The sequence below is a fragment of the Hyalella azteca genome, unplaced genomic scaffold (genome assembly GCF_000764305.2).
Source record: "Hyalella azteca isolate HAZT.00-mixed unplaced genomic scaffold, Hazt_2.0.2 contig11331, whole genome shotgun sequence".
In the NCBI taxonomy this organism is placed as follows: domain Eukaryota; kingdom Metazoa; phylum Arthropoda; class Malacostraca; order Amphipoda; family Hyalellidae; genus Hyalella; species Hyalella azteca.
The window spans coordinates 30,151-92,636 of NW_025941332.1; the positions used below are offsets into that span (position 1 = coordinate 30,151).

The 62,486-nt window shown below is 38.0% G+C and overlaps 5 protein-coding genes across 5 annotated transcripts in view; 2 read left to right on the top strand and 3 right to left on the bottom strand.

Annotated features, from left to right (window-relative positions):
* LOC108666307 (glucose dehydrogenase [FAD, quinone]) overlaps positions 1-920 on the bottom strand; it is a 16,374-nt gene extending 15,454 nt beyond the window's left edge. Inside the window, exons 1-2 of the mRNA XM_018153152.2 lie at positions 545-920; positions 1-87 (exon numbers count right to left, since the gene is read on the bottom strand). The exon at positions 1-87 is cut by the window's left edge and continues 56 nt beyond it. Of these exons, the coding sequence (XP_018008641.1) occupies positions 1-87; positions 545-642 (185 nt within the window). The 5' untranslated portion in view covers positions 643-920. The remainder of the gene's footprint in view (positions 88-544) is intronic.
* A 7,149-nt stretch (positions 921-8,069) lies between these two features.
* LOC108666305 (sulfotransferase 1C4) lies at positions 8,070-22,812 on the bottom strand. The gene is made up of 9 exons (XM_018153150.2): positions 22,689-22,812; positions 20,955-21,123; positions 20,535-20,680; positions 19,780-19,969; positions 14,657-14,783; positions 13,234-13,400; positions 9,986-10,020; positions 8,908-8,999; positions 8,070-8,185 (listed from the first exon to the last, which is right to left on the bottom strand). The coding sequence occupies exons 1-9, from the start codon at positions 22,760-22,762 to the stop codon at positions 8,070-8,072; spliced, it is 1,116 nt and encodes a 371-aa protein (XP_018008639.1). The 5' UTR covers positions 22,763-22,812.
* A 9,762-nt stretch (positions 22,813-32,574) lies between these two features.
* On the bottom strand, positions 32,575-36,519 carry LOC108666308 (thioredoxin peroxidase-like). Its single transcript, XM_047882800.1, has 4 exons — positions 36,248-36,519; positions 34,732-34,894; positions 32,978-33,090; positions 32,575-32,839 (listed from the first exon to the last, which is right to left on the bottom strand). Exons 1-3 carry the CDS (start codon positions 36,511-36,513, stop codon positions 33,013-33,015), a joined length of 507 nt encoding a protein of 168 aa, XP_047738756.1. The 5' UTR covers positions 36,514-36,519; the 3' UTR covers positions 32,575-32,839; positions 32,978-33,012.
* Positions 36,520-37,515: 996 nt separating this feature from the next.
* LOC108666309 (peptide deformylase, mitochondrial) lies at positions 37,516-44,118 on the top strand. Its single transcript, XM_018153154.2, has 5 exons — positions 37,516-37,933; positions 41,425-41,504; positions 41,968-42,049; positions 43,009-43,129; positions 43,694-44,118. Exons 1-5 carry the CDS (start codon positions 37,766-37,768, stop codon positions 43,894-43,896), a joined length of 654 nt encoding a protein of 217 aa, XP_018008643.1. The 5' UTR covers positions 37,516-37,765; the 3' UTR covers positions 43,897-44,118.
* A 6,673-nt stretch (positions 44,119-50,791) lies between these two features.
* LOC108666306 lies at positions 50,792-56,987 on the top strand. The gene is made up of 5 exons (XM_018153151.1): positions 50,792-51,021; positions 51,616-51,743; positions 52,766-52,879; positions 56,048-56,200; positions 56,853-56,987. Exons 1-5 carry the CDS (start codon positions 50,871-50,873, stop codon positions 56,985-56,987), a joined length of 681 nt encoding a protein of 226 aa, XP_018008640.1. The 5' UTR covers positions 50,792-50,870.
* The last annotated feature ends 5,499 nt before the right edge of the window (positions 56,988-62,486 follow it).

Sequence of the window (62,486 nt, forward strand, 5' to 3'; positions counted from 1 at the left end):
CCGGCACTGAAGGTCAGGCTCAGGAAAAACCGTAACGCCTTCAGCACCATTGCCTTCAGCAGCGGTGACTCAAGTAGCAGATCTAAACTTCTCGCCAGAAACAATTGAGGACATTATTATTCGAACTCAGTACAGCTTACGCACATTGAAGTAGGAATTGAAATTTGTAAAACAACTAAACACAAATGAGATCGATGATCATGAAAAACAAATTTGAAAAAATAATAACACGGTGAAATTTACAGGCGATGCAGAAATGCAACTACCGAGTCTTCATGAGGGCTTACCCGCTTTCCATTAATTCATATGTCGTAGGTGCTTTAGAACACCACAAATTACAATCACGAATAAGTAAATTTTTCGAAAATATTCCAATCCTTAATAAATGATTCAATAAATTGCACCTTGTGTCTGCTATACGTTCTTCCTATTCGGTCAAAATAACATGCCATACGGAATTTTGTTAGTGTTTTAAGGTTTGATGTTCATTCAATAAAAATTTTATGTTAAATACTAGCATTTTATAGAAAAATATCGCACTTACCTGAAAAAAGACTTTACTGCAGCGATTCCACAAGCCACAATTGCTATGAAAACTAGAATCCTCGTTTCCCGTCGAGAAAAGATATCAATTAACGCCATGTTGTTAGTTGTGAGAAGTAAACAACTTTTTCCACTCAAAAAGTCTATAAATGAAATAAATTTTTTTTACAAATAGCTGAATAAAGGTAAACAAGTTTATTCCGTTGTAAAAACGTGAGCGCCAAATTTTAAACTTGCACCCGATCAATCAATGCAATATCTGCATGAAGAGAAAGTTTTAAGGAAATGCTTTGGCGAGTTCACTTTTTTTCCAAAAACCTGCATTTTATGAATGAGAAGCAATCGCCGATTTGGACGTATAAAGTTTGCATAGGAATAATATTATTATGTTACATTCTTGCCATCTCATCACGGCAATGTTATTTTTTACGCATTGTAAGGATTTTTCTCCTTAGACTAATGGTGCTGGCTATAATCACATTAATTACTACAATCACATTAATTGTTCCGATTTCACTCTTTCCATTGTTCATTGGTGCACGTTGGAGAGAATGATCGATTAAATGTAAGTTGGATTCAAGTTCTTTACTTAATTGAAAATTTAGTTGCAGCAATTAAACTAGTAACTAAATTTACAACAAAAGTCGCAGAAAATATTTCATACGAAAAATTACAAATTTTGGGACCGATTTTTCATGATTGGCCTAACAAATATTTTATTCAAAGACGCAATTCTATCGAAATATAAATAATTAAAAATTTCAACTATTAAAAAAAATTTCGCCTTTAAAACTAGAATCATCATATTTTTATCAGAACCATAAAGTTCTAGAAGCAATATAAAACAATAACATGGTATGTTTTGAACAGAGATAATCAACTATCTATGCAGCCCGTACATGCATAGGTAGGTGGTCCACTACGTTAAAGTATGGCGTGGAGTAGTGTGGTGTCCAAATTATGTTTTCAGTTGCGGCGCAAAGTTTTCCCCATCTTCTTCCCAAGTTTCCTGCGATTATAGACGCCAAAACTTGGATGCGCTCTGGAAAAAATATGAAGTACAATAACAGTGCCTAAATTGAGTTTGATTTTCACCCTATATTTATTAATGAAACTATTCCATTCGCCGGCCCTGCAGTTCAGTACACGATCACCCACAGAAGTTGCTGAACCACTAACCTACCTCTGGTCGAACAGGCGGGCATGAAAGCTCAGGCAAAAAAAAAGTTCATGCACAAACACAATAAATGTTCGCCTGAAAAAAAACGTTGGCATTTGCCAGTCCTTCAAAATGTTGCCCGGCATCTCGACTCCTTGAAGAAAGCAGTAGGCAATGTTTTGAAACTTTCATTGTTTAAAATCTTTAGTATAGTATAGTATATCCGACCCTAAACTATGAAAATTTAAACTAATGATTTTATGTTTTTATTACATTAACTTCTTTTATTATTAGTATTTTATTTATTTAATTATATATATATTTACATACAATATTGAATTGTTGCATAATTAGCTGCTGGTGAGAAAGACATCAAAAGGAGCTGATCGCCCTTAATTTTCTTCTTAAACTGGAATAGCTAACTAATTGTACTCTTTAAAATTTTCTCTGGACCAAATAAAAGACTATCGCTCCTAAAACAGATTCAGTTCATGCTATTTGATTTTCTAATATTTATATTATAATATTATTAGTTCACTCAAGTAAACATTGTATGGCCAATTTGCCTTACAAGTAGTTTTTTTAGCTTTAAATCTTGTTCGAAATTATTTTTACTTTATTATTTGTGAATTTTTATAGTTTCATAAAAAATTTAACGGATTCCCTCGTGAAATCTTATTGTAAAATTGAATCGCAATGATCTTTTAGAAGCTAGAATATAAATAGGGCAATTAGGCATATGAAAACTTGCCTATGGACCTGCGATTTCTATGTTTGCATTATTTAAATGATGCTTTTGCTGATGAATTTGAATACATCTTAATACTTTAAAAGTTGGTCAGAAATTTAATTAGTGAATACTTATTATGCAATATAAAATCATCGCTTGCCCTGTAATAGTTCACATTATCACGATGAAATAATTCATAATAATTCAAAGAAGAACATCTGTGCAAAATCATACGCATTTCGTGACCCTCGCAAAATAAAATGCCCACAGAAGAAAATTGAAAAATTAATGCCGAATTAAGAGGTAGCAACGGTGTGGAATATGGCCTAGAGCTGGGTTTTTCTACATTGATAAAAAACCATCATATTCTGAAGCAAGGGTCCACTCCTGAGCTCAAGCCAGGATTGCCAGATGATCTTTTTTTCCGGACAAATTCCGCGATTAATTTTTTATCGCATTTGCTCAGTCATGGAAAAAAAGGCGCTATTGTGCTCGTCATGTCCGTCTGTCTGTTCTTCGTCTGTTCGTCTCTCTGTCCGTCTGTCTGTCCGTCTGTCCGTGACTTCACATTTTCGTCGACGAGAAAATGCGTTCTCTGTCATTCACTGCAGAGAGTACTGAGTTATATATTTTTTCAATTACGTTGGCCGACTAAAATTTTTGATAGCGGTGATACTTTTGCAGGGTGCGGAAAAAAGTAAAATGGAATTTTTGCTCCGGAACCTACAAATATAGTAAAATATATTGATTTGCAGGACTCTTTTGGCCTTTTTTATCCGCGGACTTGGTATTTGGGCCATTTGGCAACCCTGTCTTGTGCAGCTTCGTCTCAGAGACAGGAAAAACTGGATGACATTGAGAGGAGATGCACAGCCACTCATGGGGATCCCAACAGTCCATACATGAACGGAAAAAAATGTTATGCCTAACATGTGAATTTATATCCTCACACGATTTACGGTTGCCAAAAACTAAGCTTAAGTCTTTGAGTTATCAATATATAAATAAATTAGATCAGTACTCACTGCAGTGAGTGACAGAGAGCGCGTTTTTTTCTCGTGCATAAATCAGTTTTCATTTCATTAGTACAGTGCACTGCACTCATTACATCATTTTGAGTTTGGTATATTATGCTGCGGTTAGTTTATTAAAGATTACTTAGAATCAGTTTAAATGGCATAGAATATAGATGAGGACTTGATCGACCTTGGATCAAGGTCAACACTCGAAACCTCTGATCCCACCCTAAACCTAATACACTAATCAATTTTATTTTTTGACATAGTTTTTGACATCATCAAGTTCATAGATGAAACAATTACTACAACAAGTGACCAAGACGAAGAGCGTACATAAGCCGTACATAAGATACCAGCGTACATTAGCCGTACATAAGATACCAGCGTACATTAGCCGTACATAGGATACCAGCGAACTCTATATACAGGATGGGACGATGGTCCTCTAGCCTATTTCTTTTCCTCCTTTATTTCAGAGCGTGTATTATTTATTTATTATGTCAATTATTTAGGATGGCTGAGGCCAAGACCTGGATCATGTTACATATTTTTGGAAAAACCAATCTTCAACCAATCTAAACTATAATCTAAATTACGACACGTTTCAAAGTATTCTTAAAATCGACGAAAACGTGAAGTCATGGACAGACGGACGGACGGACATGGCGAGCACAATAGCGCCTTTTTTCCACAAATGAAAAATGCCCTAAAAATATCGTAACGCTGGTCATATGGATATAAATTAGAAAAGAATTGAGCTTAAATTACGACAATTTTCGTGCATTTTGTCGCTGATTTGATTATATTGAATAGTATTATTAATTAAAAGTGACAAAAGGGATGTCGATAACTTCTTGGACTTCTTGGCGAGTCTTTTTTAAATAAATTTTGAACTTTTTGAAGAAAGTTGTCTTGTTTTTTGACGGATTAATCAAATCTTCAATCAATTGTCCGACTTCATGAATTTGGAAGTTCATCACTCCCAAGGGCTCTCATCTTTAGTTCCAAAGCAAACTCTATAATCTGAGGATAGCGTTTAGCAAATATACTGTAAATGCAAATTTTGGAAAAGTATACACGAATAACAGATTTTGGCTCAATTTAAGTGAAATAATCATCACAGAACGAAAATAAATTATAAAAAGTATCAATCATTTTGATGGACCACTTTAAACAAGTTTGGAAAATGCCATGCTAACGTACAAATTTTAATCTATTGCACATTCAGGGGATAATGTCGAGTGAAATTAAAAAAGACAAATATTTTACTGAAACAAGTTTTAGCTAATCATTCTGTAACGATCATTATCAATTATTTTAAAGCTTCATTTTGAAATAGTAGTTAATAAATCCGGGATAATTAAAATACAACTTTTCATTTAACTGGCTGCCACAAAATGCCTGGATGACATCAAACAATTAGAATTTTAATATTATAATTTAATATCAACACATATTGGCCGAGAGAGCGGGGAACACGCCATAACCTCGGAGGCAATTATTTCAAGATTTTATTGAATGGAGGTTTCTTTTAGAGGGTTAAACCGCGATCCTTTTGTTTGACATTAAAATTTATTTCATCGAAAATCTCCTTTCAAACGCACAATTAATTGCTACGTACCATCTCTCAACATTTAAACAGTTGTTTTTAGCGCATTTTCTCATTTATGGATAAATGCCCTATTGTGCTCGCCATGTCCGCCTGTCCGTCTGTCTGTCTGTCTGTCCGTCCGTCCGTGACCTCAAGTTTTCTTCGACGAGAAAATGCGCTCTCTGTCACTCACTGCAGTGAGTATTGAGTTATATATTTTTTATTGGCCTTGCGCTATAACCGTTGACGGGGAATAAGTGCCAGTCAAGCCAACTCGATGCAATATGGAGGTATCTTTATGACAAATAGCATTACACTCGTACTAGTCAGATTGGCAGGCGTAAGCCGGGCTTGATAATTCCTGCATTTACTTAGAAGATATTTTCCAGCAAAAATTGCAGGCCACTATCTAGTGTGGCTTCAACCACGAAAAATGCTTCGACAAACATTTTAGTAGAGCCGAGCTTCAAATTTTCAATGACAAAATAAGTGAAGATTTGTCAAGCAGACCCTCAACATAGTTATATCCTTACGGCATATTAGACTCATCGACTCTCATTAAATTAGACTTTCATCCATAAGAAAAATGAATTTGTTTAGATTTACTGGCAGCATCTGAATAATATTCTCTTAACATTAGAAATTACCAGACAATGAATGAAATTTTACTTATTTGGGAGCGGGAACATAAGATTATTATCATTATCGATTTTATTACACCTCCTTTTAAAAATATCTATATGAATAATGATAAAAAATTTACGAAAATGACGATGGACGACTGTTTTTATTTTTATATGCAAATCCGAACAGTTTGGTGCATGGCTTGATGTATTTGAAAATTTGTGTGAAACAAAGACAAAATTTCAGCATCTTTCAGTCAGGTTTAATAAAGGAACCACACGAATTTTTATAGATGCAGTCAAAATTGTGAAGTAAATTGGTTTTCAAGCCCACTTGAGGCGCAAAAAAAACACAATTGAGCGCCAAGACAGACAATTCTGTTTTCTGATAATTCAGTAATTCTTTCTTTTTGGGGTAATGAATTCATTGTTTTCTCATGCATATTTTACTGTTAAATTTTAATGCTCGTGATTAAAATTGCTTTAAAAACAAGTTAGAGATAAAAGAGTCGTTTAAACTTCCACTATAATGTAAAACTTCAATCTACAACTGCTCTAAAACCGGGGTACTTAAATGAAGTCAGAAGCGTCATTACTCTATTATTTTATTTTACTCATAGATCTCATTAGTGATTAAGGATTATATGTCCGGCACTCGTAGCTGCTTGGTTGCGGTCATGTTAGGACCCTCAGCAATCATCGGCTTTTTTTGGAGAGGATATATAATACCTTAGCACGCATTCTTCTATTCTCCTCTGCCAATTTTGTGTAGAAATACATATATCACATGTTAGTGTAGTTTTTGCAGGAGCTGCCTCACTGATTCATTTTACTCGTAGCCCTTACCTACTATCATATTGCACTTGGTGCTCTCGCGCGTCATCATGAGTTGTATTTCCAACGTACTACAGGGACAGCCATATTTATGGCGACACATCTTTATATTTCTCAAGGAAAATATTTTATCTGTGCATATTTTCTCAATGAAGCAAACAGGTGAATTAATTTTTATTGGATGAGATAACAGCCAAGAACTACCCATACAATTCTCAAACGTATTTGTTCAATATAACCTCCCTTATTTTTAATGATGGCCTCCAACCTACGCTGGAAAGCTTCACAGAAGACTGGCAGCATTTCTTGAGGGATCAATTAGTTCCATTTTCGTTTCAATTTGGACTTCAAACTATCCAAAGAATCATGAGGTGTTGTGCAGGCCCTACTTTCTAAAATAGTCCACACAGAAAAGTCGAGAGGATTCAAATCAGGGCTTTTTGAGGGTTATTCATTTTCGCTAATGAACGCTGGGATGTGACTCTGAATCCAGTTTTGTTGTGCCTGTTTGAACATGTGATTGGACATAGTCTTGTTGAAAACTCCATGGTGAGCCGCTGAAGTGTTTACGGCCCCAAAAGGTAACAACTCAGCTTCCAAAATGTCCAACATGTAGCGCTGACTGTACAATTTCACTTCTGAGGAGACAAAAACGAGGGGAGACCTCCCGGCCAGGGGCTGTTACCGCGGCCCAAACCATCACGGATTTTGACGTCTCGTGACTGGTCTGGTTGCTGCAGATCCATCCCGACTCCAAACTCTGTCATTTTGACGGTTAACGCTTTATTAAATATCAAATTTCTTCTAGTCACTGAACACCAAATTGAACAGCATGCCATCCTCAATGAGATTCAGAATGTGCTAACATCTTTCGAGTCTCATTCGGTCATGACAATCTGTTAGTTCATGGTGGTCACATTAAATAAATACGTTTGAGAATTATTAAAGTAGCACTTCGTTATTAGATCACCCAATAAAGAATTAATTCACCTGTTTGTTTCATTGAGAAATAAGAAAAAAATGCGTTGGCATATATCAGGCGGACCCTGTATATTGTATACAGCGTAGGAAGATCCTTCTGTCATCCACCAATGTAGTGTGGCGGGCCACTCATAACGTAGAAATATGTTCCTAATAAAACTCAAAAATTAATATTCTTCTGATGAAAGCTGTAAAGGCTGCATTGATTCTTTCTGGTACGGTATCAAAGAGAACAAACTGTCTTTATTCGAACCCACTCGAGAAATTTGTTAAGCAAAACTGTTTGGCAATGGTGTTGAAATTCACATTCAAAGCCGTTCACAGGTCATTAATGTCGTCAACTATATTTTTCTCTCGTTGATGTTTTCGCTCGTAATACCGACCAAAGACCAGAAATTTTGATCTCTTATTTATAAATCTTACTCGACATTGAAATGAACTTAATTGGAGACTCGCCTAACTACAAATTTGCCTACGTTATCGGCAAGTACGTTGTTGGCAAATCGAGGTTATGGAGGATATTTTTTTACGAAAATCGTTGTAGTCATTTTTCTAAACTACGAGATTAAACACATCACAAATAATTCTTTTAGGGGTTGTTGAAGTTATCTAAGATCTCCTTGTCGGGACAGTTCTTCTCCATCCAAACTTTGAATCGCTCCTGCTGTTTCTCCGACAATACTTCCTTCCATCCGCCAGACGATCCTGCAATTAAAAAGAATTTAAATACTTATGCTCATACTTTATCTACAAACACAGCGTATTTCCTTACCTGAAAGAAGACATGATGTGATCAACTGAGCATTCGATAACTTACAATTTGACTGCAAGAAAAAAGTTAATTTAATTGGCAATGAAATATGAAACATAATATTCAACCATTCAAGTATCCGCGTTCGAAATAAATTTCGCGGATTTTTCTCTTTTCCTGATTTCCACTCACTTATGCGTGATCTTAAACCATTCATTCTCTAATCAGGAATTGTAACTATTCGTTAAAAAAATTCTATTTAAAAAAAATACTACAAAAATCCATCACATCTCAATTGGCATCGTTGCAGTTCTCTTCCAATTCCACCCTCATTTCTAAAATCCTAGAATACAAGTACATACTTTCAGTCAACACAACTAAAACTCAGTGAACATGTCAAAACCATGAGAACATATAAATTAACGAATAAATTACATGGCAGCGGGAAATGACCGCTGGCAAACATACTTTTTAATTTACAATTGCTTGTGGATAAGAATTAAAGGCAGCATTCAAACTAGGCTTCTATTTAAGCTCCAAAGCTGAAATTTCTGATAGGAGATATAAAATTTTAAGGGTTAAAATAAAAAGAATACCGGGACGTTGCACCGCTCAGCGTGAAGACGTAGAACCGAAAGAGCGCTCTATATAGTAGATGTCTTCTATGATTTCTCACTTGGTCTAAGTGATACAACGAAGTTGTTCCCTAGCGTGATAATCAGAACTTTGTTTATTGTTCTTTCCCATATTCTGGTCCTTCCTCCGAGACTATGTAAAATGAATTAAGTTATAATCATAAATATAACTTATGAATATAACTATATATTGCTAAATCATAAATCACCATGCAGGATACTACCCGAATCTGCTGCTGGTTATGATTCAGATCAATCGAAAACTTTCGGTCTAATGTTTGTCAAGGCTAACTCTGGACATTCAAGCTCACATAGCCACATCAACTCACCATAAGACCTTAAAGTCCCCCAAGATGTCTCGTACCCAGAGTTATTTCAGGGACACCAACCCAAGGCCATGCTGGAAGCACCACCTTCGACGGCTACCATGCGCCACCCGCCAGCGACCTTAAGAAATAAACTGAGCTTCCCAAGACTAGAACCCACGGATGAATCCTGTCATCTCGGTGCCGCCATTACTGCGCGTACAAGCATTGACGCTAACCACTGCGCTACAGTGGCGCTAACCACTGCGCAACAGTGAAGCTAACCACTGCGCTACAGTGAAGCTAACCACTGCGCTATAGTGAAGCTAACCACTGAGCTACAGTGAAGCTAACCACTGCACTACAGTGAAGCTAGCCACTGCACTACAGTGAAGCTAGCCACTGCACTACAGTGGCGCTAACCACTGCGCTACATTGACGCTAACCACTGCGCTACAGTGAAGCTAACCACTGCACTATAGTGAAGCTAACCACTGCGCTACAGTGAAGCTAACCACTGCACTACAGTGAAGCTAGCCACTGCACTACAGTGGCGCTAACCACTGCGCTACAGTGAAGCTAACCACTGCTCTACAGTGAAGCTAGCCACTGCACTACAGTGAAGCTAGCCACTGCACTACAGTGGCGCTAACCACTGCGCTACAGTGAAGCTAACCACTGCTCTACAGTGAAGCTAACCACTGCGCTACAGTGAAGCTAACCACTGCGCTACAGTGAAGCTAACCACTGCGCTACAGTGAAGCTAGCCACTGCGCTACAGTGAAGCTAGCCACTGCACTACAGTGAAGCTAACCACTGCACTACAGTGAAGCTAATGTGGTGAACAATCTGGATGTGAAAAAGATTATGAACGGTAATGTTTGATTAACAGACGAACTAATGGACATGAATATGCGGAGGTTGACACTTACATGATAGCAAATAAACACATCACTTTTTCCAATTTCTTTTGTTAAAAGCGTATCAAGAGGCAAATACATTTCCATGTATAGGACTTCTGTCAGAACTTGAATAATTTTATTTGTATGGTGAATGCAGGTTTTTCATTAAAATCAACACATACTATTACACGCAAATTATATTAAAAGCGATCTAACTATCACAAATCCACATTACTATTCCATAATTGCTATCGTTATTAAGCTACATAAACTCGGAACCTAGTTGCCGAATAGGCTCCATCAGGATTAATATATCTATAAACACTATTTATTGTCAGACATATTCTATATGATTTTAAATTCATGGAAAAAAATAGCCAACACGTTTGGAACGAATTATCAAATCCCTGTACTAATGGAGTCGTAATTCGCTTGTTGATTGTCTTTAGTTAAATTCAGAATATTGCAAGTCATCTTCAGTCATGATATATTATTTAAATGACCATATGGAGTAAATTCTAGCTTTTTTATTGTTCGTTTATTTGTTCAGCTGCAGCCTTGAAATGATTATAAATTTTAAGATGAGGTCATGGAGTTTCAAAATTCTTTTTTACCGCTTCGTATTATTTGGAATCTCATAATACCGAGTGGTATTTTTTCAATATTTATGGTATATTATCTAATCACCAGACAAGCCTGAAAAATTTGAGAGCAAAGATCGTTAGGAATAAAACATTCTAATATTCTTTTAACAATATACCGCACTGTTGTTGAAAATCAGAATTTTTCCACTTTTAACTGCTGTATAAACTTTATTTAGTGTTCCCGGCTGATTTCTTTTGCTGAAGCTGGACGTTAATGGATTCCAAACACGCATTGCTAATCCATCCTCAACTGCAAAAATAATCGCTAATTTCAAATTCATCCCTAAAAATTGTGAGCCCACGATCAATCGATGAAAAGGCTGTTATGAAAGTTCACTGAATTTACATGTTGACGATTTTAAAGCAGCACTCTGCTTTGACTTGGGTACTTTTTGAACTTTCTTGTGTTCCGAAACGTTAAATAAGTCCATGTACAGTACATTAATGCGTGATAGAAAATACTACAATATTCAGTACGTGTTCCAAGATTTGAGATGTCATGTATGGATGGTAGGATATAGCGGGCCTCCAATAGCTAATGCTAATCGATTTCCTTCGTAATTGCGATAAGTTTAGAAAGTGGAACACTCGAAACTGTCTATCAGAACCATGCGCACCGTCATTCAGACTCGATGAGAGTAGGAATTACGACTTAATTGGGATGTGATTTGTGAGAGAATGCGAATAACAAGTTTTAAAGCGAAGCGGTTGTCCGTGTTGATGGGAAAAACCTTGGGTCGTTTAGGGTATAATCAAGTGACGCGCTACGTGGGTTACGAACCGGACTATAAAATGAGTCGAGCATGAGAGAGAAAGAGTCAATCCAGTCTGGAGTCTAGTCTCGATCAGTTGTCTCGAGAGAGCTAGCCAGTTGCGTGGGCGAACGGAGTATTGTGAGGTGATCGAGACGTGGTTTAGGCGCAGAAGGACGGTGGTACGGTAGTTTCACAGCTCAACGGAACGACCACGTTTATCTACCAGATTGAAAAGACAACCGAGAAGATTGGGAGACGCTGAAAGCAGATCGCGGAAACTATAACGTGACCGATTCAAGTTTAACGACGTTCTTCTAGACGGCTTTCGTTGATCAACAAATGATGAAGGAACTACTCGACAGTCCACGTTCCAGCTTCGTTTCGACTTAGCCGTTTTTTCGGATCTCCAGTTCCGGGATTTGACTCCACCGAAGGTCGAGAGTCAGAAGCATCAAGTACACCATCGAGGAGACGCCAACACTTGGTCTCGCTACGGCCAACACGAGGATGCACACAAGGATCCTCTAATAACTGCAGCGGAGCAAATCACTGAGAAGTCTACCAGCCCACGTCTCCGTCCCGAAGCCCGGTGAAGTACCCGTTAGGAATTTAATGGAGGCAGAGCTGTTATTTGCTTAAGGTTTGTGTCTAATTATGTTTATTGATCAATTTTATAAGTGACGATAAACCGTGTTACTGACCAGAATGCTGTTTAATTCATGTACCTCAGTACTTAGGCCTCTAGATGATTTATTACGCCCGTGAAGTAGATGTCGTACGTATCGGTGATACAGCTCTGTAATAGGCATCTGATTTTCTCCATAATATAGGAAGCCTAATCTTTCATTGTGTTGTTATTCTTTCTTTTGTTGATTCGTGACTGCTGGGTCGAGAACTTGTGTATGCGCCTAAATTGTAACAACTGTGACCAAACCAACCTGACAAACCTATCGAGTTACTCGGGGGCGCAGCCGAAGGCCACAAATTTTACTCTTAAATAAGCCCTGGAGCTAACGCCTAGCTTCACCATGCATTAACTTTACTCAGCCTCAGAACTAGAAGTCGCAGATTACGCTTGAACTCCGTAATCCAAACAAGCGACACACTGCCGAAAGATAATAGCGCCGTTGGTCTTCAGCCAATGCTTAAGCATGCTCGCTCATAAGCAGGCAGTTGGCCATCCGGCTGTACCCACTCCGGCCTAACCTATTCACGCTGTCCCGGCTCACAACCTTCTTGCAGCCAATGACTAGCTCTACCAGTACACTTGAACTGCCTTTCTCACTTCTTGCAGCCAATGAGGTTAGGTTAGGTCTGCTCAGGTTTGTTTTGGGTGGAGAAAGGTTGCAGCACGTATAGGTTAGGCCAGAGGAGGTTTGGCCAGATGCAGTATGGCCATATTTACCTATGGCAAGCTTATTTTGTGGCTGTGGACATCCGGTGCTATGGCTTTGTGCACTTGACTTCATACGCCGTTATGCACTCGACTTCATAGGCCGTTATGCACTCTATGAGTTCTTACCTATGGAAAGGAATATGAACTAAGTATGAAGTTTGGCAAAGCTGGCCTCCGGAATGCGCCCCGAGTTACTCTAGAGAGAAAGATCGAAATAATAACAACAAATGGCAAATCCCTGTCTCTCTTTAACTACGCACCAAAACTTCAATTAGACTCACGTTTTAAAATATCTTTGTGGTGAAAGGGTGCAAAGGTTTAGCTTAACTTGAATGGTATTAATGGTTAGGAATATCTCTGCCCACCTTGTCAATTTGTTCCTCGTTCAGGTCGACACCCAGAAACTTGCTGAGCTTCGTGAACTCCGCCTTGGGATTTTTCTTCATCTTCTCGTAGAAGAGGACGAGCATGTTGGGCAGGTGGCGACGGTCCCAAGCTGCCTTCACGTGTGCCCAGTACGGCCCGTATGTCACTGCCGACGATACGGGGATATGATTTACACTGCAACTCAGGCAATTATTGACCTGCGTTGGTATGATTGTTCATATAATAAGCATTCATTTAAATAGTATGAATTGAGCGAAAAATAGGGGGACTCTTAAAGCTTCCATCATTATGTTTTTGCAGATAATTAACAATTATATTAAATTTTTTGTGAAGTGATTAATAACTGGCGCTTTTTTTCTTTGTAAATGTTTTCTAGTCATCACACGTTGTACTTCCTACAACAGTCAACTAGGCGCACACTTCGTCCATGAAACGACAGTCCCGTGGCTGAACATCTTTATGATCCTGAATAGTTATCGAGTTATCGTCTTATCGACGTGTATATTAGCCTACTGACCACATTTTATTGCGAATCGTTGTTACTTTTGAAAATTGCAGAAAATTACATTTGGGCCGTTCTTGAAGGCGCTAAATGGTTTTTATCTGGCATTGCCACTCTGATCATAGTGCTGTTATTTAAATATAACCAAAATTTAGGTAAAACCGATTCCAGTATGCGCCACCACTCAGTTACTGCAACCGATATTTTGTTATAAAAACCTTAGGTATAGATCGAGAAAAACTCGAGAAGGGTTTACTTTTTGTTTTGGATTCAATCAAAGTTCGATTGCATCCTGACCAGCAGACCGACTCTGCGTTTCCATTGAGAGGCAGATAATGCCTGCGATATGAGACCTCTCTTCTCAACCGCCAACAGTGTGCTTGATACTTTTTCAAGCCACAACGATGCAATTTAGAGATTTTTTTTGAAATCCAATTCAACAATTAATTTTTCAAATCCTTGTTTTGGAAATTAAACGAAATAATTTTAATTCTCATTTAACGAGAAAATTTAGATCAAGTGTGCTCACAGTTAAATGAAGCATGTGTATTAAATTCAATTAAACTTTCGCTATGACCTCCAATAGGTAAATTAAAAATTAAATTCCGGATCTAGGTAACGTCTCGTAAACGATAGGTATCGTGGATACGCAGCCAAATGGCGCCAAAATATTTTCGATTCCAGGCTTCAAGGCCAACCATAATTCTGCATAAATGTTATTAAATATTAATGCAAATTTTGTTTTTAAAAGCCACATATTTTAAATCAATTTGAAACATTCAGATTATACGAAATCTCTGGTCTTTATCTGCAGACTTCGTATGATCAGACATTTTATGTGTAAACAGTCCACGATATACATGTTAATAAGTCGATATAAAATATTAAAAGGGATTTACCTGAGTCTTCAAGGAAGGCATCGACGTATTGATCGAGGGTTCCAGTGAAACCTTCGTACTTGAAGAGGCGCGAGTGATGGTGATACGAGAGGCAGAGGTCTCGAGGGTCGCGGATAGTGTACACAACCTGAAGTAGAATAGTTAACCCTATCTTGAGAAGGAACAGTGTTATAAAATTATTACTATTGTTAATTATTGCAAGAAATCTCTTTGAGAAATAGAGACCAGGGTGGCTGAATTGGGTGACCCAGCCCCCAGCCTGATAATTGGTGGGGACTTCAATCTCCCACGAATCCGTTGGACAAGCCCTGATGGTTTAGAGGTCGATGACCGCGACACAAGTCAACAAGCCACCTGTAAAGTTTGCAGCGGAACACTTGCGCAGCCAGCAGGTACGGTCGCCGGCAAGAGAATACAATATCCTCGATCTCATCTTTACTAATAATGAAAGAATGGTGGTTGACGTCCGAGTTGAAGAGACCTCACTGTCTGACCACCGCTTAGTGTTGGTGGAAACGACAATTGGAATTGAAACTCTGCCCAGGTCTATATCCCAAGAGGGACTGGCAGGACTTAACTTTCACAATCGAAGAACGGATTGGGGGGCAATTTGGAATGAAATTGACGAAATCGATTGGAGGGCGGAGTTCCACGAGATGAATGCTGAGGAAATATACACAAAACTGTGTGAGAAACTAGCACAGGTATATGTGCGCCATACCCCGAGAAAAACAGGGCCCAAAGTCCCCAGCATTCCGAGAGACCGACGAATCCTTATGAGAAAACGCAAGCGAAAAAATAAACAAATAGCTGAATCCACTGGTGATATGAGAAGACAGAGGCTAATAGATTTGCACAAGGAAATTGAACTCAGGCTGCAGGTCTCGCACAGGATGGAAAAACAAGCCGCGGAAGAGCGAGTGGTTGAGGTCATCAAAGAGAACCCCAAGTATTTTTTTAAATATGCTCAGTCCAAGGCTAAAGTAAAGACGCCAGTAGGCCCGCTTAAGGATAACGAAGTCATTGTCGGAGATGACCATGGCATGTGTGAATTACTGGGATCACAGTTTGAATCAGTGTTCAGTAACCCCCGCTACTCAAGGGAGGAGAATGAAATTGAAGTTCTCAAGGAGCTGCCAGGCGGTAGAGGGTTGGAGAACATTGAGTTTGGACCAGAAGACATGGAAATAAGTATCAAAGAACTGGCGACGTTTTCAGCACCAGGACCCGACGGAATTCCGGCAGTGCTGTTGAAGAAGTGTGTTGGAGCACTGAAGGCTCCGCTCACAATGCTCTGGAAAGCCTCGATAACAGAGGGAATTATCCCTGAGGGTCTCAAAGTGGGACTGATAACGCCAACCCACAAAGGAGGTCCGAGGGACAGTCCCCAAAATTACAGACCTGTGACCTTGACCTCACATGTGATCAAGGCTTTTGAGAAGGTAGTGGTCAGGTAGCTTGTCCGGTATATGGAAGAAGCTGACCTGTACAATAACGGACAACATGGTTTCCAGCGTAATCGATCCTGTTTGTCGCAGTTACTGGAGCACTATCACCGTCTTGTGGCCCAGCTGGAGGAGGGAGCTGGCGTGGACGTGGTATACCTAGACTTTGCTAAAGCTTTTGACAAAGTTGACCATGGTGTGCTCTTTAGAAAGCTGAGGCTGTTGGGGATAGGAGGAAGCCTGTTGAGGTGGATCCACAACTTCCTCACAGATAGAGTACAAACTGTCGCAATTGGAAACTCTGAATCGAAGGTGAAATCTCGAGTGCTGTCTCGAGTGTTAACAGTGCCGCAGGGCTCAGGACTTGGACCGATCCTCTTCCTCATCCACATTGCCGACATAGACTCGGAAATCACCTACGCATCTACATCATCATATGCGGACGATACAAGGGTGCTGATGAAGATCACTGATGGCCTAGACTGCGAGAGGTTACAGGATGATCTATCGTCAATCTACGATTGGACCCTAGTGAACAATATGCAGTTCAACGGTACAAAGTTCGAAGTAATGAGATATAGAGTCCGCACAGAGATCGGGATGCCACATCGCTACTTACATCAGATGGCACAGAAATCGAGGGGAAGCAACTAGTTCGACATCTCGGAGTGTTGATGAGTACTGAAGCCACGTTCGATGCCCACATCGAGGAAATAGTCGAGCGCAGCCGGCAACGGATGGGGTGGATATTGCGGACATTTCGAACGAGAGAAGCAGGGCTCTTCAGAGCCCTCGTGCTCCCCAATCTTGAGTATTGCTGATAACTTTGGTCGCCACACAAGGCGGGTGCGGTGTGGAAACTAGAGGCAGTGCAGCGGACCTTCACGTACAGGATCAGCGGCATGAGGGAGCTGAACCTGGACTACTGGGACAGGCTGAAACACCTGGGACTGTACTCACTGGAGAGGAGAAAAGAGAGGCATATCGTACTGTATACATGGAAGATGATAACAACGAAATGAGGGGGAGACAGTGCAGGGTTCCCCCATTTAACAACCGAGCCGCGGCCAGAGGACAGACTCTTCGTGAGGGATCACTGTCCGTGTTAGGACCGAGGCTTTTAATGCCTCTCCAAACGCGCTGAGAGGAGGGGAGTTCACCCTTGCAACATTCAAGAGACGACTGGACAAGTGGTTGAGAAAGACCCCGGATTGTCCAGTAATGGGAAACTACCCTCAGCAAGTGACAAGCAACAGCATCTTGCATCAGCTGCTGGCCCAAAGGAGGGCAAATAGACGGAACACGTCCAACGTTTTATCCGGGACATGAGGGCGGGTTGACCTGCCTATCGACGACGCGGAGACGGAGGACGACGAAGGCGGCGCACCAACGTGACCGGGGACTTGGAAGTCCCGAACTCATCATAATGTCATAAGGTAAGGTCACTCACGCCGCACCGTGCGACGTTCCAGTGTCCGACACTGACTTTAAGGTTTTAGCTTCTAGTTCTGTTGCATCCGATCTACGTATTTTGGAATCCTTGTATATTTTTAAAGAGAGGCCTAGTTTAAATGCTGCCTTTCGTTCTTATCTACTAGAAATTGTGAATAGATAGGTATTTACTTTATTACTCAGCCCTTTGCCTGTGAATTTGGGTTTATAATTTCGGTATTTTTTTAATCAAAACTTTATTAACTTTTGATTGTAGATTAACTTTATGTTCCAGATTTATCGAACTGACGATGTAACTGGACTCCGAAACGTTTTCAATATAGAGATTAGCTGAATTTTGTGGCGTTTTCTGTGCTTTTAATTTCTAAAAAATCGCTGTTAAACGGTCTCACCGGCGTTCTAGTAGCCGGCTGGCAAATGAAAATAAACACCGTATGGCCGTTTTTTTTCAAATTTAACACTAGAAACCCGTACAACATCTGAAAAAAACGGATAAACGGTTTATTTTCACCGCCCACTAGAACGCCGGTGAAACAGTTTTTTACCGTTTTTTTAGAACAGTGAACATCTGGGCAATGGCTATTCACCGTCTTTCATTTAAATCGCGCTTTGCAAGATAACTTGGATTGTCGCGGCTCCGGTAGATTTACCACTTTTGTGGCGTACCGTAGCTGCCTAATCGCGGGTCCGAGGACAGTAAGGATCAAAAAAGACGATCTTCGTTTCTTTCTTTACTATCCAGCTATCCTCTTGCCACGCTGAAATCCTGCACATTAGAATTTCTATAAGATACATTGAATAAATTTGTGATTCTAAGAACGTTTAAATGGGTAAAGTTAAAGAAATCAATTACATAAGAGTAATATTCGGAATGTACTACATCATGAAATAACGACAAATCAAAACTACTTCAATGTTAAACGAGCTTGTAGGATGAGCATTTCACGATTCTCTATTTTTAATTTAAGGATTTATGAATTGCGTTCTGACTTCAGATACGAGGACATCGAATAAATCCCTGCACATCGGTTCCAAAATTCTCATCACTTGAATCTAAATATGAACACATGTACGACAAGTAGCTCGACTGAGTCGAGTGAGGCGTTGGCCTGCCGCGGCTACCTTGCCCAGTGCTATAACGGTCTGCCGCGGCAGAATACATTCAGCGTTTACATTTTAATTTAACACGTTCAAGTGAACGTGACATGGATAACACGTTCAAATGAATGATTTTATCCGTATATTTTTAGAAGGTAGTATCAACTTTCTCCACAGTTGTATTCTGAATAATTATCAAAAATTTTAGCGAAAATTTACATGTTCACCCACGATTAGTAACAATTAATGGTAAGAAAGTCGCATCTGATCTTGCATTTCCATGATTCTTATTCATGGTTTTGTGTGGACACAATCTTGCTGAATGAGGGCATGAAATTTTTGAAAAGAAGTTGAATCGTTTCTAAGTGAGTGCACGGCCGTGACAAATACTCATACTTGTTTTCAAAGCTCTTGTCGAATTTCAATCAAAGAAAAATATGGGATTTGGATGATATGCGAACCTTAATTTTATTTTCAAATTACCAAAATGAATGTTTGTGCTGTCATTTAACAATTAATTTTAGACCGCCAAATGTGACTAACCGTATCTAGCAAGTATAGGATCCCATTAATTGGCCAGTAAATGCTCAGTGTGTGCACATTGATGTGAAATGTTTTTTAAACAACTCGAAATGTTCAATTAATGTCCTGATGTTCAATTAGCCCAAAAACTTTGAAAAAAATGTTGTCACTTTCAAAGTGTCACTTGCAAAGCTTTGCCACGTTCACTCTTTACCATGATGGAAATTCACAGTTGCATGCGGAATTATGATATGATCGTTGAGAAAGAAGCAGGACGATGGAGCAGCAAGAGAGCTACGCATAAATTGAAGGGAAGAGTAGGAATGAGTAATGATTGTAAGAAGACTTTGTAGCATCATGTGACCACTAAATTTTCAGAGCAGTGTGGTTGAACAGTGATAATAGCTTATAAAAACGAATTACGCTATAGATGTACGTAAAATTAAATTCAAGTGAATGGAATACAAGTGAATAATACAAGACCCGAATAGGTAGGCTTATAGCGCTGTCAGATTTTTACTATGAGAATTGGGCTGAAATTATTTTATTTTTTTAATAATTTCTTAACGTATCATAATAATGTAATTATTATTATTTAACTAATACCTTTGCCTTTGAGAGTGCCGTGTCCGAGATGAAGGTGAAAGAGAGATGCGTTTTGAAAATTCGCGGTCTCTCCGCGGCCCTTGCGATGTTGATGAACACGCCCTTGTTGGGATCCTTGCCCTGTTCCTTTGTTAGCTCAGCAAAACCTCCCTTCTGGTCGAGGCTTAGTCCTTCAGCAAGAATGTCAGCTCTGGAGGAACATGGGACTTTCAGTTCACTTCCTTGTTACAATAAACTATTACATATTTCGGTCTTATATCAATCAAATTACACATTTTGGTGTCCGAACTTATCCATCGCACTAAAAATCGGTGCTACAATGTATATTTAAGTCCAATCGTATTCCTTGTCGGATTTTTTAACAAATTAACTAACTCCTCACTCCTCAGTAACCAGATGCATGTTCCCCGTGTGATATATCATTAAAGTTACCAGTTCCCATTCAGCTGTGTGTCACTTGCTCTTTGTTAGACGGCTACGTGTACCATAGTCCGCTGTAATTTTCAGCTCGATAGAACGAGTATAATGGGTCTTTAAAGTTATTTTTTTTGGAAATTTGGCAACGATGTGAAGAAATTCCAGATAATACCGTCATACTGAAATACCGAGCTCAAGCTTTACTCGAGAACGGGAGATCGCACGTGGAGAGGAAGACTGCTGGCCGGGTTATCGAGGTTGGGGTTCTTTCTCATGGTCCAGACGTGAAGAAATTCCAGATAATACCGTCATACTAAAATACCGAGCTCAAGCTTTACTCGAGAACGGGAGATCGCACGTGGAGAGGAAGACTGCTGGCCGGGTTATCGAGGTTGGGGTTCTTCCTCATGGTCCAGACGGCCTCTTGAGTCCAAGTGGTGCCTGCTTTCGGCACAGTCATCACGAGGACGTCATTCTCTTCGAACTGCGAACAAATTACGAGTAGCCCTTGATCATCTTCATTTGTACGTATGCGATTTCATCAAAATCGCAAGTTCCACATTTTCATTGAAAAATGCCAGTCATTTCAACAATAACATTTGTTCTCCACATGTTATAAACCTTCAATTGTGTGCTTAGAAAAATGCTTAACTCTGGGTTCAGTGGGTCAGTCAGTTGAAATTTTTAAAATTTTTGCTTATATCAGCTGCACCCACGGAATAATGAATGAAAGAACCATAGAATGAACATAAACAAACCTCAAAATCCTTAATTTCCTGGCAATATTTCTTCATGGCCTGCGGGAGGTACCAGCCGTCAGGCTGCAGAGTAAAAGCCCCGGTGTAGTGTCCTGTGAAAAGCTTTTCGATCTCAAGCTGACGAGGCGTCAACTCCACGATCTTTTGGCCCGTCGGCAGTGCCATCTTCCTGAAAAATTATAAAATGACTGAGAAAATTGTGTTTTATTTGCTAATTCATACACATTTTGAATCACCGTACGGCACTACAAAAATCCGCAATGTTGTCATGTAAGACGGAGAGGCAACTCCAAGTGTTGCACAGGCAGAAGGCTGATTAGAGCGTCGGAAATTCTGAGTTAAATAAAGTTACAAATAAATAAATAAAGTTACATATACTGTATAGAACGTTGTTCTATGGTAAATTAATTAATAACTTGAGTTATGAAAGATAATTCAAGTTAGAGTGAAGGTGCAGAGAAGGCTATCTTAATAGCTGAATTTGGTTTGAAACTGTAAAGCTTGTATAAGACGCGATTAATTGTTCTCTAGACCGTGAGACCGAGGGTTTGTTTATAGTTTGGGGGGGGCGCCGAGGTTATCAAAGGGCTGACCTTGTGGAACTCGAAACTGCCGCGGCGTGCCGTGGTAGGCTTACGTGTGCGCGACGTCCTATTATATAAGCATCCTAAAATTGACACTAAAGGTTGTTCTTCTGGGGCAGGGTGGCCCAGTGGGGAAAGTTCAGAGTACCAAGATTGGCGCAGAGAGACGCGGGTTCGATCCCAGCTCTGTGCGCCAGTTTCTGGTCAGAATCGGCAAGGAGGCCGGGCGGTTAAGCACAGCAGAATTGTAGCAGTGAGTTGCGAGTTCGAGACCGCAACAAGCTGTGGATGTTCTGCGATGTTAAGAATCGGCGACAGGCCTACGGCCTACTAAACGCTGAAACCGCTATTATTATTATTATTATATTCTGAAGTCACTGTCACGCCAGTATGGTCTGCAGCGGCGGCGGGTCGCAAAATAACGGCCCGACAACAATATAAACATATAGCAGGGCGACAACCACTCAATTATGCTGTAATGTTTTCATACTTTTTTCCTTATGGATTGACAGCGCTTGTGTTACCAACGCACTTATTTTACATACAGCTTTGATTTACTACGCTTGCTTACTATATTAAGATAGACGGATTATCCGGATTGATAGGAACCAATGTAAGCAACTGAGGAAATATAGTATTCTTCAACTGATTATTATTTTATGTTCCTACGCGTAGGATAAATAACTTTTCCTGCTTGTAAACTTTTAACCTCGTTTGCATCGAGTATTTAAGAAATTTTTATCAATATGTGCTAGTGTCCTTATCGCTTTATTTGTACAATACTTTCCTTCTGTTGAGTCGCTGCAAATCAACAGTTAGAGGCGATGATGGGACAATCTATACATTCACCTAGCTTTTAACTTACGTATGTGCCAATCATTATGATTAAATAAATAGCTATGGAATTCACTTCCTTCGCAACGTATGGACTCGCAAGCACTAATTCAAACAATATAAAATGCATGGCCTCTACAGGCAATAAAGAAAGCTGCGAATTATTTCACAAGGCGTAAGCCACTATATAAATTTTGCTAAGAATAACAGCGATCTGAGTAACACGAAATCAATATTTCGAAAATTAAACTCGTATTACTACATGTAACACGAGGGCTTTGCAGCTGCGGGACAGCCTCACTACTTACTAGCTCACCACGAATTACTGGAGAGGAACTGTACAACAAGTTGCTTCAGCAAACACTGACAGTATTGCACTGGGCGTCGCATACTCCTGCCAGTATTATTATGCTAGGCACCCGCTTAACAAGGAGCTGTTCTCAAGGACGACATGTTAGCTGCGAACGGTGCCAAAAATATCCCAATGCATAGAGTCTTATAAACGAGGCGATTTAATAAAGATTATTCGCTACATGCAGAGATAATTATATTTTTATTATAACATACTTTAAAACTCTAACAAGCGTTAGAGATGATAAAATACACTTTGAAATTATGAATGCTATTACATGGAAGCTCCATAAACAATTCCGGGCTTTTTTAGATGAGCTCCTGAGCTTCAAACATTAAAAGGATAACCTAAATGAACAATATTTATTGAGCCCCTGAAATGCATGAGAATTATTTCAATCCATTTGCATTTTACTTCGATTGATAATGAATTAATCTGATGGATCTTTTAATTCACTTAGTGAATTTCTTCAAAAAAATTATTTAAAAATTATTTTTAAAAATGTAAAATTTTCGAAGAATTAATGGCTTCGAAAAAAATTAATGGCTTCTCATTAAGGCTTCGAAGTGTCACTCATATTGAGTGCAAAAAAATTAAGTATTAATTCCTTACGTTGGTCATCAAATCCAGGTATTTAATTTAATGCTATAGCATGCAAGTACTTGAGTAAAAACTTAAGTATGAAAATGATGTATTTACAAGTGCCATCATACAAGATATCATATAGTGGTTTGTTTACAAATAATCGCGCGTCTCTATGATTGCGTTCTCCCTTTTTGAAGAATTACAAAAACTACGAAGCAAGTTGTGTGTTTCTCATATGATGTTTGCGGCGATGGTATTTAGTACGTACGTGATTTATTTACAAAGCATCAACACACAGGACACAGAAAGCCTCTTGTTTAAGTACAAGTCGTTCTGTGTAGGTAACAGTGGCGTCCGCCGTTCACAACAATTCTGGGCGCCGTTCACTCTTGTGAGTTGTTATGTTTACTAGTCGTATGTCTTCAAAGTCCAAGCTAGCTAAGGAGGAAGATGGACAGAGACGAGACTATACGTTTAGGGAACTGTATTTGGTGGAATCTGGTTTACAACTGAGGCATAAAGGCTTGCTGGCCTTACATGACCTACTATTGACACTAGAGTAGTTCTACTTGAATTTGATCCTAAAACGTAAACACGTAACATGAGTGACGCCGTCTAAACAAAATCTCTCATCGATGATTATTGGGATTTTGGCCTGGTTTCGTTGTCCGAGTTCGTGAAACGTTAAACTAAATACTTAATAGAACAATAAACCATTAGATTTTAAACGAGATGCTAAGAACGAGAATGTAATACATTAAATAGTAATATTGGGTATTGAGTAAAATTATTGATTGTAAACTTTGAACGCTATTGTGAGTCTAGCATTTTGGTAGAATTGGTTCAAGAAATTAAAAGGCACAATGGGATTGATCAGAAAATGTTTATTATTGAATTACTGGAGGGGATTTGTTATAGTCTTCAATTTCTATTCGGGCATACAAACTCAAGGATAAGGCGCTATAAAACTATTGTTATGAGAAAATGTTTATTATGGAACTGCTGGAGGGGATTTATTATAGTCTTTAATTTCTATTGCAAACGAACTCAAGGATAAGGCGCTATAAAACTATTGCGTCTTGGCTGCGTCTATGACTAAAAGCAATGTTTAACATAATTTACAGCCCCTTGGTCCTTGTGGCATCAGCATCAGTTAAGAGCAAATTGTACACAGACGTGTACGTGATAGAATGTAAGACGCTTTAGATCCATCAAGGCAAGGCAGATCCAACTGATAAAGACAACACTTATAAATATAATAATAAATAATAATAAAAAGATAATGGGTCATACTGTTTAATTAGTGACACTATTTTACACAGGTGATACTACTCGTATTTCGCACAGCACGAAAAGAGAGATGACGTAGCACTGATACGCCCTCTTTCAGGGCCAGGGTGACCCACAAAAGGGGCAAAAATTACATCGCTATTAGGACAAATTTTCACACATATTTCCCTGAGAGCAGACACGGTTAGCACGTAAGACGTGAAGCAATTTGTTGAACGCAATGTTTTTAGACTATGTGGGGAACCTCGGGTTATTATTGTATTTTATATATACTTTATATTATAATATTCTTGTATTTTCTGTGGCCTGCAATGAGAATCGAGCATGGAAATTATCAGATGAATAGGGCAAAAGAAAAGAGTGATAATAAATATTTTAATGTTGTTGGTTTATATTGAAGCACCTCGGAAATATAGCTTTGTGATACAAAAAGTTTTCGGTAATTTGCGTGAAGTATAAAGTAAAAGACTGTTCGGTCGCTAGGCAAGACCCCAAAACGATGCCATGCATATAGTTGATGAAATATTATCAACGTGATGAATTGTGATCAACGTGATGAATTATGATCAATGTGATGAATTGTGATCAACGTGCTGAATTATGGTCACCGTGATGAATTGTAATCAACGTGATGAATTATGATTAATGTGATGAATTGTGATCAACATGATGAATTATGATCACCGTGATGAATTGTGATCAACGTGATGAATTATGATCACCGTGATGAATTGTGATCAACGTGATGAATTATGATCAATGTGATGAATTGTGATCAACGTGATGAATTATGATCAATGTGATGAATTGTGATCAACGTTATGAATTATGATCAATGTGATGAATTGTGATCAACGTGATGAATTATGACCAATGTGATGAATTGTGATCAACGTGATGAATTATGATCAATGTGATGAATTGTGATCAACGTTATGAATTATGATCAATGTGATGAATTATGATCAACGTGATGAATTATGATCAATGTGATGAATTGTGATCAACTCGATCAATTGTGATTAACGCGATGAATTTTTTATGAACTAATAATGGATGGGATGTATTTGCGCCAACGCCTCATCGATAACAGTTGAATAAAGCTACTATTTTTTTCGCGTTCAAACACAGAAAATAAATAAGTTTCCGGATGAGAATATCAAACATCAAAGCAAAAAATACGGTCGCGTACCAAACGTAATGATTAATGACTTGCTAGGAGGCTGTAAGCGTGTACAATATTAAAAAAATATAAAGTATTTAATTAGAGACTTCATACTCTCAGCACTTGAGACTTTTTAGCGCAATTTTTTCGATACTTTTGGTACTTTTTTTTCTCATATATATATGGAAAAAATACCCTATTGTGCTCGTCATGTCCGTCTGTCCGTGACTTCACGTTTTCGTCGACGAGAAAATGCGCTCTCTGTCAATCACTGCAGTGAGTACTGAGTTATATTTTTTTAAACTGAATGCAAACCTCGCGCCAGTTGCTGTGCCAGACATTGCCAAAATACAGAGATGCGCGGTGCCTGGTCTCTGTGTTGTGGCGCCGACTCTCTGACCTTGTCTGTCGTATCCAACATCGGCATGATGGTGAATACTGCCCAGTCGCCATGAACAGACCATGTATATTTTAGTTCGTTGCTATTTCTGAGCAATCGCACAAGCTCCTTCATTCAGCGACTGCAAACTGTTGAAAACTGTGGAAGTGAAAAAATTGCATTCCCATGTGCTGCATTCGTTGACTGCAAACTGTTAGAAACTGTGGAAGTGAAAAATTGCATTTCCATGAGCTACATTCCGCCACTGGTAACTGCTGTTGAGGTGAAAAAATTGCATTTCCAGTGCTACATTCCGCGACTGGTAACTGTTGTTGAGGTGAAAAATTGCATTTCCATGTGCTACATTCCGCGACTGATAACGGTTGTTGAGGTGAAAAAATTGCATTTCCATGTGACGTCCTTCGCTGAAAAAGCTTACATTCCGACACTCGTAAGCGTATATAACTTGAGTAACTGTCGCCGAACCCAATAATTAACTTGGGAGCAGTTGCTGGGCGCCTGCATGTTTACTTCTGGGACTCGGTGCAAGGAAGGCAACAATACTGGATTTATTGGCAATTATTAACCCCAGCTAATAAGAAGGTTTGCATGTTTGCATTCCAATGGAGATTAAATTAAAATTTCACTATTTATGACTAATGAACACAGAATGACTTTTGTGGTAATCACTATTTAGCGTTTAGCTTACCTGTATGGCAACAGGCAACAGGATAAGTCATTGTGGTAACCCGTTGTACAGTGTTGTTCAGTTCGTAATAAAGCTCAATCTGGGACTCGGTGCAAGGTATAATACATACTTGCATATACACATACGTGTATTTATACAGGTTTGATTGAAGACCAGAGCGTACTTTTTATTAACAATTTTCTTATTGTTTTTTTTCGATATGTTAATAAAAAGTACGCTCTGGTCTTCAATCAAACCTGTATAAATGAAGAACTTCTGCCTAACTACACTAACATACATGTATATACTGAATATACATATATACACACATAATAATTTCCTTTGAGTTCCTCAAAAACAAGCGTGTTAATTTGAAATCAAGTTTCATAAGTAGCCCGATAATCAAAAGGACTTTACCGCAGAATCTTTTCATGGCACCATCATAACATAAGTAACTTGTTAGCGCATTTTCTCATTTATGGAAAATATGCACTATTGTGCTCGCCATGTCCGTCTGTCTGTCTGTCCGTCCGTCCGTGACCTCAAGTTTTCGTCGACGAGAAAATGCGCTCTCTGTCACTCACTGCAGTGAGTACTGAGTTATATTTTTTTAGACTTGCTGCCTGATCGCCTGTCGCGGTCCAGCAGCCACGAGCTGATGCTAGTCGGAGGGCATATTAGCATCTGGGACTGCAGCAGCTGTAATAGCGGTTCTTTCGTTCAAAGAATCAATATTCTGGAGAATATTGACCAACTTGCCATCCACTTCGTTTAATATCATCTCTATTTACATCAATGTAATGCAATTGTCAGAGGTGGGCAGTAGCGCGCTACATTTTCAGTAGCGGCGCTACATTTAAGCAATTGTAGCGGTTGCGGTAGCGCCCGCTATATTTAGAGCATGTAGCGGTAGCGGTAGCGGCCGCTACATTTCAAAGTAGCGCTGCCTCGCTCTGTCAATTGTTGATCAGCTTAATAGTGTAGTTAGAACAAATCGGTCAATGCACGGCGGCGCTTTCTTGGTTCCACTCACGGTGGATGACAGCGATCTCTCCAACTTGCACTTGCTTGGCTATCACTTTCCATTTTTTTATACAGCTTTTGAATATCGTCTTCCATGTCCTTGTATTGTCTCGGGGCTGCTAATGCAAGCGGTCCAAGCTTGCTTGCACCGTTTAATTAGGCCGAAGAAGCTTAGATAGGCCGTTGAAATGGTTCATGCTTAATGCGGATCTACCTATTATTCGTATCACGTCAGTGTCGCTTTATCTCCTGCAGAAAAGATGCTGCGGCAACTTTACTTTAGCGCGGCAACGTTGCTTTGGTAATAGCAGGTGGTCGTCTTAGTCTGTAGCATTGTAATTTCATCTTGAAGCCGACGGATATAAGCCTCCCAGTTTCTTATGCTACGGTTGCGATCGCACGTGTACAACAGATCCAAAGTTGGCGACGGATATAAGCCTTCCAGTTTCTTGACTACGGACACGGTTGCGGTCGTGTTCAACAGATCCAAACTTGAAAAATTTCTGAGACACCTAATGTAATATTCGTATAACCGGGGATAAGTTACTCTGTTGTGCACATTATATTGAATACCAGAGAGTATTTCTCATCAATGATAGTAGTTGCGTTTTTATCAGTTTGGTCTACTATACTTTTTGTAGAATTCGAAAGTACGAAAATGAGGTTGGTAAGGGAATTTTATTATAATAGTACGACATTTCGAGTACACAACATTCTTTATCGAGAAGAAAGAAGGTTGGAAATACCATGCACTCTCAATTTTGTAGGTGTACTCGTTCATAAATAATCCTATTAATTCCAACGTGATGACAATTAAAGAGAAGGTAGAGTTAGTAACGGTGTGCGTGTGTGCATTTGATCAAACACTGAGAATAATGTACATTGTACAGTCACTATGATCGTGCACTATCGGGTCACTGAGAATAATGCACAGTCACTATTATCTTTAATGCAGGTTTCATTGAAGACCAGAGAGTATTTCTTATTGACAATTTTCTCATTGTTTTTCTCTCTTCGGCGAATTAGGCTCTTGATAGGAAGTGAAAACCCAAATATCAGGTTTCCAAGGGACATTTTATTATAATTTTACCACGTTTCGAATGCAACTTCATTCATTATCAAGTATAGGAAGAGTTTCGCAACAACTGAATTTGAATTTTTGAAATGACATTAGTACAAACTTAGGTATTATGGATACAGATTGGTATCAAAGCTTAAATTACGAGAACAGTTTCAACGTCCTGAAAAATCCGGTAGTTTGTAAATTAATAGCTGGAGACTCCTGCTTGATGATGAGAGCCTCAGCTATGGCCAGTCTAAAACCTGATATTTGGATTTTCACTTCCTATCAAGAGCCTAATTCGCCGAATAGAGAAAAACAATAAGAAAATTGTCAATAAGAAATACTCTCTGGTCTTCAATGAAACCTGCATTAAAGAACAGCTTCTGCCAAACTACACAAAAGTCATTATTAGTATAGTATCTTCGGCATTAAATAAATAGGCCTGGATAGGCCTGTCGCCGATCGTGCACTATTATCGTGCACTATCGGGTCACTGGGAATAATGCGCAGTCACTATGATCGTGCACTATCGGATCACTGGGAAACAGCACGGTCACTATCGTAGAGGATCTGGTATCGAACCAACAGGTGACATACTCGTACCATCGCAACCATATACTGTCGAATTTCCGACTGGCTCTATATAAAATAAAAAATTTTGCCTCTTCCGTTTTCTTGGCTTATTTTGTAGCTGCTGAAAAGGCGCGTCTAACGCAACAATCCGCATGTATGTGCGTGCTATAGTTTTTGCGAAAGGCAATTTTAAATATATATAAAATGAACATTTTTAGTGAATTTTCTCATTTATGGAAAAAATGCGCTTGTGTGCTCGTCATATCCGTCCGTCCGTCCGTGAATTCACGTTTTCGTCGATGAGAAAATGCGCTCTCTGTCACTCACTGCAGTGAGTACCGAGTTATATTTTTTGACTTAGTGCATGGTTTAACTTATATATGGGGGGGGGAGTGAGGGTGGTGCAGGGAAAAATGTGGACGCGCATAAAAGAAAACCGAAACGAAAGTTTAAAAATCGGAGCTCTAGAGCCGCTAGATAATTAATTTACGAATCGAATGAAATGTGTTTCGATAATGTAACACGTAAATTTCGGAGGAAGATAACTTTTTAGTGTATCCCATGTTTTGCTGTTTTCTGTTGATTTCACGTTTTCTTTTCAAAAATGTATACAAGCAAATTGTTTTTTACCTTTTACGTACGTGTCTGAAATTTCAGAAAGATCGGTTGATAAACGTAGAAGCTTTCCGGAAAGGGAACCGGTCCCTTTAACAACAACACATAAAAAGATTAAAATCTGTACTCATTTGAAAAGAAACACTTCGTCGTTACGTCACAAATAAGAAAAATATAACTCAGTACTCACTGCAGTGAGTGACAGAGCGCGCATTTTCTCGTCGACGAATACGTGAAGTCACGGACAGACAGACGGACGGACGGACAGACAGACAGACGGACGGACATGACGAGAACAATAGCGCCATTTTTTCATCAATGAGAAAATGCGCTAACAATGAAAAAATTAGCATAATGTAAGTAATGATTTATTTTTCACGCCTAATTCTGAGCAAGTTCCCATATCAAAGTATCGGTATCCATGTTGCACCGAAATTTCTGGTTTATCATCGAATTTTTAGCCTTTCCAACAAGGAATTCATTATTTAGCACCAAAATAAGGACACGGAATAAGATAACAAACTTAAAATTTGTTGTAAGGTTAAATACATAATACATAAAATGTGCTGGAAACCTACAAAAAATATATATATATTTATGTGGGCATGAAGAAATAATTCAATACCAATATTTTTTAGGGCTATGAGAGGAAGCACACGGCATTAGTTTCAATAATAAAAGTGTCTCGAAATAACATGTAATGAATTACATGAAGCATCACATCCAATATACCATGATTTTAATACTTGATATAAAATGTAATGCATAACATGAAGCATCACATACAATATACCGTATTTTATTACCTGTTTAATACTAATTTTTAATGGGAGATTTCGAGATCTACGCCAAAATCACAATTTGGTAATCCCACTTTGGAAGCGCAAGTCAAACATTGAAATTCATTCAAGAAGTTCCAGCATAAGAAAGCATAATTTCCTGGACATATAGAGGAGCATTTGAAACATAAAATAACGTTCAGATCACATAAATGGAAGACCAACAGGTTTGTCATAGAAGTTAAAAGAAAAAGTGATGTGTTATCGACATGGACAGAGCATATTCTATAAGCACTGAATGTCATGGAGAAATTAAAGGCTGCAATAACAGCCCATCCACTCAAGTACAGACTAACATTTCATGTTACTACAATACAGAGTCTAATTACAATATACCTAATAGGAACAACAGAATAACTTAGCGAGGGCATTTCACAGTTGGAAATGATAATCGCAGCCTGCAACTCATACTGAGTATCAAACCAAAGAAGTTGACGTCAAAAGGCTATCAATGCTTTAGTGAGACCGAGGTGTTCAAGAGAATACTTCATTAACTTACAACCATGAAATAATTCTAAAAGATTCGCAACATAAGTTTTTCAAGTCTGGTTGTAATTGTGCATAAATGAAGTGTGAAACGCTAATATTAATATAATTAAGTACGATACGAGATGGTTATACCCTCCTGATAAATGTCTTTAATACCCTTAGTAGATGACTGAATCTACATAAACTGCAGCAGTTACTCAGTGACCTAGACTTCATCTAGTATCTGAGAGGTGTAAGAATATACGTATGTAATTTTTCTAACTATTCTAGGACGTGATTGGTCAACACGGAAATGCACAGATCTTTCAGATTCAAGACTTAAATCCATGAGATAACAATAGGCGCTCGTAGCGACAGCACAAGATAAAAAAATATAAGTAACTCAGTAGGTACTCACTGCTGTTAGTGACAGAGAGCGCATTTTCTCGTCCGTCCGTCCGTGAAGTCACGGAGAGACAGACGGACGGACGGACATGACGAGCACATTAGCGCCTTTTTATCCATAAATGAGAAAATGAGCTAAAAATGGATTCTCTACTTCACTTATTTACCCGTTACAAGAGATACTACAACGGCGTTGGTCCCATCCAGAATGTCATGGCTAGCGAATTATATTAAAAATTACCAATCATCAAGACATTGGCCTTATTTATAATGAAAATTAATTACTAGTCATAAAGTCGCAACAGCAATAATAATTATAGCAAATAAGTTTATCATAAAATGAAGAATGGCTCGAACGTTTGTAAGTTGTGAAGTTTTGAATCAAAACATCCAAAAATTGATGTCTTCTATTCGAAATTAACGCAGCAATGGGCATACCTGTAACAAAATTTAGACAAAGATTTTTATTTATGTAAGTTTTTCGCCTTGGAAATGCCGATCTTAAGTCCTACACAACTGCATTGAAAAAACTCCAACTGCTGTAATGCACCAGTCTTAACCTAACGATGGTGTCCTTATTCTAGAAGAAATAACATTCAAGGTAAATGTTTCAAAATAAAGAATAGTTCAAGCAACCCAACCTGGCAGGAAATCTCAAGCGTTTTCAATAAAACTTAGTACCAATAAATCTGTGACAGGAGTTGTATACGAGCATAAATTCCTATATGAATCTCAAGCGTTTTCAATAAAACTTCTGTGACAGGAATTGTATACGAGCACAAATTCTTATATGAATCTCAAGCGTTTTCAATAAAACTTAGTACCAATAAATCTGTGACAGGAGTTGTATACGAGCACAAATTCTGATATGAATCTCAAGCGTTTTCAATAAAACTTAGTACCAATAAATCTGTGACAGGAATTGTATACGAGCACAAATTCTTATATGAATCTCAAGCGTTTTCAATAGAACTTAGTACCAATAAATCTGTGACAGGAATTGTATACGAGAATAAATTCGTTTGGTTAAAAATAATGCCAGTTTTATTGAGGACATCTTTTGAGTTTAATCTCTCAAGCTTTCGGATAAGAGGTACAGTAACAGGGTCAATAAGTCTTAAAATTTGGCCAAATGGAAGGTTAGGTTAGAATAAATTCCTATATGCTGGACTGCAGAAGGGAGCATACAGCTCAATCAATGACCGGTACTGGCAGTGAGGTGTCGCAGGGCAGCATCCAGGCCGGCATGAAATCCTTCTTTTGAAACAATCACCTGCAACGCAGTTATTTTATAAGTCAAATATTCAGTTAATTGTAATTTTAATACTTGGATGAGCTGGTAAGTTTTGTTTCGATATTAAACTGCAAATCATATGTAAGAATAAGCCAAACTTAATCACCTTGTTAACTTTTGTACTGTGCTACAATAATCATGCAATGGGATTCACAATTGGTATTAACATGGATACCTATATATATTGCAAAAAAAATTGCTTTTTCTTGTTCAATTATAAAGCTCATTTGTCTGAGTGGAGAAATGTAGCACCTTATTATTTTGGGCTGTTATGGAAAGTGAACATTTGTCACCAGTATATATCTTTTTTCAATGAATAAATTTCAGCAGTGTGGTATGAATGAAGAGCATTTTTTTGTATGGCTAGAAGAGTGGTCACTAAAGGGTTAAATTGAACATGCAAGTCACAATTGGTTTAGGCTGAAACAAACAATTAAGACGAGCCCAAAGTTTAATAAATTGAAAACAAATACAAGAATTGAGTTGAACAAATTGGTCATTATTAAGTAGAGACAGCTGAGAAAAATTAAAATTTGCCACAAGTTCAATAAATTGTAGATAAAATCTAGATTAACCACTTTCTTTTTGTTTTATCTCAAAAATCAACTTGAAAAGAATATTAAGAGACACAAATTGAAATTTTTTTTCAGTGGATGATCAACTGAAGCTAAGAAAGCACCACTTAGAAACAAAGGATCAAATATTTTATTTACATTGTACTATACACAAGTTAAAATAATGGAGATACTTCTAAATTTTTCTTTATGCAATGAGTGCCCACATTAAATTAGAGAATTTGAGAAAGGGATTCTATTTTGAACCATTTTGTATTTTTACAGCAACACAACACCACATGCAAACTGCAAACACTATTAGAACAAAACTAATGAATCATACCTAAATTAGGATAGACCTTTGAATTATTCAAATTATTAATTATTGCAAATATTGTATTATAGCGACCGATTGCAATAATGCAAAATGTAAAATCTGTTTAATTTTCAACTGTGTGTTCACGTATATACGTATATAACTTGAATATCAAATCAATATCAAAAAATGAAATTGTGCTTGGAAATGAGCTCAAAAAAGATGCAGCTGAACTGGAGTATTTCTCTAATAATTGACTGATCATTCATAAACAATTTCCTCTTATTCATGGTAGAGACAATATATTTTAACTTCAGTTAGCCAAGTCTCAAAATTGTGATCAGTCACTGATTAAAAATTGATTTTTATATATCCATTGATATCCAGATCACAATGATTTCTAATAATATGGTTTACCAAAATTGTGATAGATATCAGTGCTACGTAGCACAAACAATATATTAGCCAAATTTTCTAAATTATTAGGAAATTTATAATATTGTCATAAAATTATCATTAAAAACTATGTATGGAAAAATACTGTGGTATTTTATAAGGCATGCATAATATTAAGACAATAAAATGTCACATATTCACTACCAAATTTATACGCCATTTCAATATGAATTCCGCTACAATTTTGGCAGATACATGCAGTAAGATTTCAGATTCAACAATTATCAATACTAACAATTACATATATGTTAATGTAATGATTCTATAACTTCTTACATGTGGCACCTAAGGTACCTTGTGCACGGAGAGCGCAGGGTCGACCAGAACAAGTCCTGTTCTGGCAACGCCCTTGCAGGTGTCAAGCATGCCACACGCCCTGGCCACCATATGACTCGTGTCTCCCAACATCGGTATGGTTGCAGATGCTATTGTCCCCAATGCCTTCAGCGCCTTCATCCTGCCATGCCAAAATCTAATGTTAGAAAGTTACTTTTTGACTCTTATTTACACAAGTTACTTATTTAATGGGATCTGAAATTTCGTCAGCCACAGTTATCCAAGATTGCTCAGCATTTTAGCATCTAGCTGTACATACTATACGTTGCCATTCAAAAGGGCACTTTGGTTTATGTATAACGGTACCTATAAAGCTCATTCATCCTATTGGACAAATATAATGCCTATAATTTAGGACTAGGCTGTGACCAGGTTGCCTGTAAAATTTTTTCAATAAATGATTTTCAGCAAAGCAGTATTTTGCACTGTCAAGGAGGACAGTCACTACATGGTTGTCAGCCAATGAAGAACAACAGAACTTACAGAAGAAATATCAAGATTATCAACAAATAAAGTTGATTCAAAAGAATAAATGAAACTCAATTTAATTAAGGTGATACAAAAGAAAATAATTAACAAAAATCAGAAGAAAAGCACAGCTTAAATCATGATGTCAGCCACAAACTTATATTAATGTCTTATGTTAATAATGCATCAGTTAAGAAATGCATACAGTATGCCTCAGTTACAGGTATAATACTCAGTAATGGTCAAAACATAAATCATTTGCAGATCTAAAGGAATTTAAAAGCAAAGAAAACACCAAGCCAATTCACCATATCGATATTGAGAACATTTCTGAGTCCAGCTCCATCATCAGTTCAAAATGGAGCTGGTTTGCTTCATCAGTTTTGAACTGATGATGGAGCTGGACTCCAAAACATTTTCTATATTGATATGGTGAATTGGCTTGGTGTTTTCTTTGCTTTTAAATTCCTTGTGAACTTGCAATATAAGCAGGCTGATAATATAAGTATTTGCAGGTCAGAACCATCAGCAAGAATCTTATTCACACAAATGTAATGTATACATGAAATTTGTACTCAATTATTTCATATACATAAACATATACATTTCAACTTCATATACCTGAACATGTACATGAATATAATAATATCCTCAATTTATGCTTATTGGTGGTATCCAATTTTAAATAGACAAGTCATGCCTTTTTCTAATTTGAGGATAGCTATTTTTAAAAGCAAACTGAGGCCATGAAATAAGAAACGTAGTTGAAGAGCAGTTCCATCAAAATTCACATGAAAAAATTCAATTGGCTATATGAAAATATAAATATTTTTTAGTATTTTCATCAAATAAAGATAATGCAAACACCCATTGTTGAATCACTTTCCCTAAACTGCAAAAAAAAAATTCTACGAAAAATTTATATCAATGTGGACAAAATATCGCATCATGAGACAAATGACTTGGACTTGGTATATAAAATTCGGAAGCATACCACTATACTCACCATGCTAGGTGAGCATAACACGAGTCTGTTGAACACAGAACTATGGAGCAGCCTAGAATACTAAATGCTTGGTGCCTGCGATAACACTCGCTGATAACTGAACCACCATTGACAGGGTCAAAATCATGAGCGTAAAACACAAGGCATGTCCAATTGAGGCCTTCATTTGAGAGGGATGACAGTGAGACCGATGGGAGTATCTGGCCATTCACATAAGCAGGTGCACAAAGAGGAGGGAGGTGCATTCCTGGCACCATCAGTGCCATGCCTTCCTGAAATAATAAAATTCCATTACTAATGGGAAAAAAGACCTCAATAAGAGAGAATATTCAAATGACATTTACACCAAAATAGGAGCAAACTTTTTTAATTGAAGGATAAATCTTTTGATGCCTGACATCCAGAAGTCCTCCAGAAAAGAACACTTACACTTACATTTGTTTAAAAAACCTAATTGATTAAATATTTTTATAAGTAGGACTGGGTTCTCTAATAAAGTCTCTTAAATAATTGAGTACATATCACAGAGGTGAAATTGGTAATACTTCACCCAACAACCAGCTATCTCCTTACAGAAACAGCGGTCTGGATCCGCAATAAACAGACATGCCGACAAATACATTGGCAGTGGTGTGCACTCGGTTCTGTGCTGTGCTGACTGCTGAGTGTGCTCTTCCGGCGAGTTACTTTCTGTTGAATTATTAGTGTGACATCTATCTAGTGTTAAATAATAGATATGTAAAGTTATGTTACTATAATGAAAAGTATCAATTACTTGAAAGAAGACAATGTTAACGGCGTTTAAAGCTATAAAACTGTACCAATTCGAATTTTCATGGTGTGTTGCGCAGTGGTTTAGTACGTTGGTGCTTTGGCTTTTCGCGCCAACGTCAGACGTCACAGAAACGAATTACTTGTTGCTGTCAGAACTGGAATTTATTGTAGCTCGGACGTAAAGAGTGGCTGCACTAAAATCAAAAGTACATTTGTAAAAGAAATTATCTTAGAAATTTCATTCTAACTTATTCAAATAGAGTTTTTTTCTTGCAATTGGTGGAACTGGTGATCTACAACTCTGATATTTCGTTAATTTGTATCCTGTTGCTGCTATTTTTGTAATGTATACGATAAAGATTTAATTTTGTGCGATCGTCAAAACATATCGTCAACCATATTGAAGTCGAAATATTGTATTATTTTTTTAAGTTTGTATCATTACATTATGGATGCTGAATTATTTATATATATATATTTTTTTTCAAGGGAAATTTCTGGCTGAATTTAAGTCGCACATCCTGCTGTATGGCGCTTTATATTTAATTTCTGATTAGCATAGCTTTAAAGCATCGGGATCTTATTTGATACAGCTCGTGTAGGTCTAGCCGACTCTAGCGTATAAGTTTAATATTAATATCGAGAGGTTAAACACTATTATACGTGAAATTTATATTCATCTGACAGAAAAGTTGTGGTTTCACCCATCCTCTAAGTTCAAATAAAATACTATTATTTGAAGCAATGACTATTCCGTTGTACCGACGCTTCGCTCTTGGTTTAAAGAGAATTTTGAAACTGCAAAAAGCCGGCCCTCCTTTTTCGCATGTGTGTCAAGTTGGAGACCCTGTCCTGAGATCTAAATCTGCAGAAATTCCTGTTGAAGATATTCGCGATCCTTTCATCGTGCATGTAAGTATAAATGCCTAGCTAGTGCTAGTAGCGGTGTGAGCCTATTTTCTAAAGCATTGTTTTGTCTTGTTTGCATATTGGACTCTGATTAGGTATTTAATTATTTCATGTCTGAGGGGTATAAAATATTTTTTGGTTAGATATGATGCAACCGGCGTGATTAATCAATCAGCTACAGTATTCAATTTTATACTCGAACCCTGTATTTTGGCGATGAAATGCACAATTTTATTATTTCATATCATTCAAAACGTTGTCTTTTTAAAGTGGTGGCCGGTATATGTTGTTTTACGGAAGAATGAAAAAATCAAATGAGACTCATTGTGTCATTATTTACCTTAAGTATTTTCATTTTAATCTTAGCCGTCACATGCAAGAAATAGCAAATCGTCTGTATAATTCATCAATTAAATAATACGGGCTTTATTGAATATACGATCAGTTTAAGCGCTTATCTCTGCTAGTATTTATCGTCATAATACTTATAATAATAGCGGTTTCAGCGTTTATTAGGCCGTAGGCCTGTCGCCGATTCTTAACATCGCAGAACATTCACAGCATTTTGCGGTCTCGAACTCGCAACTCACTGCTACAATTCTGCTGTGCTCAACCGCCCGGCCTCCTTGCCAATTCTGACCAGAAACTGGCGCACAGAGCTGGGATCGAACCCGCGCCTCTCTGCGCCAATCTTGGTACTCTGGGGTCATATTTTCAAAACTCGCTAAGTGAACTGATTGGCTGATGAACTTACGATCTCTTAACTTTTTTTTAAGTATAGGTCCTGAACTGTAAATTGTAACCACATAACGATCGATATTTTCGACAACCCTAGTAAGTCTTTAAAATAATAAAATAATCCTTGGCTATCTTTTCTATGATTTTTGTCAGTCTCTACGCTCATCCCTGTCAGTATTACTCACATAATTATCAATATTTTCACTCATGCTTGACCGGTTGGATTGAAACTCAAGAAAATTTGCAACGCTTTTCTAAATTAGATCAAGCCTTGACTTGTGGCTGGTTACCGGAAACTGTGAAAGTAGGGTCAGCCATAACTCCATTATTATTTTCAGGGACAGAAATAATGAAGTTTTTTGGAAATATAAATCTTGAAGGAATCTAACCAAGTTTTTACCCGTTCGTAAATTGATAATTGATATGCTTAGAATTGCATGATTTACTAGAAACCCAATTACTTTTACTGTTGTGTTGACATGACGTCACGACCGTCCTCTTTCAACTCAATAGTCTTACCACCACGGAACAAAGCGGTATTGTAGTGCCCGAAAACAAAACAAAAATTACATTGCATATATGAATGCGCAGGCAGCGCACTCGTAAAAATTTGTATACGCGTATACAAATTTTGCGAAAGCTAATGAATAACATATAACGCGTATAGTCCCGGTATGCGAAAGTTGATAAATAACATAAAAATGTTTTTTATAATACGCATGATATATAAATGCTATTACACTATACCAAAATATTCAATAAACTACGAAGATTTTCGGCAATTTCGCCGAATTTCCAATATTCCTAAAAATTCAATTATCACTTACAGTATGTACTATCACTACTATGTAGGTATAATATTGAAATACGCATAAATTTAAGATATGATCATAATTGAACATTATCAGTATTTCAGCATAATACAATTTCACAAGGTTAGAAAAAACTTGAATTGAAAGTCTGAAGAAAAATTACTTCCCACCGTGGCGAGTGACAACAGCTCGACCCCCCGGTGGCCTGCGCAGCACATTAGCGTCGTGTTGTGCTACATCAGCAAGTCTCGCCTCAAACTCGCCGCTCCAACACAAATTCCTCTAGCAGGCGACGTGACTAAATTCCTCAACACTTTAGCAATTTCCGGCCTCTGGGGCTGAACTATCAAGACTCGTATAAGTAAACGTAGCGGCAGATTACTCGTCTGTGATTGGTGGGTTAGGCTTGATGAGCCGTAAGTGATAAGGTTTAAGCTTGATAAGCCGTTAGTGATTAGGTGACTGAGTTACGAAACCGTATCTGTTATTTATATTCGGGCCCCCTGGGGCCGAGCTATCAAGACTCGAGTACACGTAGCGGTAGATTTCTCGTCTGTGATTTATGGGCTAGGCTTGATAAGCCGTCAGTGATTAGGTGACTGCATGAGTTACAAAACCCCATCTGTTATTTATAGTAGGGCCCCCCTGGGACCGAACTATCAAGAATCGTTGTAAAAGTGCACGTAGCGGTAGATTTCTCGTCTGTGAATTTTTAGGCTTGATAAGCCGTGAGCGATTTGGTGACTGAGTTACGAAATCGTAACTGTTAGCGACTGATATTTCTCGTCTTTGATTAGTGGGTTAAACTTGATAAGTTACGAAGTCGTAATTCCGTCAGTTAATCACTGACGAGCTACTAAATCGTTACTGTTTGTGACAGTACGGCCCTTGATCGACATCGGCTTAGGAAGAAAATGTTCGGTATATTTGGTTGTTGATAGGTAAGTGTTCCATCATGTTAATAAGACTTTACCTGATGTCGAATAATATCAACGTTTTTTTTATTTTATTTTATTGGATTTTGTGAAAAATCTCCAAAGCCACGAAGAATGCCAAGTTAAATTTCGCACATATGCATTGGAAACATGTTGACGCTTTCAATAAAAATTAAAGGTGAATTTTCTTTTAGCATTTCTTCGCTTTAAATGTTAAATTTGTTCGCTATGGAAGCAATATAATGATATGAATTAAGGTATGATATGGATTTATACACGCTCTGGTCTTCAATCAAACTTGCATTAAAGAAAAGCTTCCGCCGAAATATACTAATTTTACACATATTTCTTAACTAATTAATCTTCCAGACCACCGGAAAGTAGCATTTATTAGGTTCTTCAACATCCTTTCTTTATCATACAGGGCAGATCACGTGAATATACAGGGCGGATGATGTGGATGTACAGGACACATCTTATGGATATATAAGGTGGATCACGTGGATATATACAAAGTGGATCATGTGGATATACAGGGTGAATCATGTGGATATTCGGGCGGATCGTGAGGATAAATAGGGTGGATCACGTGGATATACAGGGCGGATCGTGTATGATATACAAGGTGGATCGTGTGTATATAACGGATCGTGTGTGATCCGCTCTGTGTGCGAATTATTTATAAATCTGTTTATATTATTACTGTGCGTCCATTCTAACCTCAGTAATTTATTCTGTGATGTTCATGTTAGGCTAACCCGAATACACGTGCACTAATGCCTAACCTGAATAAACTTTAGCCTTTCTCGTCGCGTCTTTTTATTTTTTGCTCACTACATCAAACTTACATGTTATAAATTTGCCGTCGAAGTTAGGTGCAACCAGACGCCACGTCAATCGCTTCGTAAAATAATAATAAAAGCAATGATAATTATAATTTTTTTCACTTAAATTAAGCTGTTATTTATTATGAAAAATACTTACATCCTCACTTATTTTCCTGTTCCAGGTCATCAGTTGCATGAAGAAAGTGATGCGCGACTACCACATCGTCGGTCTCTCTGCGTGTCAAATAGGACTGCCTCTTAGGTATCAATTATTCGCCTTATGAGCATTATCTACTATATATTAATTAATACAGAAGTAATTAGTACCTATATTACAGGTATTTGATTAAATTTGAAAAATTGTTCCGTAATCAAGACCATATTAAGATTCCTCATTAGGAGCACCGCAACAGCTAGCAGTACGGCTGAAGTAAACTAACTTAAACGTTTGTTAATCAATTGGAATAGAACTTGAGTCAACAGCTTGGGTTTGATACAAAGTTCGTTGTAACTAATCATGGACGTTTTCGTGTGTTAAAATCAGTTTTATTTAGATGCAGTCTATGTCGAAACTTATATACTACCGTTGAAATAATCAGACTGCACTTTTTCGTTTGTTTCTAAACCAACCTGCTGAACTATTTATCCTCACCATAATTAGAAATTTATTGTTTATTATCTCATGAACTTTAGGATAATTTAAATAACGTTCTTTTCTCTCCTAGGATCATCGCTGTTCAGCTACCGAAAAACAGAGAACAGGACGCAGTTTTCGATACCTTACCCGTCTCAGCGCTGACCCCTACAGTGAGTTTTTTTTCCACGTCCTTCTAGACTAGACTAAAGAGCCTGCAGTCCTGCACATAATCTCCGACCTTCATCTGATATGAGTGTAGGGTCCTTAAAACGTTACCATAATTACTATATCAGTATTACTGCATCAGTATTACTGTATCAGTATTACTGTCTCAGTATTACTATATCAGTATTACCATATCAGTATACAATATCAGTATTACTATATCAGTATACAATATCAGTATTACTATATCAGTATACAATATCAGTATTACCATTTCAGTATTACTATATCAGTATTATTATATCAGTATTACAATATAGAAGTATTACTATATCAGTATACAATATCAGTATTGCTATATCAGTATTATTTCCTCGGTTATTCCCTGATCTGTTTAATTCGTTTCTTTTGTGTTATAATGATCCATATTACGGCTGTTGAAATTTTGACGCGAAACATGGATAATTTTGTCTTCCTTCAGTATTGCGATTTATTTCCTTCCACTGATGGAAAATTATTTTTTATTTTAGTTTTAATCAGGTAGAAACTCTTCGACACCGACATTAATCTTTGGGTTTCACTCTATTATTAAGTTTTGACAGATGATAAAAATTGAAATTTGCCACAAGTTCAATATATTGAAGACAAAATCTTTATTAACTACTACTAACTACTACTACTTGCTTTTTCTTTTATGTCAAAGATCAACTTCAAAAGAATATGAAGCACATAATACACAAATTGGTATTTTTTTTTAAACTCTTCGACGCCGACATTAATCTTTGGGTTTCACTCTATTATTAAGTTTTGACAGATGATAAAAATTAAAATTTGCCCAAAGTTAAAAAAATTGGAGACAAAATGATTGTGGCAGGTGATCATAAAGTCATAAACCCGATCTTTCTAATATATGATTGTGGCAGGTGATCATAAACCCGATCTTTCTAATTTATGACGGTGACAGGTGATCATAAACCCGACCCTGCGGATCACCGGCCCCGAGAAGTTGCTGAGGTCGGAACAATGCGCCAGCATCAAAGGGTTCAGTGGCGTCGTGGCGCGTTACGCTGCCGTCACCGTGGCAGGTGCAGAACTGTAATTTCGATCTTGTGCGTAGAACCTGGGCTGTACAACTTTCGTGAGAACCTGTCGTAGTACTCGAATGAGAACCTGTGGTAGTACTTGAGTGAGAACCTGTCGTAGTACTCGAGTGAGAACCTGTGCTGTACTACTCTCATGATAACATGTGGTAGTGTAATTTCGATCTTGTGCGTAGAACCTGTGCTGTACTACTCTCATGAGAACCTGTGGTAGTATTTGAGTGAGAACTGTGGTAGGTAGTACTCACATGAGAACCTGTGCTGTACTCCTCTCGTGAGAACCTGCAGTGGTGCTCTCATGATAACTTGTAGTAGTACTCCTCTCATGAGAACTTATATCATTCTTCTCTCATAAGAATCTGCAGTGGTACTCTCATGAGAACCTGGCAACGAATTCGTTAACTAAAGTGCTAGCATCTCCTTAAAAGATACACGAAGCTATATATTTATTTCTGCGAAAAACTGATTGTAGAAATAATTTTAATCTACGTAGTAAACTTTTACTCAAGTACGAAGTTTTTTCCTTCTTGAATCCTTCCATGTTCACAGGATACGGCGAGAGAGGCCAGGAGGTGCGGGTGGAGGGCTCAGGGCTGCTGGCGCGAGTCCTGCAACACGAGATGGACCACATTGACGGCAAGCTTTACATCGATTCTATGGACACCAGGACTTTCCATAATGACGGCTGGCATACGATCAACCAGCACCATGGCGCTGTCTCCATCCATTACCTCCCTGAAGAGCGGAAATGATGATAGTGTTGGTATTTAACAACCAGCACCATGGTGCTGTCTCCATCCATTACCTCCCTGAAGAACGGAAATGATGATAGTGTTGGTATTTAACAACCTGTACCACGGTGCTGTCTCCATCCATTACCTCCCTGAAGAACAGAAATGATGATAGTGTTGGTATTTAACAACCAGCACCATAGTGCTGTCTCCATCCATTACCTCCCTGAAGAACAGAAATGATGATAGTGTTGGTATTTAACAACCAGAATATCCCAGTGCCCCCTACATTAACACGAGATGGACCACATTGACGGCAAGCTTTACATTGATTCAATGGACACCAGAACTTTCCATAATGACGGCTGGCATACGATCAACCAGCACCATGGTGCTGTCTCCATCCATTACCTCCCTGAAGAACAGAAATGATGATAGTGTTGGTATTTAACAACGTGTACCATGGTGCTGTCTCCATCCATTACCTCCCTGAAAACCAGAAATGATGATAGTCTTGGTATTTAACAACCATCACCATATGGTTATGTCTCCATCAATTACCTCCCTGAAGAGTAGAAATGATTGTGATGGTCGATCCCCATTTTTGTATTAAATGAAAATATTTTAAATGGTTTGATTTGCCAATTCGTATCATAGTTGAGTATCGGTTAGCGCTGAAAACTATCTTTTTGTGAATTTGTATTTAATAATCGCATAATTTCGTGGAAAAAATTAACGCTGTAGCGCTGTTAGATGGTTGAAAGGTCAAAATTTACTATTGAGTATAAGAAAACGATATGGAACATTGAAAATAGTGTGCCATGCAAAAACTGAAGATCTAGTTCCAATGCGTATTCTTACGCATTACCCTGATTCGCACGACTTTTTTTTTTCGCGCAGAGTCATGCACTTCAATCTTGACGTTAGCCACATTCAAATTAAAACATAAACATCAAGGCAGCAATATTTTACTGAACGAATTTGACATTGTTGCATGAACATGATTATGCGCTCGTCAGTCTTCCCGTGATGTCAAACTTGGGCATGACATGCAAGACTGGCAATAAGTTTGAGTGTGTGGACGGAGCTTAACACCATTGCATCACTACTCGTTTCTAATGTATCGGCTAATTGAAGAGCATTCCTTGGCCAGAAATACGACACCTTATTATTACGATAGATAACATATCTGTAGCATTACTAGACGAAGCTATGCAGGAGCATATGTTCAGTCTTAAAATGCCTAGCAAATTACGGAGCAGGCAATAAGTCCAGCAGCTATCTAAATCAATCGCCAGTTATGGAAAGATCGGGTTCCAAAGGCCGGATCCCTTGTGAATCAACTTCAATCAAGTCACGAAAAGTTCAAGAATCGGCAACAGGCCATGGGCCTATGTCTTCAACGCCGACACTTCTATTCTAAGTTGAGTAAATTGCTTTGCATCGTACAAACCAGTCCTCATCCAACAATAAAAAAGTACGCGATGAGTGTGCGGCGTTAATGAGTATAATTATCCCGACGATTCAAATTCAATTCATGAAGGCTTTATATTTGTTCAATAAAGCACTGGTATCAAATTTTTAATCTTAGATTCGAGCATAAGTTTGGGCAATTGCAATTTTCACGTTTTCAGCGCCTCTACTATGACCAGTTCACAGATAATAAACATGTTTAGATGCAGTTAATCCCCAGTGATGCGTCACGTGTTGAACGCGAACAACACTTGACCTCATATCATTGTTAAGTTTACTTTTCTCTTTATCTGTAAATGGAACTATTTATCGTTCATTATTCGCACCCCCGCCTCATTACTACAGCGTTGTGAGCGCGTTTGCTGGTTGATGGTGACAGTCCAATGGACAGCTCAGTACCTCGTGTAAAAAATCGCGGGCCGCGGCAGTGTTGAGTGAGCTGTCAGAGTGGGTGTGTGTCTAGAGTTTCGAGCTGATGTCGATCCCGATCTTCTCGGAAGTCAGCGATTTTAGTTTTGTGCGTTCATGTAGGTAGGTCTTTGCTATTGCTTGCGTTCAAGCTTCCGTCCAATCGTTACTAACTTCGTCTGATCATTATGTTAGAGTTTTCATATGATAAAACTTATATGCTTTGAATCTCTCATGCATTCTTGCAATTGGCTTGCAAAGTTGTAACCTTCAATGCAGTCCTTCATAAACTAAAGAGTTGCTTGAAATTATTTTGTGTTTGATATTGAACGATTGAAAAGTGGATCTCCTAGCATGTATTTCGTCAATTTAGTTTTTATATACGAAATAATCCATGTTGCTGACCCTAATGGCCTAATCTATGTTAAATTTATTATAGGTGAGCACCAATATTCACGCTTCTGGCGCCTTAAATGTATTTTTCGACAATTATTGTGCATGTGGACTGAACAAGTTTGCTTCGAACTTGGGACGAAATCATTTTATTTGTTTGTGACGGATACAGCCCAAGGTAGAAGTCGGTTTAAAGCCTGATGTCTCATCTTTTTATGTAGCGATAACTTTAATATCTGAGTAAATCAAAATAAGTCTAAATTTCAGTAGCTGTTTCAGCATCCAGGCCCAGCTGGCTTCTACTGTGCTCATCGTATTTGGTCAAATCAAAGTAGCCCGACCGCGCATGAACCTAAGTAGCTGCTTGCGGGTTACGTCATTGCTGTGTTTTATCGCCTCTCGATGGCCAGTCTCAGGCTCTCAATCTCAGCTAGCCTAGCCAGTCTGACTGTCTGACGAATCACTGTCCCTGACGGTTTAAATTCAGAAGAAGTAAGATATTACCAAGTGGCAAGTGCACATACCAGATGCGTTGGAGTAACCTGATACTTTCCTTATACTTATAGGTGGCATTTTGGAACTGATCAAATTAGCCGACTGGAACGAATTTGAATATGTGTCGCCGCAATTAGTCTATGTTTTTATGAAGACAATTACTGTGAACCTATAATTGTAAATTTCCTTCAGGAACTGAATTTAATCGTCTAAATTTTCGATGTGATTAGTTTTCTATTTATTAGTACCTAGACAAGGAAGTTAAGGAAGTAAGGAACTGCTTGCACGAACCTTGACGAATGTGTCTCAAACACAAAACCCTGTAGAGTGTAGATATTAGCTATAAGTAAGAATATGGCCTCGTTATTACTATTAGTCGCTGAATCCTGAATGCTTTTCAATTCGAAACGGGACGAAACCTTCTGGTGAAACCTGTGCAACTTGAAAAATGAACACTTTATAATCACTGATAAGAGATGATTACTAGGTACAATTACGGAGCCTAATATATTTTCCTATTTAATGAACCGTCTTAAAACTCCTTTTATACGGAAACATAAAATACAAGCGATTTATCGTATTTTGTCAGTATAGGCTAGAGCTAATTGAGACTTTGAGAGATTTCCGACGATGAACTGAACCAGTCGAAAAGTCTAAAGTTAAAAGCTAACTGATCCAGTATAGACACAAGTCACACAACCGTTCTTACGTTTTTTCCTGCCATCCCGAACGCAGGGCGCAGGCAATAGCCCACACTCCCCACAACGACGGTAGCGTCCATTCGTAGAAATGTACCTAGCCGCTACATTTCTTATATGCTCGCTACATTGTAGCGAGCATATATATTGAATTGTATAGAGTATATATTGTGTGCGTTTGCAAATTTCACAGTTAGTGATTGCTTCAGAAAAATAGTTTTGCATGAAGATTCCAGAAAACTATGCATATCATCTGCAAAACATGTGTGACATTAAGTCTACAGATTGCGATCGCTTTTGAAACTTAATTTTGTAAGGAGATTGATGAAAGCTATGCATATCCTAGACTCTAATATTATTTTCCACATCTAACAGAGCAGTGATAGAGACGTTCAAATGAGACGTTCTCACGCGTATTTTGCGTCGTCCCGAAATTACAGACCACACGGAGGCTGTCATAGGACACAATCACAGTGATCTCTGACCCTGAATTAATTACGTACTTAAGAGCCTCATTGATATGGTGTCTTGACGATGTTAATATATTGGATATTCATCGACATTGTCTAGGGACGCCATTTAAATCTGGCTCCAGTTTTAAGGTCTAGATTTTTTCGCTTTCTTCCTGACCAGCTTAACCTATCTCGCCACGTAGAACCATGACAACAATCGACCAACAATCCAGTTCAGTTCTATTTTCAAACGAGCTCCGAGAAGCGCCCATCAGCATTCTTAGATTGTGAATAATTTCATACAATCATGTTGTAGTTAAAAGTTACGAAAGAAGTTAAACGTTAAGAAAATTTAATGAAACAAGTGGATTGAATTTGAACTCAATCTTGAATGCTCATATTCTTGGAGCCGCTTCACCAGCTACCCATCAGGTTTGCTTCATACTGTGAAAAACGAGTTAATTTCAATGAATGAATCATGGTAGACAAGGTAAAAATCATCAATTTAACGCAGTAAATTCAAATGAGGTTATAGTAAACTAAATCTATTCACCTGAGATAAAATTGCAACTCAGTGTGCTGACGCACCTTTGAGAAGAATTTAATTTGAAAATGAAAAGAAATCAGTCGAAGGTGGATGCTTTAGACGGAAATATAGTAAGAAAAGTTGAAGATTGGTTCGTCGAAGTGAATTTGAAGTTTGCGATTTGGTTACTGCGATTGGTTTGCGATTTGGAATTTGAAGTTTGCGATTTGGTTACTGGCGTAAACTCTAAAATAGAACTCGAGTTGTAGCCGCATCCACTTAGAGTTAAATAATTGAAGTTGAATTGGAATAAATTAGATAATTGAAGCCTGAAGCATCATACACGATTATTAAGCATACATTTGAGCGAATTTGGCAAAACGAAAAAATAGCGGGCAGCCGCTTCGACTTGCCTGTTGCTGCTTTACTTCCCTTGACGAGGTTTTAGCCACCATTTATTCTCGCTTGGCTTTTGCTTTTGGCGAAACGAATCCGTCCAGCGGCTCCAAGAATACAAGCATTCAAGATTCCAATTTTAAATTCAATCCGCTTCTCGTTTCAATAAATTTTCTTGACGAACAATGAAGATCTCTATAATATGACAAGGGTTGGTATAAAGTAGGGGCGGCAGCGCAGGCGACAGGCTGGCTGGAGGTCACAAAAAAAGGCGTTGCTACGGCGGTGTATCGGGGCGGACTTCTCAATTCCCGGAAACCCAGCTCTGGCCTAAACTACCCTGACGTTAAACTTACCCTAAATTGAACTAAAACTATTATCTTATTCTATTGGAATAATGCTTAAGGAATGAACAAATTTAAGAAACCGTGGGAAATTTCCCCCATAAGATCCAAGTTACCCGGACGACGGCTTCATCGATTAAAGCCGCTGCATAAAATACGAAGCGACAAGCCTCATACATCTGAACTTCAATCGTGACAGAATACACTACATAAATTTTTTATTTTTAGTTTTATTAATTTAACTTTATTAATCTGCTCATACGCACATTAATCTGTTCGAATGTGTTAAGAGGAAGCCGATTGTGTTAAGTTACCTAAGCTCGTTGCAGAACGCGATCAGTATTAAGCTCGCAGTCGGACATTATTGGAAGAATTCATCTCTAATGTATTTTAAATTTAACACAGCATTATGTGTATAATATGGATTAACTGCAGTGTATCTATCTGCGATGAAAGCCGATGATTTTATAGCAGAAATATTCAAGATCTATAGGGATGTATGGTTCTACTGGCCGAACATGACTGCACTCTTCTAATCAATAGCGTCTCGCATAGTAGCTATACGAATTCTTTGTTATCTTGAGAGCTGAGAACTACTTTTTAACTCGCTCATGCCCGAGTGCATTTGTATTTTGTCAAACCGAGTGCATTTGGTTTAAATTACAATGTTCGCTTTGAAGTTGAGAAATTTCTGTTCAATCACTATATAAGATTTGCATTGTTACCACATTGAATTGAAAGACGTTTGTAATTATCGTGTGTTCGAGGGACATTGAAAGACTTGATTATTCCTACCAATCCTACGTAAGAATATATAATGTATATTCTTACGTATCATGAATAATTTATGCCTCAATTATCTACAACGTTGGGGCTCATTAAATCGCAACGGTGCCTATAAGCTCTGAAGGATGGTTACCTCGACATTCATTTCGTTGGTTTATAAGTCCTCTGATGACTCTGATGTAATATAGCAAGTTAGTTTACCATTAAACGTGTCCTCAACACCGCGTCAAACTTGAGAAGCAAGTTAGTTTACCATTGTACGTGTCCTCTACACCGCGTCAAACTTGAGAAGCAACTTAGTTTACCATTGCTCGTGTGTGTCCTCAACACCGCGTTGAGTATGAGAGGCAAGTAGGTTTACTATTGAACTTGCATCAAGGAAGTGCTGACAAGTAGCAATCAGGGAGCTTTTTACTCATATTTCAATCTTGTTTGTTTCCTACGCCACATTTAGCTCATAATATAACCAAGCGACCACCACGAAAAAATATGCATTGATCAAATTCTATTGCAGTAATGACGCTTAAAAGTGTTAGATCGATACGATATCATCGTTGAATGAGAGAATAAATGGACCTTGGAATGAAAGCCAGGTATTGGAGATATATCTTCGTCTCGGCCTCAGCTAAATTATTTGTTATCGATAGCTGCAGTGCTGCACACGGTCACGGCTTCAGTCATAAGCCTTGCGCGCTTGTTGAAGTGATCGTCACGTCCTGCTCATTGTGTCTACGTTGCGAGATAAACTAAAATCTTACCATAGTCATCAATTCCATTTTTGATTGTTCATAACGGATTATTTCATGGTATTGTTCCGCGTTTAAACGATTCATTGAATTATAGAGCGTTTGAATGATCATTACTCGCTAACATGAAGTGAAATGAATGTGGTGTCTATGTAATCACTTAAAAGCTAACAATATCCATTGTTTTGACTCCTTTCAGACAACTGATATAGAACATTAGTCAAATCTAGCCTTTACTGGTGATCAATAACCGGTATCTCGTGCCGTCCAACCTAATCATGCGTTGGCACCTGTTGGCGGCGGGGTGCGGCTTACTGCTAGTCATCCTGTGCGCTCAGACTGCTTTAGCTTCTAGCCCACAAAAAAGCAGCTCCAGAAACGAAGGGTTTTACTTAAATGCTGTCTCAAGAGGAGATTTCCTTACTACGGGTGAGTCTTTTGGCTTCTTAGACTGACGGAGAATTTTTTCGCGGAAACGTTTACCTGAGTTCATGGTAGTAAGATAACACAAGCATTTGAATAAAAAATTGACATTTTTAACGTTAAATGCGTATCATCATGATAATAAAGATTGATATAAGATGATCAGATGTTTATACGTTAGTTTAATTGCATAAACATTTCCCATAAGAGTATGAATTATTCTATTCGAAAAATGTTGGAATTCAATCCTATAGTTTGATCTCGACTCTGGGTCATACAACTTTTGGTAAGGTGTTGAATTAAGGGAAGGCCATTCTGCCAGATATCTGTAGCAAAGACTAGTAAAGTGTTCTTAGGCAAGGAGTTAAGTAATACAAATGTTGCTGTGAAAAATGCGTTTGAAGATCGCAATGAAAATTATGTATCCTATTTCCTGTCATTGTATATACGAACAATACACCTTTTCTGCATAGAGGTCATTGTGCAATGTGTATCAATGCGTTAGTATTTTGTACTAGTATTTTAGTTTATGTTTCATTTCCCGAATGATATGCAGCACTGGCTAATATGATCGTAGTGAATTAAAATTCGATTTTGCAGATACGCTGGGAATCTTAGCCGAACTTGCCAAACTAATTGGCATGACGCAGGCCGACGTGTTGGCCATGATCAGTATCGTCAAGATCGGATTCGGAGCCATCGAGTTCATCGATAAAGTTTACTCACAGGTCAGTTTCTTCACTTATTCTGTGCAATTTTCTTTCTGTTCCTTGATTTTGAGACGGAAAATGAAACGATGTATGAAATATTTGTCAGTATTTCATGCATGGAAGTGCTTTATGGGAGATCAGAGATGCTTCAATTCGAAGTCGGCGCAGTGTTGTTCTAGCAATCATGTTCCAAGATCAATTCAATGTTGATAATTCGTCGTATTAAATTTTGTTCAAGTTGAAGTGATAAATCATTGTTTACCAGCATAAAGCCCCCTTCGTTCGTTACCTAATTAATTTTAATTAAATCAAACGATAATTCGAACTATATACCTATATATACATTAGTAAACGTCACTAGCGCTCTCACAGGGGAACAATGAGCTCATAGTGGAGTGCCTGCGGTGAGGAAGCCAAATGACCTCAGCAAATTAGTGTTAACAAAGAATCTATTGAAAGACTGACCTCGCACTGCATGCGTGCTAACGTCATCAATTGATATTCAAAGTATGGATGACGTTTAATTTTTCGTCACAAATGAATGCCCAGTTATGATATCCATGCCTCAAAATGGATGTCACGGTGTTATTCGCCAAATTTTTTTTGCAGGATAAATTAGACGAAGATTTTAGTTAGAAATTAAAATGCGATGTAGACTTGGTTTTTGTTCAGCATTGATTCATAATTAGTTCATATCACGGAAGGAATGTTTTGACCAAGTCTTTGCTGGTGAGAGAATCGTCAATTATCTATACGTACATTATACCTTATATGCGGCGCTAACAAACATTTCTCCACAATTTTCGTGCCCAAAACTATTGTGACCTTGTGATGAGTTTAGGACGTCGTAGTCACCGGTCAAGCTGATGCTCCGCCTTCGTCGTCCTCCGTCTCCGAGTCGTCGCTAGGCAGGTCACCCCGCCCTCGGGTCCCGGATGTAACGTTGGCCCGAGTAATTAACAATTCGATTGTGTTGTTCGAAACAAAGTAATTAATTGTGTTGAAACGATTCTATGCATTAAAGTCACTACCGTGATCAGGTGTTCAACGGTTCATCGCTGTCAGTGGACCTGGAGTCGCTGGCTGGCGCTGATCGCTCCATGCTGGCCATGTTTCAGGTGCTATCCTATCGCCTGGAGCAGATACAGTTCGGGGTAAGTCTTCTCAATATTACGTGCTATATTATGTGCTAATACTGAAGTGTGTAGTTGGATAGGGAAATATTGACATTTAGTGGTAAGTCCTCCCAATATTACCTGTTATATTACGTGCTAATACTTAAGTGTGTATTTGCAACGGTGAAATATTGACATGTAAGGGTAAGTCTTCTTCTCAATAATACCTGTTATATTACGTGCTAATACTGAAGTGTGTATTTGGACGGTGAAACATTGACAATTAGGAGTAAGTCCTCCCAATATTACCTGCTATATTACGTGCTAATACTGAAGTGTGTAGTTGCAACAGTGAAATATTGACATTTAGGGGTAAGTCCTCCCAATATTACCTGCAATAATACGTGCTACTACTAAAGCGTATAGTGGGACAGTGAAATATTGACATTTAGGAGTAAGTCTTCTCAATATTATACTAGAATCTCGCCTGTAATGGGCTAACACTAGTGACGATAAAAAATTGAAATTTCGTCTAGGTGCAAGTAGATAAAGCCTTATTTTTTCCGGTAGAATAACTCTCGCTTTTGGCGTTTATGTTTGCATGAAAGTGATGTTCTATGTTCGTGTTGTGAACGTTATATATGTTATCTAATATCTACATCAAGGCAATGCTTCCAAGTAAATTCCTAGTAAACAATGAGAAGCCTGGTAAACTTATTCATTTTATTGTTCCCTCTTCATGAGATTCCCAAATTTAAATCAGATTATTTATATAATGAGACAAATTTCTCGTGTATCGTGCATTAAATAAAATTGTCTTCCGTTCGCTTGACGCTGATGACCGTCCAAGCAGGAGGTGAGTATAAAAGAATTTTTTATTTCACCTTGCGTAGCGCGTGTTGATTTCAAATTAGAATAATAGGTAATTGGCACTAGCACGGGTATCAGTTTCCTATTAGACTGATAGTTGGCACTAGCACAGGTATCAGTTTCATATTAGACTGATAGTTGGCACTAGCACGGTGACAACAGCACGGGTACCAGTTTCATATTAGACTGTATAGTTGGCACTAGCACGGGTATCAGTTTCATATTACTGATAGTTTGCACTAGCACTGGTTTAAATGGTTTCGTATCTCTCACTAATAAATTTCTGAGAACAATGAAAGAACTTAGCTAAACATGCAACCACAATAAATCTTCTCACAGTCGTCGTAAATTTTCGGATTCGATTATCATTTATGCAATGAAAATAGTATGTGGAGAAATAGTTGTATTGATAATTTATACGATATTTTGGAATAAAGAAAGTTCAATTTATATCTTCATTATTGATATTTTTTGAAGAGAAAAATACTCTTTGTAAGCTTCCCGAAATTATATTTTTCCATTCGTTGTATAATGGAAATAATTTGACATTAGCACCAGTCTCGTTCATTCATGAGTTTTTATGATTAAAGAGAGGCAAGTCTCAATCCTAGACATTCTATTCGGCAAAGAAAATCTGAAATTCTAAAACGAAATGTTTTTCTGAAACGAAATGTTTTTCTGAAGCGAAATGTTTTTCTCGAACGACATGCTTTTCTGAAACGAAATGTTTTCGTTTGCCCGTACACATTTTTCTGGTTTACTTCTTGTACAAACTTTATGAAGAAATACGTCCTCAAGGCAAGTTACTTGTTCGTCAGACTCGAATATAAGTAAACTCTTCACATCACCCATACAAAAAAAAATTATCGCTGATTCCGGAAAAACGCAATTAATGATATTGTAAACGTATTACCTTATAAAATTATAGGCCTTATTTTCTAAAAGATTTTAATTAGCCTGATTCCTTCGTTGATACTCCGTCGCAGAGGTTTTTTATTATATACGTGGATATATATATTTTTTTTCCTATCGAGTGTTCATGCTACGATAAATTCAAATTCAAATTTAATATTCGAATTCCAAATCACCTGACAAACTCAGTAATGACTCAAAGCTGTTGCTTTTTGGAGGCTATTATATACTATCTCTTGATAGCATTAACTTATCAACCCTTCACGTTACTAGAGTGTCTGGGCATTGATGAGTGATAATGTAAATGATTATATGGAAACGAACATGACAGCGATTATTATCTATATTAATTGAAGATTTCTATAGTAATTGAAGATTTCTTCTGAAGAACATTTCAATGGAAATGTTCATTATTGCTGTTCGTTCAGTGTTCCTGCTATGTTTTCTGTACAGCCTATAACTGCAGTGGGAATTCGGTGCATTTTTAATATCTCCAAAACGTCGCCTTTATATATTAAATTTGTGCTGTTTATAATATGGCCCATCGTAAAAGTGTGACGTTTATCGATGAAAATTTATTTCATACTCGCCAGTTTCACAAGCACCTCGTTTATTTTTGTAATAATTTATCCAGTATTAACTTAAGGTTTACGCTCACATTTTATTGTTATTTTATTATCTCACTAAATTCATTTCTGTAAGCTGATATCGCCTTTCATTTGTTCTAAGTTTACTTTTTGACGACCATCGTAGTTGCCGAAATAGACTTTGATTTGAACGTTTGTCGCCGCTTCAAATATCGCAATACATTGTTACCTTTCTCTGAATTATTATTTGAGTGAATGAAATGCTATCAAAATTCTGTCGATATTTTTCAAATAATGATGGCGTGTACATCCAAAAATAATTTTAAATTTGAAAATTAAAATTAAACTTGAAAATTCTAAATTTTTTTAATATTGTATAATATATAGAATATTTCACACTAATTGATTTCGATCAGCGTTCTATACTTCTCGAGTATGAGGATACCTCTCCTCGGGAAATTCACTTGAAAATTCTTCATGACACTAATAAAAAATTATATTTTACTAATTGATCACTGCTTTTCAATTATTTTTCTATAGGTAGTATAATATAAACGTTATATTTATCGTAACTTGAAATCACCAAATCAATTCTATTTTACTATTCAATCACTATATTTGAATTATTTGGAAATTAATATATATTATTTATTACATATTATGTTTTCGTTGTTTAAAATTAGCAACTTATCAATTAATCTACATTGTTTTATTACGTTTATCATTGTTTAAAATTACCAACTCAGCAATTAATATATATTATTCATTACGTACATATTACGTTTATCATTGTTTAAATTATAATTGTTTATAATTGTTCAAAATTTACCGAGTATAGTTGACGGGCATCGAGCGCAGCCTGCGCGACATGGCGCGGGAGCTGCCGGACATGGTGCGCTGGGAGGCCATGCTCGACTCCCTGGAGGACTACACCCGCCCTATCAACTCCCTCTACCACCGCTTCGTGCACTACCAGAAGCACAAGGACGAGGTGAGTGCTCTACCATCGTGTCGTGCACTACCAGAAGCACAAGGACGAGGTGAGTGCACTACCACCGCTTCGTGCGCTACCATAAGCACTACCATGACAAAGAGGGAAGCTGTTTTTTTTTTTGTTTATGTAAGTTTCTAGTCTCGAAGAAGGGCCTTTAACGAATGTGTTGAATGATTTATAGGTACTATGCTAATCTTGTTATTCAGATACAAAGACGTAAAGAAAAAATTAAACTAAACATGTGAAACACATTCGCTTGTAGAGAGCGTGTCCATGGATAATCGCGTTTTCTCTTTCTGAAATTCGTTGTTTTCAAAGCAATCGTACACATTTAATTGAAATGTGAGAACTTGATGCCAAGATGCCCCAAGACCAAATTACGTAAATTACCCATAAAAATTGCATATGCCACGTCATCGAATTATTATAGAAATTGTCTTGAGGATGTTATGCTGAATATTCATTTTTAGCGCATTTTCTCATTTATGGAAAAAAGGCGCATTGTGCTCGCCATGTCCGTCCATCTGTCCGTCCGTCCGTCCGTGACCACGTTTTCGTCGACGAGAAAATGCGCTCTATCTGTCACTCACTGCAGTGAGTACTGAGTTATATTTTTTATGTTATTCTGAATATTTAGTTTTGACTATAGGTTGAAAAGCACACGCTGCTTGACTTTGCGGAGAGCGTCGTGTCTCATGAGCAAGGCTCCATCATCAACCTCATGGCCAACATACACAACATGGTTGCCCCAGACTACCCTCCTGTTCCCCAGGTGAGATACTGAACTATACTATACTGAACCTTCGTACAAAAGTGAAGTATTAAAATCACTTGTTTGCTTAAATCGCAAGTTAACTAGGAATTTAAAAGCAAAAACAATACCTACCACAAAAATTCAATACCACAAAAATTCACCAAAAGTAAAGTATAGAAGGACGGGACTATATTAATTCTAAAGATTTTTAACTTAAATCGTATCAAAAGATTCCATTCAAGTGGACAAATCAGCTCCGAGGTCGCAGCTCAAGAAATTAATTATAAAACAGAGTCAAGGAATTAGTAGACGATGAGGAGCTCACCGATTAGAATAGAAGTGTCGGCACTGAAGAAATAGGCCCATGGCCTGTTGCCGATTCTTGTACTTTTCGTGACTTGGGGCCATACCTTCAAAACTCGCTGAGTGAACGTAAGTACTTACGCTCTATTTTCTTGTCTATGATTGGTGGATTTTGCTTGAAAGGCCGTCAATGATTGGCTGATGAACTTACGATATCTTTTTTTTTTGAAAGTATAGGCCTTGATTCACAAGGGATCTGGCCTTTTGAACCCGATCTTTCCATAACTGACAATTGATTGAGATAGCTGCTGGACTTATTGCAAGGATATTGACGACACTTATTCAATATTTTCTATCAGCCATTTCCTAGGAGAAGCTATTTTCTAGCAGCCATTTCCTAGGAGAAGCTATTTTCTAGCAGCCATTTCCTCGGAGAGGCTATTTCCTAGCAGCCATTTCCTAGGAGAAGCTATTTTCTAGCAGTCATTTCCTAGAAGAAGCTATTTTCTAGCAGTCATTTCCTAGGCGAAGCTATTTTCTAGCAGCCATTTCCTCTAAGAAGCTATTTTCTAGCGGCCATTTTCTCGTAGAAGCTGTTTTCTAGCAGCCATTCGTCGGAGAAGATATTTCAACACATAACAAATCTCAACTGCTGACTATGCATGTACGGTATATACCGTATATTTATGCTACGTATGTTAAACTCGATATCCACAACATCACAGATCTCAAAACTCAATATGCACGTTTTTAATGCTTACGTTGAACTCGGAATTCAAAATCTCAGAACTGCGGATAATGTAAGAATTGTGTGGAGAAACGTGATTCTGTTTTGACTATTTTTTATCGAGTAGAGGCGTTTTCCAATGAGTTGTTGGGGGCAACAATCATTAATGATTCATGTTTTCCGGATGGCGAGAAGTGGAGACGATGAATTAACTTATAACGTAAAATATACTGAATAATGCGAAGGGTAAAATCAATATATATTTTACAACAGGGTTGATTTTTTTCGTTGTTGTGTGAGATCGTGAATTTATTTAATTTTACAACACTTGTTATGTTACTTTTCCTGCTATATTACGTGCTAATACTAAAGCGTGTAATTTGATAGTGAAATATTGCCATTTAGGGGTAAGTGCTCTCAATATTACCTGCTATATTACGTGCTAATACTAATGCGTGTAATTTGACAGTGAAATATCGACATTTAGGGGTAAGTATTCTCAATATTACCGCNTTGGTCCTGAGTACACGACAGTGAGTGCACGCGTCACTCAGCATTATCATCAGCTCTACAATCAGAAGAAACGCGGTAAACTCGAGTCCCTGAATAAGATCAACAAACGCAGTGCTGAAGAAATCGCCGAACTCTCCCTGCGACCAAGTGTGTTCAAGATGCTCCAGCAAGTACTGAAGGTCAGAATGGCTATACTGAATGAATTGAGTAGGAGAAAATTGATTTTTTACTCTTTTAGCTCATTTTCTCATCTATGGAGAAAAGGCGCTATTGTGCTCGCCATGTCCGTCCGTCTGTCCGTCTGTCTGTCCGTGACTTCGCGGACGGACGGATGAGAAAAGGCGCTCTCTGTCCCTCACTGCAGTGAGTAGGTACTGAGTTGTATTTTTTCACTATTTTTAGCGCATTTTCTCATTTATGGAGAAAAGGCGCTATTGTGCTCGCCATGTCCGTCCGTCTGTCTGTCCGTGACTTCACGGACGGACGGATGAGGAAATGCGCTCTCTGTCACTCACTGCAGTGAGTACTGATCTAATTTTTTATCGAGTAGAGGTGTAAACGGAAACCGGATAATTATACTCTAGATACATGAAACATTATTTCATTTCATATGCTGACTATCAGAAACATTTCGTGAATGTTGGTATTGTTGATCTGAGGAATTTGTCAGGACCAAAATCATCCATCGTGACAATTTTATTGATGGTCTCTTTTTTTTTTTTGATGGCAGTATGTCTTTCTGAAGCGCTGGAAATCTTCGTGCTTATGATACCAGTGGATACGGTTTCAGTGGATGAAATTTAAAGCCCCACGTGGACAAACAACTACCGTATTATTTTTCTCAAACAGGGCTACAACAAATGCGACTTGCAGCAGAGTGACCAGCAGATGCTGTTTGGCCTTTATTCTTTGGTTGCTAAGTTGAAAGCTAATTGAACCAATTTAGACAGGTTGACAACTTGACAACCGTCTCTTAAGTTTTTTCCTGCCATCCCGAAAGCAAGCAATAGCCCACAGCGACGGTTGCGTCCATTCGTAGAAATGTAGCGTGCCTAGAGTAAATCATAATTGTACGTGTGCTCAAATTCCACAGTAATGCCTTGGTCGCTGACCCTGAAGTAATAGCGTTCGCAAGACTCAAGAGCCTCATTGGTATAATGTATTGACGATGTTACGATATTAAATTTCAATCAACATTCTCTTGCGACGCCATTTTAATCTGGCTCCAGTTTCATTTTTTCGCTTTCTTCCTAACCACCTTAACCAGTTAACCTATCTCGCCACAATTACTTCGCCATGTGGAACCATGACAACAACCGACCAACAATGCAGTTCAGTTCTACTTACAAATCAGATCCGAGAACTGCGAGAAGCGCCCATAAGCATTCCTAGATTATGAATAATTTCATACAATCATGTCGTAGTTAAAAGTTGTGAAAGAAGTTAAACGTTAAGAAAATTCAATGAAACGAAGACTGGATTGTATTTCAACTCAAACTTGTAATCTTGAATGCTCATATTCTTGGAGCCGCTTTCCCAACTACGCACCAGGTTTGCGGTTCATACTGTGAAAAACGAGTTTATTTCAATAAATGGATCATGGAAGACACGGTAAAAATAATCAATTTAAAGCAGTAAAATCAAATGAGGTTATAATAAACTAAATCTATTCACCTGAGATTAAATTGCAACTCAGTGTGCTAACGCACCTTTGAGAAGAATTTAATTTAAAAATAAATTGATGAAAATGAGAATAAATCAGTAGAAGGTGCATGCTTCAGACGGAAGTATAGAAAGAAAATTTGCAGATTGGTTCGTCGAAGTGAGATTAAAGTTAGAGCGATTTGGCGTAATCTATAAAATAGAGCTCGAGTTGTAGCCGCATCCACTTAGAGTTAAATAATTGAACTTGAATTGAAATAAATTAGATAATTGAAGCCTGAAGCATCACATACGATTATTAAGCATAGATTTGCGCAAATTAAGCAAAACGAAAGAATAGCGGGCAGCTGCTTCGACTTGTCTGTTGCTGCATTACTTCCCTTGACGAGGTTCCAGCCATTTATTCTCACTTGGCTTTTACTTTAGGTAAAACGAATCCATCCCTGCTCCAAGAATACAAGCATTCAAGATTCCAATTTTAAATTCAATCCGCTTCTCGTTTCAATAAATTTTCTTGACGAACAAGGAAGATAATTATAATATGACAAGGGTTGAATGTTGGTAAAGTAGGGACGGCAGGCGTCACAGGCTGGCTAAAGAGCACAAAAATAGGCGTTGCTACGGCGGTGTATCAGGGCGGACTTCTCAATTCCGGAAACCCGACTCTGACCTAAACAACTTACCAAAATTGAACTAAATCTTATTCTATCGGAATAATGTGTAAGGAATGAACAAATTTAAGCAACGATGGGAAATATCCCATAAGATCCAGTTACCCGGACGACGGTTCCATCGATTACAACCTCTGCATAAAATACGAAGCGACAAGCCTCACCTATATGAACTTGAATCGTGATGGAATACACTACATAAATTTTTATTTATAGTTTTATCAAGTTAACGCTATTTATCGGCTGATATGCACACTAATTGGCTCGACTGTGCTAATGCATATAAGCTCAATTGTGCTAAGAGGAAGCCGATTCTGCTAATTAAGTCACCTAAGCTCGTTGCAGATCGCGATCAGCATTTAAACTCGCAGTCCGACATTATTTTAAGAATTTATCTTGTATGTATTTTAAATTTCACTCATTTAGTGTATAATACGGATTAACTGCAGTGTAACAATCTATGGTTCAACTGGCTGAATCTGACTGCATTATGCGTCTAATCGATAGCGTCGCGCATACGTAGTCGCTAAGAATTATTTGTTATCTTGAGTGCTGAGAACTACTTAGTAACTCGCTCATGCCGACCATGTCAAAACCGAGAGCATTCGATTTAAATTACAATGTTCGCTATGAAGTAGAGAAACTTCTGTTCAATCGCTATATAAGATTTCCATTGTTACCGCATTGAATTGAAAGACGTTTGTAATTCTCGTGTGTTAAAGGGACATTGAAGGACTTGAGTTTTGTATGTAAGAATATATCATAGATAATCACGAATACCGTAGATTATGCTTCAACTATTTACAACGTTAAGGCGCATTGAATTGCAACGGTGCCTCTAAGTTCTGAAGGATGGTTACCCCGACTTTCATTTCATTAGTTTATAAGTCCTCTAATGACTCTGATCTAATATGAGACAGTTGCGCCAAAATAATTGAAATGCGTGTTCTGTAATGTGATGGTATGCTTTTGCTTTTAGCGGTTCAAGTCTATATGTAACCGGATTATTTCAGAGACACACATGTGCAAAATTGTTAGCAACTTCTTGTATGACTATAGATTAATTATTATTTGAAATTTCCCAAACGCTATTTTTTATTGCATTAACTAAAATTCATTTCGTTGCGTAGGTACACTTTCAATTTGAATAGATATCTAAACTTTCTGATGTCTTGGTGCTCAAAACTACACTCTTTAATATCACAACGCGCTTGTGTGAGGCAAGTTAGTTTACCATTGACCGTCGCCTCAACACCGCGTCAAACGTGAGCGACAACTTAGTTAACCATTGGCCATGTCAACACCGCGTCAAACTTGAGAAGCAAGTTAGTTTACCATTAAACGTGTCCTCAACACCGCCTCAAACATGAGATGCAAATTAGTTTACCATTGAACGTGTCCTCAACACCGCGTCAAACATGAGAAGCAAGTTAGTTTACCATTAAACGTGTCCTCAACACCGCGTCAAACATGAGAAGCAAATTAGTTTACCATTGAACGTGTCTTCAACACCGCGTCAAACATGAGAAGCATGTTAGTTTACCATTGAACGTGTCCTCATCACCGCGTCAAACTTGAGAAGCAAGTTAGTTTACCATTGTACGTGTCCTCAACACCGCGTCAAACTTGAGAAGCAACTTAGTTTACCATTGC

Excerpts from the sequence above, each read along its gene's own strand:
- LOC108666309 (XM_018153154.2), top strand. The coding sequence starts at position 37,766 with ATGACTATTCCGTTGTACCGACGCTTCGCTCTTGGTTTAAAGAGAATT. Across the intron at positions 41,505-41,967 it reads CAAATAGGACTGCCTCTTAG|GATCATCGCTGTTCAGCTAC; the intron begins GTATCAATTATT and ends TTTCTCTCCTAG. Across the intron at positions 43,130-43,693 it reads CGCTGCCGTCACCGTGGCAG|GATACGGCGAGAGAGGCCAG; the intron begins GTGCAGAACTGT and ends CCATGTTCACAG.
- LOC108666308 (XM_047882800.1), bottom strand. The coding sequence starts at position 36,513 with ATGGCACTGATGGTGCCAGGAATGCACCTCCCTCCTCTTTGTGCACCT. Across the intron at positions 34,895-36,247 it reads TGTTATGCTCACCTAGCATG|GATGAAGGCGCTGAAGGCAT; the intron begins GTGAGTATAGTG and ends TTGGCATGGCAG. Across the intron at positions 33,091-34,731 it reads CTGCGCTCTCCGTGCACAAG|GTGATTGTTTCAAAAGAAGG; the intron begins GTACCTTAGGTG and ends ACTGCGTTGCAG.
- LOC108666306 (XM_018153151.1), top strand. The coding sequence starts at position 50,871 with ATGCGTTGGCACCTGTTGGCGGCGGGGTGCGGCTTACTGCTAGTCATC. Across the intron at positions 51,022-51,615 it reads AGGAGATTTCCTTACTACGG|ATACGCTGGGAATCTTAGCC; the intron begins GTGAGTCTTTTG and ends TCGATTTTGCAG. Across the intron at positions 56,201-56,852 it reads ACCAGAAGCACAAGGACGAG|GTTGAAAAGCACACGCTGCT; the intron begins GTGAGTGCTCTA and ends TTTTGACTATAG.
- LOC108666305 (XM_018153150.2), bottom strand. The coding sequence starts at position 22,762 with ATGCGACGCCCAGTGCAATACTGTCAGTGTTTGCTGAAGCAACTTGTT. Across the intron at positions 10,021-13,233 it reads ACGAGGAACAAATTGACAAG|ATTGTTCACCACATTAGCTT; the intron begins GTGGGCAGAGAT and ends TTTCACATCCAG. Across the intron at positions 9,000-9,985 it reads AGCTTCACTGTAGTGCAGTG|TCTCGGAGGAAGGACCAGAA; the intron begins GTTAGCTTCACT and ends CATTTTACATAG.